Here is a 68,817-nt window from a genome sequence, read left to right as displayed (position 1 = left end):
CAAGAAATAGTGTGATGATTTATTTGTATCAAACATTGACGGAAGGGAGAAATAGCCACAAGAGGATTGTAGGGTTTTAAAGCTGTTGTCATCAACCTGCAGTTCAGGTGAGGTGATATTGGCAAAGGGATTAAATGGTTGGCTATTTAGAGGTTCTGGGATATCAGAACACTCTAAGAGGTTCATGACAAATGACTAGGTATACTGTAAGTTAGGTACTATACCTTGTTTTACGGATTTTCAGACAGGACAGACCAAGAGACCAAAAAAGCAGGCACTCTCGGTACTCGGGGAAGCCCAGAGGGCTGTTCGGCTGCGCAGCCAAAATGAAATATGCTGCAGCACGCATGCGCAGTGAGGACTGCGTCGCCCGTTAGTCCCGCCCACACCACTGCGTCACCGCCTGTGTGACGTCACCTACTGAAGCATGCTTCGTTTTCCTGCAGCACGATGCAGATGATGATGATGCAGATGCAGATGAGTCTTCGGGGGAATAGCCTTTGCATCGGCTCCCCCATAGGTGCCCTATTTGGTTATAGGGGTACTGGGAAAAGGATGAGGATGGAGGCTGCATGTCTTTCTACATTTGCTCATGTTCCTTCCAGACGCTTTTGACGGATTCTCCATAGACAGTGCAGCTTCTCCTTCCTCTCTTCCGCATCCTCTTCCCGTTCGTCATTGAAGAGAAAGTCTCTCATGATCTCCTGAGTGTCTTCTATGTGAGGTCGTTGTAGGGACTCGATATTACTTCTAACATCCATGAGTCTGTTACATTTCAATAGAAAGTGCTCCATGTCTTCATTCTCCTCTCCACATAGTTGGCATAATGTGTCTTCATCGGTGTGTCGTCTTCTTTCTTGTAGGGGTAGCGAATTCGTTCTAGCTCGAAAGAGAGTGACCGCTGCTGGGGTGTTGTCATAGATAGTCTCTTCTCTTATACGTTGTTTGCTTGCTTTGTATAGCTGTAGGCTTACTTTGCTTCCTATTTCTTCCATCCATTGTTTTGCATCCCATTTGTTTATTTCTTTGTCTATATCCTTTTTGCTTTTATCTTTTAGGGCATGTAATCTTATTTGCAGTGATGACAGGTACTTCTCGGTTGTTTTCGCCCATTTGCTTTCTTTCCTTTCAAGCTCTATTTCCATTACTTTCTTTAGTAGTTCATTTCGTCCTTGCAGTGTCGTTCTTATATATTGAAGGTGACTTTTCATTATTCTTGTCTTCATTAGTGATGAACCGATTTCTCCTCTTAATGTGCAATTTGGTGCATATTTCGGTGCTCCTAGAATCTTCCTGTAGACCCCGTTTTCAATAGTCTGTAGTTGCTTGATTTCTGTTTCTGTAAGTGTCATAACATTGACTCCATATAGGATTGCTGGTAGGGTAATGCTTTTCCAATAGGTTTTCCCAATCATAATCTTATTACAACTTTTACTTATGATGCTATATGTCATATTTGACAGCTTATGGGCTTTCTTGATCATTAGGTTCTTCTGTTCCTTGAATACATCCTTCTTGTTGAGAATCGTCACTCCCAAGTATTTGACTTCTGTTGTAACAGGTATCCCTCCGATTTCTGTGATGTTCTCACTGTTTTCGCAAGTTTCATTTACGATCAATATCTCACTTTTTCTTTTGTTTACTTTCATTCCGTATTCTTCACTTGATGCTACAAGTACCTCAAGCATTAGCTCTGTTTCCTTCTTTGAATGAGACAGCATCAAACCATCATCTGCAAACAGAAGTAAGGGGAGATAGATATTCCTATCATTGTATCCCATTCTTGTGGCCATCAGCTTCCTTGCAATTTCATACGTGATCAGCTTGAACAGCGTGGTGCTACCAGTGCAGCCCTGTCTTATACCACTGGTTACTTTGAGTTTTTCTTCTGTAGCACTACTGAGCCTAATCGTTGTGAAGTCGCCGTGATATATACTTGCTACCGATGAGATAATATCGGGATGGATCTTATATCTTTGCATGACTTTGATCATTGGGCCTCTCTTGACTGAATCAAAGGCTTTTTCAAAATCAATGGCTGTCACATATAGCGGTCTCTTTCTTTTATAACTTTGTTCGACGCAGTAGCTTAGAAGAAAGAGATTGTCCTCAACACGTCCTCCAGCAGTAAAGCCTGCTTGAGTTTCCATTAAGGCTCCGTTCACCAGTAGATGTTCTTCGATTTCGTTTTTGATCATGCTCATATATATCTTATATGATGCGTTGGTCAGTGCTATTGGTCGTAGTTGCCGTGCTGTTGGTTTGCTTGTTTTAGGTATCATTTTTGTATGTGATCCTTTCCATGAATCCGGCTTCGTGTCAGATGTCAGTTCGTTTTGCATACATGTTGTTAGCACTTTAAGGCCTTTGTCGCTTTTGATTAACTCTTTGTACAGCTCGTTCTTCAGCCCGTCTGGCCCAGGAGTGGTTTTTGTTTTCGTTTTATTTATTATAGCCCTCACCTGCGCTCCATCAGGCTGAGGATCTTCCATTGGTTCAACGACATTGTTGATGTACATGGCCATGTCCATATGTTCGCATAGATGCCTAGGAAAGCATTTGTTCCGTGCCTGTTCTTTCATTTCCTCAGTATAACTTCGTCTTTCTTCTTCATTCCAATGCTCGTCAATATCGTTATTATGCTGCTGGTATATGCTGGTCCAGTAGCTGATAAGTTTTTCTTTCTCCTCAAGGTGGTCGAGAATTTTGGCATTTTCGTCATATAGACGTACTTCTTCTTTAATACGCTCTTTCTTCCTGAGTTTGTCTATATTTTCCCATAGCGATTTACTTTTGTTTTCACTGCTTCGAATTTCCTTTGTTATCTTTTTTTCTGTCACTGTTATTGCTTCTTTAATCAGGCGCTGTGTCTTCTGTTTTTGCTCTTTGTACTTTTGTTCAAGGGTGACTTTTTTAGCATCATCTATTGCATTTCTTTTCATGCGGTTCAGGTCCTTTCTTTTCTTTATTGCTTCTCTGATAGCTTCCGTAATCCATGGTGGCTCTTTCCTTGAATATTGTCTACTCAATCTCCTTTTGTAGACAGCTACAAGTAGAGTCTCTGCCACCTCTTTCATCATGCTGTTAAGCACTTCAAATTTTTGGACTTCTGTTGTCCTCAGCCTTCTATTCATCTCTTCTCCGAATTTCTGCATGGACTTTTGGTCCGTTTTCATGTAGCTCTCTCTGATTACTTTATCCTTTTTGAAGTTGTTGTCAACATGTGGTAGCTTAAAAGTAGTTGTAACCACATTATGGTCGGATACATCAGTTATTTCCTTTCCCTCATCCACTTGCATCCCTTGAAAGTATCTATAGCATTCTTTGTTTGAAAGGACATAGTCGATAACACTTTTTTGATCTTGTCTCGACCATGTAAACATACCTTGACATGCTCTGTCCAGATTTAATAGGGTCATGTTAAGGTTATCAATCCAATTCAGTATGATGCGTCCATTTTCATCTTCTTTCTGATATCCCAAGAGGTCAATATGTCCATTGAAGTCTCCAAGTACGATGGCTGCTTCACTTTTTTCCTGAACTCCTTCCAGAATTCCTTCGATTTCCTTTTTCATTTCTTGGTTGCGTATCTTGTCATCCATTGTTTTTATGATTGAAAAGTACACCAGAATCAGGTGAATCTTGAGGCTGTTTGCCTTAATCTTCCCGTACAGGATATCCACATTTTTCGTCTCCATCTTCTCTACCTCAAACCAGGAGTCTTTCCTGTATATCATTAGTAGACCACCCCCTTTTTTGTCTTGCTGATTTCTCATTTTTTCGATCTTTTCTATGCCATCTGGCCACATTAGCTTGTCATGCCTAAGTTGAGTCTCTGTCAAACACAACAGGTTTGCCTTTTGACTGACCATATCTATAATTTCTATCTGCTTAGCTCTGGTTAGCCCTTGAATGTTCAAAAGTTGGATGACAAGTATACTACCTTTAGCAGTCCTTTCTTCAAGTTCACTCTGCTTCTTTTTCTTCCTTACTTCACAGACTTGTTTCCCTTCCGTTCTACCACCTTACCATGGTAGATCAGTAGGCGGAACTATGGTCATGAGTACCCAAATATAGGAACGTTCCCATTTTTGGGAACGGAGTTCCCAAATATGGGAACGGGCGTTCCCATTTATGAGAACGGAAGGCAATTTTTCGGCCGTTCGCCCACTAAAACTCAAAAGTGCATCACGTCTCAAAAAAGTGCACGCTGATTTAAGTATCTACTAAATTTCCATAAAGTTATCTTTAATCTGACCGTGGAACAAGGAAATTGACCGTGGAATGATATTTTTAATGATTTTTTAAAAATGACAGAATGGTGGAAATATGGGTTATACGACATTTAACATGCAATTTTAAGGAAAATGAAGCATTTTTTACATTTTGAGGTCAAGTATAATAATTTTCGCCTGGTTATGAAGTTTCATTCTAGCGACACCAGATGCTGACATATGCAAGCGAACACGCGGACAGTCCCGAGGTAATATTGTTGACTTTTGGTGTCGGGGCGATCGACCGCGTGGAACGTCAGTGATTTTACCGAACTACTGTTGTAAACTCAGTTTCAGTGGTTTAAAATCATTCAGCTGTATTTTATCAGCCCTGAAAGACATATTTTATTTGGATGCTAGCTGTTTAGCGTTGTTTTATAAGCAGCGTCATGAGCGTGGTTTTTGTCTTCGGCGTTTCTAAGCATGATCGTTTGGTGGGAATTTCTCTGATATAGGTCGCTCTGTGTGGCTTATTTATAATTTTTATGCTGATTTCGATCATTCCTCGTGCCCATCCTACCAGGCCTTTTGCCACTTACACTCATTAAGAAAGGAAAAAACTAGATTTTCATTGGGACTAGGTGTTTTGAGGGTGTAACATATTCAGCGTTCCCATTTTTGGATACTTCTTGTGCTCTTCAACTCTCGGTGATTAGCAGACAGGTGCTTGACATGTCTCCACCCTCGGCGCGGACGGTGGATATAGGTATGGAAGACCTTGTTGAACATTGCTGAGCGTTGTGGATTACGTAATCCTGCAGAGGGGGGCGTGCCCGCTGCGAGATCGACGGGAATAAAAGCGCAGAAGACCGGGCGAAACATGCAACGGTCTTGCCGGAAAGGTCATCTGATGATTGTTGCGTTAATAATAATTTGCGGCGTTGGACGTGATGCTTGTTAATGAAAAGAGCCCCTGAAAGGCGTCGGTGAAATCGTTCCCAATTTTGGGTACGCCGTTCCCATAATAAGGAACGCTTGCAGCGCCAGTGTACGAGAGCGTTCCCAAATTTGGGCTCGCGGCCCGGGTGATGGACTGCTTTAGAAATAGGGGAACGATTTGTAACTACGATGGGCCTTACAATATCAAACTCTTTCCCAACAATATTGAGACAACTATCAGGCGGTTCACGATCGTTTTATATTTTTTGGACGTCATTTAACGGTTCTTTTTTTTGTTTTAAATAATGCCTACATGGCGTTCCCATATTTGGGTCTATCGTTCCCAAACATGGGAACGAAAATGCGTTCCCGAAAATGGGTACGCTTGACCATAGTTCCGCCTACTGAGATTACGTGGGTTTCTCTGCCTTTCTTGTTCCATTCTTCCCGTAGTTTTCTTTGTTTTTCCCGTTGTTCTGGGTCGAGGTCTCTCGATATGTATGTGTTTTCGATTCCCTTTCTTTTCAAATCAAATCTTCTTTTGTATAGGACTTCAGCTTCTTCTTTTGGTGCAGAGGGCTGTTCACGGACCCTGTGTGCGGTCGGACCGCACACAGCCTCCAAGCTCCGCCCTCTGCGTCCCTACGTCAGCCTTGCGTCACCGCACACAGCGACCGCTGTGGCCGGTCGGGACTGGCCACAGCGGACCGTCCACCGCACGCAGCCGTGACGTCAGAGCCGCCTACCCATCCCCTACCCCCACGCCTGCTGGACGTACCGCACACACCGCACGCAGCAGTGTGCGGTGCCCGTGAACACCCCTCTGAACACGAAATTCGAACCGCACGAAATTCGGTGCTGCAGGAGGCGAAAGTGGCGCGGATTAAAGTTTGCCATCCAATATTTCTTATTGCAAGCGGTTTGTATGCTGGTTTTTGGGTATCATTATCACTCTTTTCGGTGGCACATTGCTATTAACCACATTTGAACGCAATTTAACTGTTATTCGAGCGAAAATCACCAGTCCACCCGCGCAACGGTTCGCCGCGTTTGAAATAGGCTGCAGCGACGCTCGGCCGCGGCGTGCCGGCGGAGAGTGGGCGGAGCCAGGCGGTTGACGTCACCCAAGTATGACGCACGCAGCACAGATCTATGCTGCAGGGACCCGAACAGCCCTCAGTTCAAGCGTTTTGTCAGAGGGGCCAGATAAAAGAAGAACTTTAGTAGTGGGATTTATTTTTACGCTAATTTCAAGCTAATTTTTACTATAAACTGCAATACTTTGTAATGCTTGAAATGTTGAAACTACAAATGGAAACAAAATGGCTCAAACTCGAGCAGTGAGCTCTAACTTATTTTTATAAATTAGTCTTCTAAACACATATGTATGTCACGTGACATTTGCAACAGAGGCACAATTAATCCAACCTTGATGCTGCTATTTGTGAATCACGTGGCGTGTGTACTATGATCTGTTGGTAAACAAAGGCAATGCATATTGATATAGGTACTGGAGCACAGATATTAGATATGTAGGTAGCTATGATGTTTGTTTATGTTTATGTAAGTCTGGAAGAGTATGCAGCAAGACCTCATTCAACAACAGAGTCAGGGTTATGTATACCAGATTATATGAAGTAAGTATAAAGGAACAGGTAATGTTGAGTGTTATGAACTTAAATGGAGATTGGATTACTTTTTTATCTGAGCAATGCTGCACCAAAAGTGCATCCCGTGGCACAGCATACTTTCAACCTTGCCATATGCTACTTCAAGTTATAGTAGTAATGTATTTTGTATTATTGTATTATATTGTAGTATTATTGTAGTATGTATTATGTTATGTATGCTGATCAGTGCAAAGTGCAGGCACATGTAGCACATATTGCTATAAGCCATCAGGCAGCATATTGGTCAACAACAACAATCCATGTGATTGTGTGACCATTCATGTGGCCAAGCGCCACTAGGGGCATGCACTAGACAGGAATCCGACCAGGAGCAACTCCTTAAGGGTTAGCAGCTCAATAATGCTGATAAAGATTATGAACAAGGCAAGCCACCCAGTCTCCTGGTTAAAATGTTTAAAATGGCCTTTCTGCCAGGCACTGGTGCATATTTCAGCACCCATGTATGCATTCCATTCTCACATTCATTCCACGTGCAGCCACGCAGCTCCAATAGCACTCTGGCAGAGCTGGCAGCTGCACGCCTGGGTGGCTCATATAAGATCAAGGTGATCATTTACTATCAGAGAACCAATTAAGAAGAGCTCCAGTAAAGGGTCAGATATCTCTGCCAATGCACGCCCCAATATCCAGTGCGCATTTTGTGCAACTGACACAATATGCCATTTGGGTAGCAAGATCAGCACCTGCATTGTTGTGTTTGCACCATAATGAATTACATAATGAGTTAATTGTGGCACATTGTATAATGTGTATATGTGTGCATGGTATTATTTTAAGATGGTGTGCGGAAGGTTGAAAGTATGCCAACCAACACTCCAGTCTATGCCGCAAACATTGCTCAGATGCTGCATAATGCCAGGTTGCTACTCACACTGATCTTGTGCTTAGTTCCCCTTCTTCGTCTGCCGGTTAGACCGGGTAGAGGGCACCACATACTCTTCCAGGTTGGTTGTCTTGCTAGCTACAAATCCTTTAGGGATGTCTGTGAGTGTCTGGGAGCGCATGAAGTTGCTGCCCTGGTTACTTTGTTGTGTGGTTTTGTTGGCTGCCTTTTGAAGAGTTGCTTTCACTTCTCTCTCTGACAGCCATGGCTGGATGCGGGTGTAGCGCTTTTCAGCTGAGTCTCTAGCCATGATGTTTCCATTTCTAGTATAGTAGTTGAGCACCTCCTTACGCTTTCTCATTTCCTCCAGCATTGTAATCATTTTGGCTCTTTTCTCAGTTAAGTTTTCATGCACAGTGATTTTTTCTCCTGGCTGGCCCCCCTGATCAAATTTTGACTGGTAGACTGCCTCCCTGTCATCATGGTCCTGGAACTTCACAACTACTCGTTTTTTGTTGCGAAGGCGGTGGCATGCTACTATTTCTCCCTTCATGTCTACTTTGAGTTTTTCCTTGATGATTTTCTTGACAGTCTCTCTAGTCTCACTAGGAGTTTCCCCCTCTTCACCCTCAGGGAAAGCCCCACCCAGAATCAGAGAGGTCTTTCGGTTATACTGCTCAACCTCGTCTAGGTTTCTATCCACCTTTGTTATCTCCTCCCACAGCTTTTTGTTTTCCGTTTTCAAGTTTTCAATCACCTCACTGCTCTTTTTTTGTTCTTTTTTTACTTTTTCTAACTCATCCCTCAAAACCGAAGTCTCCTTCTCCACCGCCTCCATCACCAGCTTTTTTATCATCTCACTATCCATCACTGGGCCTCCCCGTGATACTCAAACTAAAGGATTGAGAAACTGAAAAAACTGAAACTGTTCAATGCACAATCTAGTGTCCTAGCCTTAAGTTATAGATCAAATATAATGGTCCTAACGGTCCTAAATTTACTTGAAGTGAACAAAAATCAGTAAGTACTCCCTTCGCAGTGCGCCAATATCGTCGTCAGAACACCTCTCGCTGGACCCGTCCGCTCGCAAGCGCGTCAGGAGACCGAATGAATATCATGTGGTACCGAATGTGGTATTGGAAGTAGTGATTTAGTCTCCCGCTGCTTTCAGCCTTCCGCTGCTTTCAGCGGGGACATCTTTTGCCCTGTTTTTTTTTTCTTCTAACTAACCAGACTTCCTCTTACCGACTGGCTGCTTATTCTGAGTTGTTTTCCGTTTCTTAGCAGGGAGTGCCGCGACTTTGCCATTTTATGTTTTCTCTGGTGGTAAAGTAAGGTTCTGTGAGTCGCTGGGCTGAGGGAGGGGGCACTCCTGGTCACCTATTAATGGGTGGCGGTGTAGTTAGAAAAAAAAAAATATTCGGCCATTGCAGTTTATCACTTTTGCAAACCAGTTCAATGTCGATAACGTAATAGACACAGCTCTTCCTGATTGCTTACACTAGTAAAATTCCCCCATCTTCTAGTCCCAGCCCGAGATGTCCCGATTTAACACACAGAACTTCTGCGGATGGTCCCAAAAACAGCTGTGAACCACCCCCGCAACCTACTGTTTTGACGGAGCATGACAAAGTGAGGGACTGTAGTTAACAGAAATATTACTGCCAAGACCCCTTGAAAGTGAAAAAAGCGAATCGACCATCTTTTTCAGGTTTCGCATCCTTACTTTGCAATCTGCATTCTCATCCCACGCAAACTAGGCAGCTGTCAGGAAGCAAAATTAAATTAAGTGGAAGCCGCATGGCTACGACGATGTTCAAGGGACTCGGATATTATGCTGCAAGTGCATAGCAGTGCTCCGATTTCATGGGTTCTGTCTCGTTACATCCGCCAAAAGATCCTGGAAACTCTGCATCATCAAGCTAGAAAAGACCGTCGTTTGTTGTCCTTTATTCATCCTCCCCATCCTCCTCTCCGCCGCTCTCTTCCCCACTGGAGTAGTCCGACACATCCGACAGACCGTCATCCAGACCCTGCCTCACGTCCTCGATCCTCTGCCGCATGTCCCTGATGAAGTTGTTGGGATCACTGTCTGGATTGCTCCTCTCTTTGGCCATACACCTCTTCAGGCTTCTCCTTTTCCGCTCCGGGAGGCCCTTCAGCTCCTTCTCCAGCTCGGCTTCCTCTTTCATTTGCTCCTGTGGTGTGAGAATGGTTTTCGGTATTACCGTCTTGGATTCTCCGCACTTCTCGCAGACTTGTAGTGATGATGCACAGTTTCTACAGATGGTTCTGTACGCCTGTGTGATAGTCTTTTGGTGGCATTTGGTGCACGTTTTGGGAGCTGTCAGAGGCTTGTACTTCTTGTACTTGATTTTCCAGTCGATTATGTCTTTACACCTTTGGCAAACACCATGCACCTCCATGTTGTTCAGGAGCTTGGTTCGTCTGGAAGTATCATGCATGCTGTTGTTGAACTTGGTTACATTTTTATGCTTCTGAGCCCTGGTTCGGTTCGCATTTCCTTTCTGAGAGCTCATTTTGACACTTCAAGCGGACTGCTAATGAATGGATGTTATCTGAAAGATAAAGATCTGTTAAAATCAGGGGAAAAGTGCCTTAATAATGCTAATGGTGTATTGTGCTCACAGTATGGACCTAGTGCGACAAATCAAAATTCATAACTATTTGCTGGCATAACAAAAATTGCACTGACAAATGGCCCTGTTCATAAATATGACTCAAAGAAATAACACAAATACAATGTTTAATGTTTGTGCTGATACATATTTTATCACTTAATGCTGATGGACAGTTTAGGAGATACACATGACAATCACCTCAGAATCTGGCCATAGCTGGGGGTAAAGCACCTTACCAAATGAGCTACAGGATGGATAGTAGAGACAGCAATCATTTCTATGATGTTTAACCCTTTCTCTCTGATTGTACTATTTATATTCCACCAGCATTTATATCTAAAAATATAACTTAAAGGGACCCTCCCACCTTCAAAAAAGTTAATGAATTGGCATGAAAGTGATGTCGCTTGGTTCAGAAAGAGCAAAAATGAATATCTACCAAATTTCATCGAAAAATATTCACCGGTTTTCAAGATATTAGACTTTTACTTTTGTTTACTTTTTGGGATCTCCGCTGTTCCTAGCGACTTTATTTGAAAGTGCGGCATTTGTTGCGCGCAAAGCAGCATATACCACCGCGTGCTGCCAAACGTTTTAGTAAAAGATTTAAAAATCGTTAGATCTCCGCTGACGTCACAAATTCTAAGGGGGCATACCAATGCATTAGCCCCTTAGAATCCGAAAACTGCAAGTTTGAAATTCCATATCTCCGAATTAAAGCATTTTTCGATGTTGTGAATGCCCAAACCGGTATTTTCAGGCCATGGCCACCAATTTGGCTATCTCAACTCAAAACTAATGTTAAGGTGGGAGGGTCCCTTTAATAGTGGACTGTATATTGAATAAGGAAAATTTGTATCCAAGTTGCAATCTTCACAGAACACGTGAAGACAGTATAATTCAGATCAAAATTAAGTTATGTTTCCAGATTTAGCTGAGGAACTTAAGAAAAATGCAATAAAAATACTGACCTAACCAGTGATCCAAAAGCAAACACAAGACTTCAATTCATCCTGGAAGCTTTAGTAGGTAGCTACTTTGTGGATGATACATTGAGTACAAAAAAATTGTGTGTTGAGTGCTTTCCTTTGTTCACCGCAAAAGAAAGACTGGTTAACAATTAAGGATCCATGTAAAAGACAGGAATGATATATGACTGACTCAAACTGATGCAAACATCCCACTAAAACCACATTCCCCTTTTCATTTAATTGAATGGGAGCTGTATATTCAACATTGCTATCTCAGCAAAACCAGAAACTTTTTGAATGTTACAGCAATATTGTCATTCATTCCTAAGTGCCAAAGTCAAGTTTCATTTTAGCTAAATCAACATCATACTTACTTCACGGACACAACATCAATCAGATTCAGGCCATGCCAAGACAGTGTCCCAAAAATTGTCAATTTGGGTGGAAAATGACATCCAAATAAAATTCATTTTCCACTCTCACCATCAATTTTGAGGAGCAATTTTTCCACTCCCAACCAAGAAAGGTTTGTTTTTTTTTTCTAGAAAAAGCAGTTGTGTGTGTGCTCGGCTTGAACTCATACATTCTATACTTTGTAGTAAAACATGCCATTGGTCTGTTTCCACTCTGTGGATCTGAATAACCAGCCCTTTTATACTCTCCCCCCTTTTAAGGGTTCATTTTCTCCTCTGACACCCCAGCTAGGAATCAATTTTGGGACACTGTGCCAAGAAGGTGGCAGTGGCTGAACAGTGAACAGTGAACATTGAGCCCAAGCTACACTACCTAAACACAATCCTCCAGGAAACTACAAACCAATGTGTCCTGCATAATGCATTTTGCCAGGCTTTGAGTGAATCCCTACACAGATCAAGTTCAGAGGCCAGTTTTACCAACAGAACAATTGCCGCCTGCCAGAATTTTTTGCATAAAGACCGCTCCACATACAGCGCGAAAACGCGCTGGGCGCGTAAGACTCGCTGGGCGCGTAAGAGGATAGGATTTACCAAAGGTATGTGAAGCGGTCTTTAGGCAAACAATTTTGGCAGGTAGCTTTTTCTGTTGGTAAAACTGGTCTCTGCAGAAAGGAAATACACTGGGTCGGCTATGCTGGCCTACACAGCAGGTTACACACAATCAGTCGAGGAAATCATGTATGCTCAGTCCAGGAAATGCTTGATAGGTACCTAGGTCAAGGTAGTCAATTGCAAGGATTAGATAGATAGATAGGTAGGTTTGCATTCCAGACCAACATTGAGATGAATGAGAATGAAAGAATGAAAGGATTGTCCAAACTGATTCAGGGTTCTGATTTTTGCTGCATCTGCATGTTAAGCCAAGATGAAAGTTGTTCGTGCACTTAGTCTGAGAGCCCAATGAAATCAACATGGCTAATTATCAGGTGACCAAAATCTTTTTTACTCTTTTTACTTACATGCACTGTGCTTTTTCACGAGGTAAATATCGGTAAATATCACCAATGCCAAAACATACCCAACTGAGCGTTGGTGTGTTCACTTCATGAAGTAGGCACATGCTAGCGGACAATGATGAGTTTCTCAAAACAATTGATTGAAAGAATGTTGGCCTATCTATTTTTCAGATTGGCATTTTTATGATAGCTCACAAAAACAAAGCTATCATTTTTCCAAAGCTACGTTGAAAATGATGAATTTGTCAAATACAGAGAATGCCGATGAGTTGACAGCATGGAAAAGACTTTTGAATAGAACACCAACAGTCACATTGGAAAGCGTCTTTTATGCGCAGTTATTGACCCAATATGGCAGCTCATTTGGAAGCTTTTGATGAAGTCATTCCTTTCTTTATTCCTTTGTGATGCCCATTCTGCCCATTGGTTTGGTACTCTCTCTGGACGAATATTCGAAAATCGAATCAGTGAAAGCATTTTTGTTTAGGAGCTCCAGCCTGCAGCCAATGACAGCTGCAGGCTGCACCCGCCATTGGCTGCAGCCTGTGATGAGCCAATGGCCATGAGCCAATGACGGCTGCAGGCTGCAGCAGCCAGTCCAGTGGAGCGGCTGAGGTGAAGGGGCGGGGCAATCGTCAAAACCAGGGGCCAGGGCTGCGGAGTCGATGTACCTATTTTCGGGGGCTCCGACTCCGACTCCAAATCCAGCTTCCCAAAATCAACTCCGACTCAGACCGAACTCCGACTCCCGACCCCGACTCCGACTCCGCAGCCCTGGCACTTGGTAGGTCTACGGAGTCGAATCGATGAATGTTTCGGTCTTCGGACCGATACAACTCCCACTTCGACCCCGACTTCCAAAATTAACTCCGATTGGCGACTCCGGTCAAAACTGTCGACTCCGACCGATTTCGACTCCGACTCAGCAGCCCTGGTCGGAACTCGTGGCCAGATATTCGATTATGCTATGCCCGATCGCAGCTGTTGGAAATCGGGCCTTTTAAACCGGTAAACCTCATGGTTATATCACACGTGGTAGCGGTCGTGGATATGGTCATCGAATAACCCATCAGCGGTATTCCGTCCCTGGCCTACCAAATGCTTAGAACACCTGGTGACCCTCACCTTGTCGGGCTTCGTGTCTCAAACGAGCATCGTTCGTTCTCTGCGTTTTGGACGGCCACGAGAGCATGTTGACATTGTTTGGCATAGCTTTTTTAATTCAAGGTACGCTTTTTTTCGGCTACTAGTCGTTTATTGTTTCAAGCTTTTCCAACTAGACATCTTTATTCAAGGAACGTTTTTTTCGGTTACTACCGTATGTACCTTGAATTAAGATGTCTAGTCGGAAAAGCTTGAAATCATATTTTTGAATTCAGTTCATGGACATGGGCGCAGGAACGGGGAACCCGGGAGGGGGCAATGGAAGGGGACCCCCCCTTTTTTCGGAAACGTCGTGTCGCGCCTCCGGTCTCTATGCTTTTTTACCTATTTAGATGGATTTTCTCCAGGAAACCAGCCCAAGGGCGGCGCCACCGTGGGGGCAGTGGGGGCAGACTGCCCCCACTGGCAGGAGGCCGTGGGGGCAAGACTATGTTTTTGCCCCCACAAAATTTGGCTGATGTATGGGAACAGAAGACCGGTGCAACATTCATTATAGGCGGTTATAATAGTACGCCTGTTTTTGACGGTCCTCGTATCAAGTGCGTCAGCAGAACGTTCGTTCTCGGACCGTCTGTCGCATATCTCGTACTCCCACTCATTCTCCTACTCATTTTCATTCACCAAAAGGCTGCCCTAGAGCTTAATCTCGAGGAGGTTGAGAAGCAGTTTATCAAAAGTCGGCCAGAGAAGAGATCACCCTCTTTTGGGAACCCTTAGACTGAGACTGAGCTCAGAGAGGTATGACAAAATGTGATAGGTATGTATATCCCGGGTTATCTGGAATTGTATGTGGGTCGCCCTAATGGAGCTTATTCTCGTACCTATATCAATCGTATGTGAGAGAATCGCACATATATACGTACTACGGGGAAAATGAGAAATAGGTACTGACTATAGTTTTGAGGAACACACCATTTTACATCTCAACGAACAACATAACGTTTTCAGTAGTTTTCACAGGTTTGTGTCTCGCAATCTAGTTTTATAGTTTTATTTCGGCCGGGCGGCCCGGGGGTAATCCTAACCACCGCAGCCCGGGGTAGCCCCCCCCCCTGTTTAACTCCGTTAATAAGGCAGCTACTGAAACAAAAATGGTACCAAACGAAAAGTATCTATGAGAAGATTCTAAAGCACCGAAACTTTTTGACCTCAGGTCAGTTTTCAAGGTCAGAATTCAAGGTCAAAGGCAAAAACCGGCATTAATGTAGTGGTCTCAAAGTACGTGTTCCAGAGGACGGCATGGTGCATAAAATCGGCTAAAAGGGATGTTGAACAAAAGAAGAGAATCCGTGGATTCCGATGATGTGCATAACATTCAACTTCAAGGTCACGATCATGCTCAAAATTGACCACAAACTTTGCACTTTTTCTTATATCTTGTATACTAAATTCCGAGATGTTTTGATATGTTTTCAAGCTTAGCGGACCCCTATTTGTGCTTAAGCTTACGATACAAGACTGCTACGAGGTCAAAGTCACAAGAGAGTATCCTTGCTAGAGGCTATTTCACTATTCAAGTCAGGCATAATAATTAAAACATGTTTTGCCATACTGAGGCTCTAAATGAATGCTTACAGCAAAATGGATGCCAGAGGCCAAGAATCGTGATCCGCGGCTACGAAATCATCACAAATGACCTTCCATGTGTAAAAAATCAACCAAATGTCATTCGAGGTCACATGAGGTCAACATAAAACTTGACCTTTTCCAAACAATATATATGTCATTCGACGCGTCTCGACAAGACTAATGCGAAGGTACCACTGCCGTAGCTCCAGAACCATTTTTGTTGAAGTTATTTGCGAAAAAAAGAAACTAAAGCCCCAGCTCGGGGTCGTTGCCCTGACCTCTGACCTCAGGTCACCAAAGTTACTTAAGTATTTTTTCTGGGTCAAATGCTACACAACCGTGCTCGTAATTTGTCTTTATCTCTAAAACTCAATTTTTGGCAGCTGGTTGAAGTTCACGTCCGTGACGACGAAGTTTGCCGTGCAGGAGTCTAGAAAAATCGGCTCTGAGACATTATCAAGGAGGCTAGGTCCAAATTTTTTGCTTCAAAAGATGTCAAACTAATGGGGGATAAGGTACAGCAAGCTTCGTCTTTCTATCCCTAAGCGTTCGTGAGGTATCGCAAATATTCGCCAGGGGAGGCGAAAAATGCCCCCCCCCCTTTCCGGGCCCGCGAGGGTTAATGGTTAAACTCAATACGCCTATGCATGAAACCTAAAACCAAAATAATTTTGAATGACAACATCTAGGGACAATGTGCTCATGGATTTTGCAGATCGGCGTTATCAGACAACAGTCGGGTCAGTCTCAAGCTTGCCCCCACTGGCGAAAATTCGTGGCGCCGCCACTGAACCAGCCGTCAAAGTCAACCGAGCGTTTAAGTTTATGCAATATTTGTAAAAAAGAAGAAAGAAAAAATTAGACGAAGGAAAGATGTAAGAAGGGATGGGAAAAAGATCTCCTCCACGGGAACTCAACTACCTATTTGTGTTGTTTTTCTCATCATCCAAAGTTAGGACACAAACTTCAACTGCAACCAAAATATGTCACTTGTCAGAAGCATGACTATGCATAGTGGGAACCCTACTTGGAAACCGCACTTACATACATAGGGATGGGTGTGCACACCCCCACGTTGTGCTGTGCCATATGCAGCGGGTTGACCTTCGGAGACGGCTGTGTAAATGCAGGACATTACGCCACGTCTCTGTCGGCGCTATTGATTGGTATTCTCCGAGCTGGGTACAAGCGCTGACTCCAACCGCCACTCGGGCGGCCGGCGGCCGTCTGTGGTCAGGTCAGCTGTTTGAACGGGGCACCTCCGGATGTGGAGATCTGCAGCCAATGCCAGTCACGGGGCGGGTGTCAACATGGGGCAGATGTGACCCTCGGTGCGTTCGTATAAAGGCCGAGAGGACGGTTTGAACTGCCAGTACGACATCTGAAGGAGACTCAGGATAATGCAGCTGGTGAGTGACGGAGCTCGATGACGGGAGCGTTGCCGGAAGCAGTCAGTTGGGGTTTGGGAATATGGAATACTGAATGTCATATACGGTTTATGTAACAAGTCGCTAGTAATCGCTCATTTCGAGCTAGCCTCTAGCCTGGTTAATGTAAGTAATACATATGGTTTGGTCAAGACTCTTCCTTGGATGACCCATTTATATGACAATTTTTTTTTTACGATGAGCCGATTCCTTTGGATAAAGCTTGCATGTTAACCAGCGGCCGATCTGATGTCCCTCTGCCTCCGTTACAGCTACTATTGGTTGGGTGTCTAGCCGCGGCGGTCACCGCCCGACCCCAGGCCCTGGACTCCACTCTGGAGGACGCCGGTATCCTCCGCATGGAGTCCTCCCAGGCGGAGGACGGCTCGTTCCAGTACGCGTTCGAGACGGCCGACCGGATCAGACAGGAGGTCTCCGGCCAGCTGAGGCAGATCGGTGAGGAGTTCGGCATCGTCATGCAGGGCAGCTACTCGTACGTGACGCTGGACAGGGCGGGCAGAGAGGTGCCGATCGAGGTGCGATGGGTGGCCGACGAGAACGGCTACCGGGCCGAGAGTGACGTGCTCCCGCAGCCGCCGTCTGCCGCCGTCAGAAGTGAACCGCTGGGAGGCAGCCGGCCCGGGCGGGGCGCGGCGCGACGACGGACACCGGCGCTCCGTCTGGGAGAGAATGGAGCTGGACAGAGGCCGATCTCCCGTCTAGGAGAGAATGGAGCTGGACAGAGGCAGGAGGTCTCCCGTCTGGGAGAGAATGGAGCTGGACAGAGGCAGGAGATCTCCCGTCTGGGAGAGAATGGAGCTGGACAGAGGCAGGAGATCTCCCGTCTGGGAGAGAATGGAGCTGGACAGAGGCAGATCTCTCGTCTGGGAGAGAACGGAGCTGGACAGAGGCAGGATATCTCCCGTCTGGGAGAGAATGGAGCTGGACAGAGGCAGATCTCCCGTCTGGGAGAGAATGGAGCTGGACAGAGGCAGGAGATCTCTCGTCTGGGAGAGAATGGAGCTGGACAGAGGCAGGAGATCTCTCGTCTGGGAGAGAATGGAGCTGGACAGAGGCAGGAGATCTCTCGTCTGGGAGAGAATGGAGCTGGACAAAGGCAGGAGATCTCTCGTCTGGGAGAGAATGGAGCTGGACAGAGGCAGGAGATCTCCCGTCTAGGAGAGAATGGAGCTGGACAGAGGCAGGAGATCTCCCGTCTAGGAGAGAATGGAGCTGGACAGAGGCAGGAGATCTCTCGTCTGGGAGAGAACGGAGCTGGACAGAGGCAGGAGATCTCTCGTCTGGGAGAGAATGGAGCTGGACAGAGGCAGGAGATCTCTCGTCTGGGAGAGAATGGAGCTGGACAGAGGCAGGAGATCTCTCGTCTGGGAGAGAATGGAGCTGGACAGAGGCAGGAGATCTCTCGTCTGGGAGAGAATGGAGCTGGACAGAGGCAGGAGCTCTCTCGTCTGGGAGAGAACGGAGCCGGACAGAGGCAGGAGATCTCCCGTCCTGGACAGAACGGAGCTGGACAGAGGCAGGAGATCTCCCGTCTAGGAGAGAATGGAGCTGGACAGAGACAGGAGATCTCCCGTCTGGGAGAGAATGGAGCTGGACAGAGGCAGGAGATCTCTCGTCTGGGAGAGAATGGAGCTGGACAAAGGCAGGAGATCTCTCGTCTGGGAGAGAATGGAGCTGGACAGAGGCAGGAGACCTCTCGTGTGGGAGAGAATGGAGCTGGACAGAGGCAGGATATCTCCCGTCTAGGAGAGAATGGAGCTGGACAGAGGCAGGATATCTCCCGTCTAGGAGAGAATGGAGCTGGACAGAGGCAGGAGATCTCTCGTCTGGAAGAGAATGGGGCTGGACAGAGGCAGGAGATCTCTCGTCTGGGAGAGAATGGAGCTGGACAGAGGCAGGAGATCTCTCGTCTGGGAGAGAATGGAGCTGGACAGAGGCAGGAGATCTCTCGTCTGGGAGAGAATGGAGCTGGACAGAGGCAGGAGATCTCCCGTCTGGGAGAGAATGGAGCTGGACAGAGGCAGGAGATCTCTCGTCTGGGAGAGAATGGAGCCGGACAGAGGCAGGAGATCTCCCGTCCTGGACAGAACGGAGCTGGACAGAGGCAGGAGATCTCTCGTCTGGGAGAGAATGGAGCTGGACAGAGGCAGGAGATTTCCCGTCTAGGAGAGAATGGAGGTGGACAGAGGCAAGAGATCTCTCGTCTGGGAGAGAATGGAGCTGGACAGAGGCAATAGATAGCTCGTTAGGTAGCTCGTTTGGGAGATTGCAAAACTAAACAATAAAGCTTCAAGAAGAATTGGTGTAATAATTTCAGCTTGTTATATACATGGTTGTAGGTACTTAAGTTGACATCACCTGCCCACTGAATGTCCCTTGCAATGTGAACTCCCGGTGCCTTTTTGTTCGCAAATTGCATCGCCTAATTCCATTAATGATCAATTTCGTACGGGACATTGCCATTTGTGCGACGTGCGACACATGTCCGTCGTTGGTATGTACTCGTGTACCTATGTAAAATATACAAAAGCGATACTGTTATATATTGTCTTTGAGTATAGGAGGTCAGCTATTGTCAACATAAGGTAAACCCGTACCCATAGAACCTCTACTCCAGTGAACGATGCATGAATGCTGGTGTTACCGTTTACTCTCAGTTCCTTCAGCAGGGCCGCCAGTGGAGGCAAATACGCCATGCGTCATGTTTTCCATTGATACTCGATACCTAAAAAAAAATATTATTTCGGCACTTGTAAATATCATACTTTTGCTATCGTGTTAAAACGGCGCCGTAATTCCTTACAAAAGACGGCCAATAATTTTTGTGAAGCTTTCCGAGGTGTACGGTCAGATTGATTGGCCAGCTTGATCAGATTGATAATTGATCTCAGTCCTCACGTCAAATAGTTTGTTCTATATAGACCATGAATGGCCAGAATATACAACATTAGCTTCGTTCATCGGTTAAATTATGAGAATCCGTGACGTTTTGTACGTGTAGGAGAACGACCTTTATCTTTTTGCTCTTGACGATATGCGTCGAACTCGGATGGATGGTGTTGTCCATGATTAGCTGATTTGTGCTAGTCGCAGCTCAAGCTACAAAACTGCTATAGTTCAGTTCAAACCCCATGCTATAGGTGGTATGCTTCCTTTCGGCGGATCCAAGGGGGGGGGGAGGTCACATGAGTCATGACGCCCCTTGGGGCCCGGGGGCACCACAGGCCTACCAGGGGTACCACTAGCCTATCAGAGGCATTACAGGCCTGGCAGGGGCACCACTGACCACAGTCCCGCCAGGGGCACCACAGGCCTAGCAGGGGCACCACGGGTCTGTCAGGGGCACCGCAGGCTTGTTAGGGGCACCACAGGCCTGTCAGGAGCACCATCGGCCTAGCAAGTAGCAAGAGCACCACAGACCTGCCAGGGGCACCAGAGGCCTGCCAGGGATACCACCGGCCTCGCAGGGGCACCTTGGGCCTGTCAGGGCCCAGGGGCACCACATGTCCGTCAGGGGCACCTCAGGCCTAGCAAGGGCACCACGGGCCTGTCAGGGGCACCTCAGGCTTATCAGGGCCAAGGGCACCCCAGTCCTTCCAGGAGCACCACAGGCCTGTTATGGGCACCAGAGGTCTGCCAGGGGCAGTACGTGCCTGTCGGTGATACTTCGGGCTTGTCAGAGGCACCACAGTCCTGTCAAGGCCCAGGGGCACCACCGGCCTAGCAGGGGCACCACGGGCCTGTCAGGGGCACCACGGCCCACGGGCCTGTCGTTGGCACTTCAGGCTTGTCAGGGACATCACAGTTCTTCCAGGGGCACCACAAGCCTGCCAGGGGCACCTGCGGCCTAGCAGGGGCACCACGGGCCTGTCAGGGCTCATGGACACCATAGGCCTAGCAAGGACACCACAGGCCTGTCCGGGGTATCACAGGCCTGTCAGGGCCCATGGGCACCTTAGGCTTGGCACAACTTAACCCGCACACAACTTAACGGCTGGTCTGCGCCAGCCGCGGCGCCAACTTAGAACCGACGGGGGGTGGGGCGGATGACCGCCCCCCCCCCCGAGATCTCGAGAACGAAGCAAGATAGCGACAAGCGGTAAACGGCAGGGGATACGCACGGACAAGGTCTACAATTTTTACGAAGGTTATTTTCAGGTCAGGTCAAAGATGACGTCACAGGGGTAAAAAAGTCAAAATGGCGGCGCTAGGTATGGAGAGTTTTTCTCGAAAAATCTTTCGAACTAGTCAAGCTAGGAAAAAAACTAAGTGTATCATCGTGATCCTCTTTTCAATCCGCATCGAATGATATATACATATATGTTGACCTCGAAAGGTCAAGGTCAAAGGTTGACCTCAGGTCACGTGACCTCGAGGTCATCATGTATATCATTCGATGCGCCTTGACGAGCTGAACGCAATGAGACCATCCGCGCGGCTGTATCTTGTTCCTGTACGGAGTTATTGGCAAAAAATCTTTGGTGACCTTTGATGACGTCACATGACCTTACAGCTGCCCAACAGCAAAACAGACCTCAAGGTAGTGGAGTTTGATCGTATATGAAGTCATGTATGGTTTATGGGGCCATTCCGACCCGTTTTAGTGGTGAAAACAGGGAGTTGATTTTCCCCCCATTGACTTATAATGGGAAGGTCGAGAAATTGACCTGACCTTAGGGCATCGATATCAAAATTCCGAGATATACAAATTGTAGCTACTAATGATCTTATAACATCCTGCGACTTTCAAGGGCCTCCGACATCTACTGTAGCTCTGGCACGGTGACAAAGTTGCAAAAAAGTGACTTAAGGTTGGGTCATTCAAAGTGACCTGGTGACCTGACCTTAAAAGTTAGGACTTAGGAGGTTCAAACTTCAAACTTGCACACCATGTGTAAAAATGATGAGAGAATAGTCGTACCAAATTTCGCGGCGATACGCGCCGCGGTTTTCCCGCTATCTACGAAAAACCTCGGGGGGGGGGGGGCGGGGGGGGGGGGCGGATATCCGCCCTCTGTCGGTGCGCGGATTAATTTGTGCCTGGTTAGCTTTTAATGGAGAGGTCGCACAGGCACAACTGACCTGAGGCCAGTTTCACCAATAAAAAACAGACGGCTGCGATTATTTTTTGACAAAACGATAGTCTATAAATCCTATTTACCTACCAGTGGGAAAAGTAATTGCTGACCAGATAAGATAGCACTTAAAAGCTACGTTATTACATTTTTCAAGTCAGCGATTAGTATTTTTAGCAGTAAATGACATTTTTAGACTATCGTTTTGTTAAAAAATAATCGCAGCCGTCTGTTTTTTATTGGTGAAACTGGCCTCTGACCTAGGGTCATTGACATCGAAAATCGAGGAAGACGTACGTACGTTTCGTAGATCATGTTATCCTTATCAATGTTTGAGTTTTAATGCAATCGTTAGCTGTCGGTGTAGTTGCGACGAACTATCCCCCCCCCCCGCGGCCCCCTCCAGTCTCGTGGCGAGAGCTCGCGGTCGCCCTCGCCGTTCGTCGGCGGGCGTGTCTGCGCCGAGTGGCGTGAGTCACCGCGACCGAGGCGCCTCTGGCGGGCGCCGGCTCCAACTACTCGACGACCGCTGTCTGCAAACACCGGCGCACAGCGCCCCAAAAACCGGCCCGGTGAGAACGTGTCTGCTACCCTTCTCAACTCAGCCGCTCAGCAAACATGAACCCCGCCTTCGAAGGAGTCGGACAGGAGGCCAAGCTGTGGATCTGGCGTATTGAGGTGGGTGGCCGTTGGGCATTGTCGGTGTTTGCGTTGTTGCGTGGTGGCTGGTGGGGAGGGGTGCCACGCCCCCGCCCCGTCGGCAGACACTTGACAGACGCCACGCGGTGGGACCGGCGATGTCGGCGATGTGGCCGTGGGAGAGAACCCACCTCCGGCTGAGACAGTTAGGTATGCAGTGGTCCGTCTTTGTTCTTTGTTCTATAGGTATTCAACTTACGCCAGGCGTTATGTATGTCTTGTATTTGTACATACTGAAGATCGTTTTTTTCGGTTCTGCACTGCTACCTTGGTTCTACTCGCTAGGTTTTCATAGCCCTTTCTAGTTACCATACTTTCTGAGCTGAACAACTTTTGCTAACTTATTTTGACCAGGAATCTTGAAGTTGTCCAAATGCTTTTACAGTTCTCAATGGTTGGCTGCACGGTAGCCAACCTGAGCCGTGCTAGCGGCTTTTCGACCCCACCCCGACCCGGGACCGTTTCCGCGTCGCCGCATCCCTGCATGCTCCCAGCCCGAGACAGCAGGCCTTCTGTTTCTGATAGCGACACGCCCGGCACGGGCTCGTTATCTAGCCGGTAGCATTGATCCCCTCCCGTGGCCGAACTCGTGTGGGAGGGGAGGGGAGGGGCCGTGGTCCCTCAGAGACCAAGGTCACGGTATAGGGTCGCCGGCCGACGGCCGACGGAGCGGAGATGCGGTCCGCTGCCGCCGGCTAAGGATGAGAGAGAGGGGAGGAGAGGAGGGGAGTGGAGAAAATGAACAGATGGGGGTGGAAACAGAGCATGACTAAGAGAAGACCAGAAAGGTAAACATTGTTTATACCTATAAGAAATAGGTAAGAATGTCGTGTCTTGTTTGGATATGTCACGTTCAATCTGAGAGTTTCGTCCATCATTTTTTTTTTTTGTCACGGAACCGCCCGGTGTTTCGTCCGTCTGGTAACCGTTCCGTGCTGGAGTTTCGTTTTGCTGCTGAACCGTTCCGTCCCGGAGTTTCGTTTTGCTGCTGAACCGTGCCGTCCCGGAGTTTCGTTTTGCTGCTGAACCGTTCTGTCGCGGTGTTTCCCGTCCGTCTGGTAACCGTCCCGGACTCCCGCCTGGGTTTCGTTCGGCTGGGAACTCTTCGAGCTCGGTGTTTCGCCTGCCTGGTTACCGTTCGATTCAGGTGTGTTTCCCGTCCATCTGGTAACCGTCCCGTCCCGTCCCGGTGCGCTCAGCGCTGGCCGCCACGGTCGCTAGACACCGCGACAGTTTCGGACCGTTTGGCGACTTGGCGTGGAACTGACACCCACTCACTCGTTAACGGTCACCCGGTGGTGCCAAGTTCAGTCCGTTATTAGGTAACGTTGCTTCGCCTGGCGTGACGGAAAAAGCTAGTGTGAAGTAAAAACTGGACATTTTATAGGTGCTGACTGCTGATCGCCTTTTCTGTCTTTCAGGACTTCGAAGTCAAGCCGTATGCTGAGAACCAGTACGGCAAATTCTACGAAGGAGACTGCTACATTGTTCTGAAGGTGGGTAGGTACATCAACATCATCATCATTTTTCTCTACGAGACGTTCACATGAAATCATGACTGAGCACTGACATCTGATGACGATAACACAAGACCTACCTACATGTCTCGATCGGTTCATTGCTATGGCCTCCGTCTTAGTTCGTAGTATCGTTTCCAACATAGAGCGGGGCATCGAGAGGGTGGCATTGATAGAGAGCGTTTCCGCATTGGCCCTTTGTCCCTGGCCGTTTCGCTTATCCCGTGAGAGAATGATATTTTCCGTGTGCATAGTTTCCTTAAATGGGCTTGCACGTCATATGAAGTGTCGGAAAAATTATTTGCTGTCATTTGCAGTGCTCCACTGATACATTCGTTTAGGCTTATCTAAGGAAGAACTGGCTCTTGGTTCTCCAAATTAGCTAGTTTCGATGTATCACTGGAAGTAAAGTTTAGAGTATGCTGAAGGCCTTTACATCCCCTCGTCCTGAAAACCTACGTTTTTGTTGAACTTTGTTATGTGTCAACTGAACGCCGAGGAGAGCTTATAGCCGACAAAGAACAGCTCGAATTTAGCTCTGACCCGGCCCGGTGAGTTGGATGCCGTGAGTGGAGTTTCCCCTGATTTGCCGGGCTTCCTTCTGACTGGCTCCCAGCCCTGTAGCCAACTGGCCGCTGCCAGGAGTGGAGACACGGGGCGGCCAGCCGGTCAGACCCGTATGGCAGCGACCTGGATCAGAGCCAGCAGCGGGGGCGGGGCGGGGGCGGTTCACCCATCGCACGCCATGGGCGCGGCAGAATCGGAACTGGGGAGAAAGCCGACCCTTCATCCCACGCGGCGCTGGTTGCGGCGGGGCCGGCCGTGGTATCACACCCAGTCAGCGATGTAGCTTACGTCCTTAGATGTAACTTCCCTTTCCAGCGCCCAGTAACGATTCCGCAGCTGCGGCGATCTGCTCAGCTCCACATCCGGTGAGGACGCGGCGACCGATCCGCCTCCCCCGGACCTCGCTGTGATAGGCGGCGGTACACGCAAAACCGCTTCCGCCGATAGAACTCCAAGAAAGGAACTAGGAAACGCACTGCGGCTGGCTCTTGCGGTTTTACTTTTGACATGCGACGTGGCGCTCGCATCATTTTTCAGTAATATTCCGTAGAAGCATCCTCAATGCCTATCTGAAGATATCTGCTCCCTCATTTAGCTACCGAAAGCACCTTTTTATGGCAACCCTGAAAAGATGTCTCCTTTATTCTGCCACTGGTAAGCGTTCTCCATCTGACGGCATGTTCTGCCCACAGACGACGCTGAAGGGCGACCAGCTGATCCACGACGTCCACTTCTGGCTGGGCAAGGAGTCGTCACAGGTGAGATTTATAACGATCCATCGCCTACTTGAAATTATACACAAACGTAGATCGCTTTCATGTCCCATTCGGCGCACCCCTTATGCCTATAATTTGTTTGACGCCTGCTTTTTGTAATTCCTAGGCCCACTGCCTTTGGTGAAAACGATAAATTCAGGAGCTGTGAACGTTCAAAGGCGTGCTCATACTACAGTTGCTTTAAGCTCAAAGACAGACTGGATTCAGGTATGAATGCATTCCTCCGACTGCACCCAATACAGTAAGTCCCCTCCACCTTCTCCACACGGCGATACACATAAGGCTCCAGCTAGGCAGCGGAGACTGACACTACAAACACGTTCCTTCAGGGCAGAGGCAGAACGCTGAAAGTCATAAACATTGCCACGGGCAGTCAACACACGAGCCGTTTCTAGTGACAATATACGCAGAGTCCCTACAAAATATTTTTTCTCGCGTTTGTAACTTTTCATGGCTCGCATCTTGTTGCATATCTCTCAAATATGTGGAATGGTACGCATTCTTGTTTGCCTTATGACCATTCGACCCATTCATAAAGCATAACTTATAAAATGCTCGCTTTGCTGGGTGATATTTCTGCAGTACCGAATTACCGTCTAGGACAAAATCGAGATTTTGCTGCGATTGTGTAGGTGTAGCGTTGATTGTTATCAACTTCCTTGGGTCTGTGTCAGAGTGCAGTAAGCTCGTCACGGAAAATGATTCTGTCGGTTTAACATATTTCCTTTATGTGCTGCGTGATAGTTTTGGTCGTGAATTCGCTGACGCGCCGCTGAGTCACTTATCCTCGAGGAAACTCTGTCGGTTTCCGCTGCGACGGTCAAGCACCGACGCAGTACGAATCAGACCTGCACCAACAGCAAACATGTAAGAAAGGCAGCTCTGCACGGGATGCGTCGGGACACATTTGCGCTAAGAATAACGGATATCGACGCGTGCCAGACAGTAGCCGCTATACAGGCAACTTGAGTCCATGCATCCACACCGTGACCCTACCCCAGTATTAAACCTCGATGGTGGCGGTGACCGCAGAGCTCGGTTCCCAGACGGGTCGACCACAGTCTGGAGTTTGGACTCCGCAGTCTGTCTAGCTTCCATGTGATTATCGCCGCTCGGGCCGCGGCGGCTTGAAGTCTATTTCGGCGGACGCCGACAACGGCGATCTATCCATGCCTGGTGATTTTTGGACGGAGAAGGAATTTTCCGGGCCATTCCGGTTTGTCTGGTGTGTCAGCCCTGTGTTTCAAGTGTCAACCGAGCCGAGACCAGATTTCGCCTCGGTTCTACGTTTCCTGCCGGCTATTCTTACCTCTAACCCACAACGGTGCTCAACTGCCTTTTTTATCTTTTGTGACGTGACAAGCGGTTTGTCCGTCCTTTGAGCGTGCTCCTGTCACGTTTTACCGTTATCCGTGGCCGCCTGATATCACGCCCGACCGTGTCCGGATGTGCTTTATCGTGAACCTGCGAGTCCAACGGCGCCGGCTCCGAGGTCTGCGTCAAACTAACTCCTAGGCGGGCCCCTGGCTGCATGGTCCAAATAGGCCCCGACGGCATGGCCCGGGCTGGACAGTTGCAGTCGCCACAGGTCGATGGTGCAGCTACGGACCAGACGGACGGGTCTGCGGGCCCAGCTCCCCCCCCCCCCTCCCTCCCCACCGCCCGCCGCCGCAGCGCCAAGGTCACGGAAGGTCGCGCTCGGCCGTGATTCACGGGCGCCATCAGCGCGTGACGTGCCGTGATGAGGCTCTGTCGTGACTGGGGGCTTCGCTCAGCCGGCCTGGAACGGACTGGCCTCCCGTGTTATGTTGGGCTATACTGAGCGAGGCACAATGGCAGTTGCGGTGCGTCACAATATGTAGTTCAGACACGGTCACGCCATAATGGTAAGGGCGTTGATAGCATAGCACAAAATAAGCGACGCTGCCGGTCATTGTTGTCATTCTTTGTTCCTTGTTCATTTATTGATGCCAGTGCCTTCCTAGCATTTATTTTATATTGTCGACATTCAGTTTGGTGCTATAAAAATAGTTTATTCTCTTCCATACCAATTTTAATTCATTGAAGGTAATCGACTCTTCAAAACTCGAGTTTTATAAGTTGTCACAAGGAGCCCGATTGGTAATCGTTTGGACACTTGTCCGGTGACCTATTCCGTGGAGTAACGGACTGCAGTGACGTGGTTTTTCTGTACGTTCATTCGCCCAGAGGCGGATCCAGCTCAGAATTTTTTTTTTTTTGGGGGGGGGGGGGCAAACCATAACAATTTGTCGATTCTTTCCATGCATCGTCCTAGGCGTAATGTTAAAATAATGCCGTTTGGGGGGGGGCAAATACCCATTTTGCCCCTCCCCTGGATCCGCCACTGCATTCGCCGACGTAGCTCATTTTTATTCTGTGTTTCTCCTGAGTCAAACAATCGGTACGGAATTACCGCTAAATGTGATGCAAATCTTTGGACGACACAACCTTGAAGAGCACTTTCGCCATTACAAATAGCAGTGACACACAGTGTTCTTTGCCCAGCAAATATTGGTTCCGGTCCTTCAAGGCTTCCTGAGCCATCTGAGTGGGTATGTCATACGGTCTCCGTATCGCTGTCTTCTACAGGTGCTATCATTTACCATCTTTGAATCCACTGTGTGAAGCCTCAGGTGGTGGCATAACACTATCGTTTGATAAGGATCTTCGGAAAGGACACTCCTCACGATACATTTGATATTGGTGACTCGGAACGGGCGCTCCTCACGATGCATTTGATACCGGCTATTCCTGTTTGGTTTGGTCGCTGATACGGTAGGAAGAATACCCGGTATTGTGTCACGAAACAAGTCAGATTTATAACGAAACAAGTCATGAAATCTGGGCATCTTGAGAGCCCTTGAGTGCAACTCCCCGCTTCCTTATGAAACGAAGAGTTGATGGTGGGCTATTTAGTAGTTATTCGCTATAGTTATTCGCCTTCACTGATCACTCAACACATATCAGCGTATTTACAACGAGCATTGCGGTCTGTTTGACTCAAGCCTCAGTCGCCTTTGGAGAGCAGACTGCATGCAGGCAAACTGCGGCAGCGTACGCCCACACGACCCGCCATTCATTCCTTTTACCCCTCACCCCATGCGGCACTCCTCCCCACCCTCGGCCTTCGCTGCACCTCACGATTTCGCCGTGCTGATGCGTCACATCGCCTGATGGTGACGTCACATCCGCGCGGCTCGCCTTGGTGTAATGACGTCACATCCGTACCTCGCCTTGCCGAGGCTCGCTGGAACCGGTCGCTAGGGTGCGTCATACATGCGATGGTGACGTCGTATCAGAGCTGAGATGACATCATACCGGCCGTGTTTCACTGCGGCCGACGCTGGTACATGATACATGAGATGACATCACCCGTGCGTGCGGCATCTGATTCCACTCCCTAGCGTCGTGTGATCACTGGATGGTCTCGGTATTCTAGCGCACATCCGGCCTAAATAGAACGAACACTGCTTAGTTAGTCATACTGACTTACCTATCTACTTTGGTTGTGAGCATTTTGGATAGTTTGAACAACGTATTTACAGCACTCGTATTGATGACAGCGTACTTAAGCGTACTTATGCTCATTTGCCGCTGTCTGTCGTTTTCAGGATGAGTGGGGCACGGCCGCCATCAAGGCCGTGGAGCTGGACGACTCGCTCGGTGGGAAGCCGGTGCAGCACCGCGAGGTGCAGGGCCACGAGTCGGCCCTCTTCCTCTCCTACTTCAAAAAAGGTTCGAACGGCCAGCGCCGCGACTCACGCATGTCCCACCGAAATAGGCGAACAAACAAGAATGCCTTTTTGTGACCATCTTTTTGGTAATTTGCCACCCGAATCTCTAGATTTTTTTCACAACAGACCGTCAAATGACTTAACCGTACGGAGTGAACCTGACCCTGCGTGGTGACATTAGTCCTGCGACATGCGAGTCCGCGTTTGACCGCGCCGTCGCCCGTTGACTCTGTGAGTTCGTAGGTGACCTGATCGTCATCTCGTTGTCCCTGCAAGTCCGTCTGTGTGACCTGCCCACTCCGCGCCCAGCAGGGATCCAGTACCTGAAGGGCGGCGTGGCCAGCGGGTTCCGCCATGTCGACCCCGACGACTACGAGCCGGCACTGTTCCAGGTCAAGGGTCGCCGCAACGTCCGTGTTACCCAGGTGAGCTGGCAGACAGTCATCTGTCGGTGGGTGGGAAACTGGCTGACGCTGGTCGATTAGCGCTGTGTTGTTTTGGGTTTGGGAAACGTCGATGTTCGTGTCTCGGAAACATCCATGTGTTGTAAACTGAAGTTTGACAGAGCCCTTCAACGTTAGTCTCATTGTAAACATGGCATTTCATTGACCGAAACTTGGCCGTAAACAGATAGTGGGCCGAGTTTTGGAAGTTCGTGGAGGTCCTCTAGTGTATTCATCGCATCGACATGTCTACAGGCTGACAATGTTACCGCCGCCGCTGGGGTGGCGGTTGTCAAGGAGACCAATAGACCGATTGATCGAATGACGGCCTCGATAGGCGCAGCGTCCGTTTTACTGAATACTTAAAAGCTTACATAAAAGGGCTTACATAAAACATCTTAGATGAGGGGTAGTGGGTGTCGCTACACATGCCGAACCATCGATGTTTAGTAATTAGTATAGTTCTTGCTGTCAGCCCGTTCCCGTTCTATTTTACCATGTTTTTCTGCCTTTTCGTTATCTGATCTGACCTGATCTGAACTGACCTTCCCCGTGACTTTCAGGTGGAGATGGGCGTGGGCTCGATGAACAAGGGCGACTGTTTCATCCTGGACACCGTGGACACGGTCTATGTGTGGACGGGACCGGACAGCCGGCGCACAGAGAGACTCAAAGCCATCCAGTCGGCCACCGAAATGCGCGACAACGATCACGCCGGAGGAGCCAAGGTGCTCATTCTCGGTGAGTTTGATCATGGTTTGATCATCATCAGCGAGGTAATGGTAAGGTAGATGACACAGGATATGGGCTGGGGGATGGGGATATCAGTTAGGGGCGATCGCGTTGAGTGAGTATAGACAGGAAAGGCCAGCCAAGGGACTTTGTCCATGGGGTGCCACCATGGGCCTATGCCACTAACGCAAGATATTGTTTCGATGTACTTTGTTGCTCGTAAACATCGCTCGCCCTGCATACTGAAAGATGATTATAATTTATGTCGCTTTCCATGCATCCAATAGTCTGTTCGTGTCCCTTTCTCCTCCGCGGCGCCGGCGAAGCTGTATGCATCACGACGAGCCTCGTGTTTTTGTTTGTTCCCACCTCCCCTCGCCGTCTGCACGTTTACCCTCCAGTCTGTTTCCCTTGGAACGGTGCCAGCTCTGGATCTAGGCACATCTTCCTGCACGCCTGAGGAGGCTCAAACTTCCGTGAAAATAAGCACGGCAGATGGTGTCGGCCTATGTGTTCCGCTCTGGTACTAATGACACACCAACAGTGTAACGGCGAGCTGCACCGTGCTTGTTAAAAGCTGCAAAATGAAAACTTAACGAACCGAATCATAAGAGTACGGAGATAAAACTTAAAGGTTATACATTTCGCAAGATCGACATGATCTATTGATCTATTCGTGACAGCATAACGATGTGCCTGTTTAAGATTGACAGCGATTACCAGTTGTATTTATGGCCAAACTTAAAATAGATTGCATGCAATGGCTGTTCAGCTCGGTTGTAGGATTTCAATCGTACCTAAATCGGTAGGAAGTCTGGAAATGAGCTTCCGACACTTGACTGGTGCAGGTCCGACTTGTGCCGACCTGCTGTGAAAGTTCCATGAACTCCATGTCGTGATCAAACAAATTATCGCCCTATTACCCTTCCTGCACTCGGCCGTCTGCCGTCTGCCTTGCACGTCACGGTCTGGCGGTAACGCCTTTCGTGCGCGGCCCGTCACGCGCCACCCGTCACACCTGGCGCCGCTCGTCACGGCGGCGCGCCAGGCGTTATCTGGCGCCGCCGGACGCCGCGGTGCGTCACTCCTTGCCACGTGGAGCCGGCGGGCGTGGCGCAGCGGGGACCGGGCAGCGTCTGGGAGACGGGCGGCTATTTCCGTCTCCCCTGCAGGTCTGCCGCCGGGTGTTACTGGGGTTGGGGAGGCACTGCTGCAGCTCGAAGAGTTCGCTGTTCCCCGGGGCTCCGACCGGGCGGGGCTGGGAGCTGTGGTGGCTATAACTGGGGCTGACAGGGGCCGAAATACCGCCCGACAACCTCCCATTGCCTCCTGAAGGAGCCCGCCTTCAGGCCGGCTGGCGGCTACACGGTGATAGCGACCGGAGGGAATCCACAGCAACCTCCAATTATACTGAGGAGCCATCGCTGGCCTGACCTTTTGCTCACATCGTCAGCAGCACACTAGACCGGATATTGTTTTTCGGCACCCACATCCGCTGGATGCCTTATGTCGTCTCCTAAATTTGCAAAACAATCTGCATTTTAAGGACCTAAATGATGAATTTTGCAAGCTATTTTGTAAATTAACTCCTGAATTCCTCTCACTCAGACGAGTTTGCTGACGGGGGTGAGTTCGAGGCCTTCTTCGAGGCGCTGGGCGGTGGCTCCAACGACGACGTTGCCGACGCGCCCGCTGCCGATGATGACGTCAGCCACGAGAGGAACGAACAGGTAACGACGAAGAAAACGACTTCACACAATGATTGTCGCTCATCAATATGGCTTGTCGTAGGTAGCTTCGCAGTTCGTACGGCTGAAACGTCACTTGAAGTTTTGCTTAGCGATTGAACTATCGTAAAATAATTATGTATCTTAGAAGGGATCAGAAGCCAACGAGCTCGTTCGCAATTTTACGTTAACAGGGAGTCTGGCGATATTTCCGTTTGGAAGTGACCATCAAAATGTGCATCCCTTACATAGCCACTCCTTCGAGCCCTTCGGCGACCTCCCCCTGACCCGGCCACCCTCCCCTGACCTCTCTGTAGAAGGAGGTCACTCTGTATAAGGTGTCGGACGGCGGAGACGACTCCGTCGAGATCGAGGAGGTCGGCGGCCGGCCGCTCACTCAGGACATGCTCAAATCGGAGGTAAGTGCACGGTGCATGAGTTTGGTGGCCTGGTTTTTGAAGAGAGGTTCTGCTACGGTGTGGTTGTTCACGTTTACTTTGGCATTCTGCATGATGTTGATTTTTTTTTTTTTTTTTTGGTGAAAATTGTTTGTCCTTGGTAGTCTTTATCACTGGACTCGTGGTTGCCTTTTTAGTTATATCACTTTCAATGGCTTTTAGCCGTTAACGTCGTTAAATATAAGTTGAATGATAATGCTGCCTGGAGCCTGCCTTTATTTTCAGATGTATGTATCTTAGATGTAACTTTTCCAGTAACGATCTTGCACTCGGCACTCATCCAGTATTTTGGTGATGGCATAATTATTGTACCCGTGATTCTCATTCACTGACGATAAATAGCTCACAGATATGATGCATCATTGAATATATTAGAGCAATTATTCTGTTCATCTACTTCGACTGCAACCATTTTGTTTTCTACATTACTGCATTGGCAATGTGCATGCTTTGCTGTGAATGTAGCTTGCATGACAGGCCAAGGTGCACGATATATAAAGAATGGAATTCCGTTTTGTCGCTAATACCAGTTCGTCACAATTGACTCAGTTTATATTACCCATGCAACTTTCTGGAAAGAGGTTCCGTCTGAAATCTATACTATACAGTATAAGTATGGAATCATTCAAAAACATTCAGTGGGCTTATTTGTGTCTTTGTTCATATATTGAATGTCTGGCTCATTCCATATCAGTTATTTCATCTGGGTTACGTGTCGTGTACGTCTCGTAGTAATATGTGTATGGACCCAGCTGCAGCGCTGGTCAACCGCTGGTGTAACTCGTCGCGTGGTGGTAGCTCGTTGGCTGTACCGTCCGCTTCTGCGCTCCGGCTTCGGCGCCGACCGGACCGCTGACCCGGTGTGACCTCTGTGTGACCTGTGTGACCCTGCTGACCGCTCCCCGCCGTGACACCAGTCCGGCTCCCAGGACTGCTTCATCCTGGACACGGGCGCCTCCGGCTTCTTCGTGTGGATCGGCCGCGAGAGCACCAAGGCGGAGAAGGAGTCGGCGGTGAACAAGGCCACTAAATACATGGAGCAGAAGGGACTGCCCGTCTGGACCAAGGTGAGAGGTCCAGGAGGCGGTGGATGTGACAGTCACAGTTGTAAGCCTATCTTTAAGTGTTTTGGTATATCGTAAATGCGATATTAAATCGAAATGTGGCTGGATCATTTCAATATTTTAGGTGCTTAGGAACTGCACTCGCATTCATGCTTGCTGACTCGAACTTGGCCGTCGGTACCGAACCTGACCAAACCTTCCCATCCTGACCCGATCTAGCCCGACCCGACGCGACCTGACATGACCCGATCTGACCCAACCTGACCCTGACCCTGACCTGACCCTCCCACCCGTGACCTCAGGTGGAGCGTATTGTCGAGGACGCTGAGCCGGCCGTGTTCAAACAGTACTTTGAGCGCTGGGTGGACGACGATGAGCAGGTCGGCCTCGGAAAGGTCTACACTCAGGAGCAGATTGCTGGTGAGTGTCTGGGCTGTCTGTGGTCCAAGCAGACTTTGGCAATGGGCCTGGCTCTCCAAGATACAGGGTGCTTCTGGGTAGGGAGCACTTGGCAATGCTTAAGTTGCACTGGCTTAGGCCTACATTGTGTAGTTTGTGGGCTGGATATTATGTTTATGAATACATAGAAGCTGAAATAGTTTTGTTGTGCACATATGTATGCCGTGTGCTGTGTACTGATACATTGGTCATGTGTGGACGCTTTTGGCTTTGCACATCGCCGATATAGAAAATTCAGAAACCTATAATGTGACGTTAACGATTTACATTCGCTTTGCCACCCTACCTGCACTTCACAATCGCATTGATTTGCTTTTAAACTTATTATTCGTGTGGACTTCCCTTATTTCCTTGCACAGCAGGCAATGCTTTGTAGTATACCTTCCGGAGTTCTATGAACGCACACCTTACAATCAATTTGTATCACGCACGCAGCTCCCGGAAACGGTTGGTATATCAGAGATCTCATATTTTTTTAATCTAAGCGGGTACTCACCTGCAACATAGCTGCTATCGAGAAGCTCACTGTACTTTTTATCTTTTAACGGCTTTGCGACCGAAAGTAGCTCTACCGTGTAAACGATGCTTTCATCTGTGCTGTAATTGTAACTGAGTGACTTAACCCGGCAGTTGCTGGGGTATTTCGCCACCCACCGTTTGCTGGGGGGGGGGGGGAGGGCGTTAAAGGCCCCCAGCCGATAACGTTACTCGAGAACCAATAGGCGCTGCGAAACGCACGAGGCGGCAAACGAAAGAACGCGACGAGACGCTTCAGATGAGTACTTTAAAGTTGAATTTTGAGGTCACAGGTCGGGTCAAGGTCAGGTCAAACACCTGAAATCGGGCTTTCAGTAACATGGACTTCAGGACTTCGCAATGGGCGCCTCTCGTCATAAACTCTGTCAAAACGGTGCACACTCCATCATATAAGGCCTACAAGAGTGTCAGCTCCATGTAAGGGTCAGTCAAGCATAGGTCAGGGTCAAGGTCAGGTCAACCGGGTAGGCACATATACCCGAAAATCAAAACTGATATTCGCAGCCTGTGACACATGTTTTATGGGTAATTTGGGGCGTAGAACACGATGGTGACATTCATTTTATCATATGTGTACGTGTTTGGCTCCAAAAGTTCAATTTAAGAAATGCATGTATCATGGTCGTGAAGTAGTCACGAGAAATTGCCAAGATTCAGTTCAAGATTTTGGAAAATGCGGAACGATAATCAATAATCGAAGATAGCCATTTGATTGTTCATGGTATTGGCAGTCTAATGGCGTTTACGACATGTCTGTATGTCTATTCTGTGATTTTATATCATTTTTTTAGCATATGCCGTTTTTGGTCGAAAACTCAGAAATCATGACGTCACTAAAACCTGGATATCTCAAAAATTTCCTGACCGATTTTTTTCAAAACTTTGTCACAATAAACTTCAATCAATTCCCTACAGGTACTCAAGATTTGGCGCGCCTGCGGCGCGCCGTTTTTATGCTATGGCCCGGCGAAAAAAGTGGGGGCGTTTAACGCCCCCCCCCCCCCCCAGCAACTCGCGGGTTAAGAAGTGACCGTATAGGATATAACCCATTTGAATTAGTTATGAAACATTTTCAATGTATTTGTGTTGCATAGAAAGATTATTACTTGTGTATGATATGACTTTAGATAGATGAAGGACCAAGCTATTGCATATTGGTAGGCGAAACGTCCTATATTCAGGCTGATTAACTGGTCGCCACATTGTGAGACACGTTCGCTGCCTGAGCGGGCATCCTTTCACCGCCTGGCGACTGTCGTCTAACGTGACCGCCCCTCCCCCTTCCCGCAGAAAGTCTGCCCAATCTGGACCTGTCGGCTCGCTCCCCGGAGGAGCGCCGTCACCTGGTGAAAAAGTCGGCCGGTAGCGCCATCGGATTCATGCCTGACGACGCCTCTGGAGCCGTCGAAATCTACCGGTGAGTGAGGCTGATCGGTGATCTATCTGGTATCTATCCATGTATCAGCTGTATATCTGTGATTCATGTGAAATCCGGAGATCGGCCTGTAAGGGAGGAGTAAGAGGATGGGTACGTTGGTTTGGGGCAAGGTATGCTGGAGAGGGACGGATGGGTGGGAACTGATGGTCCTGGGCCTGGCGTCGAAAAAGGACAGTATAAACACAGTGAATTCTCATGCATGCAACGTAAACTAATTTTGGGATCTCTGTTCATACCAGTCACGTTTCCTCTCCGACTTCAAAAACTTTTGTCATATCTCGCTCGTGACAAAGCTCGTGCTCTGGACTAATTTAACTTTGAGGATTAGGAGGCACGCTTTCAAGAAGTTTGTCTTTATAGCTCGCTGACACAGTTCATGTTCGTGCTGCGTTTTGTTGATCGTAGATAGGTTATTTATACTTTCCGCCGGAAGACATTACTGCCGAATCTCAGAAGTCACGAACCGTCTGAAGTGGTCGAATCGCTGAACATTTTTACAAGTAGCATCGAACTAGTTAAGTAGTCATCATTCATCTGACATGACTTTCTTCCTGTTCTTGCACAGTATCGAGGAGATGGAGCTGGCGCCGGTGGCGGAGGAGGCGCACGGCATGTTCTTCGGCGGCGACTCGTACGTCATCAAGTACACCTACGAGAAGGAGGGACGCGAACAGTACATCATCTACTTCTGGCAGGTGTGTGCGTGGCGCAGACTAGATCCGGCCTGGTTGGCTGCGGGGAACAAGGATTTGGGCAGATGACACTTAGCTGTCGCTTTACGTTAGTTTATTTTTTCAGACTGTTGTGTGAGAGAGTGTGAATCGATCACAACGAGCTCGTTTTTCAAATTTATTCAATTTAATTCGTAGTTGGATTCATGATTTTAAACTAAGGAGAAAACACGGTAAACTGCCATGTGTTGTTTTAATTCTCAAACACCGTATGCACACTCGGCATATTAACCGATTCCCCGAGTGTTGATCACACATTCCTCACCCTCGGCAGGGCAACGAGAGCTCCCAGGACGAGAAGGCGGCCTCGGCGCTGCAGGCGGTCAAAATGGATGACGAACTGGGCGGCAAGGCGGTCCAGGTCCGCATCTCACAGGGCGAGGAGCCCCGCCACTTCCTCATGCTCTTCAAGGGTAGGTAGCTCTGCTACGCTGGAGATCACCGGAGTCTTTTGGAAAATAAGTTTATTCCTTACCTGAAATTTACTGCTTAGAGGGAAAAAGGTGTCTCATTTAACAGCACTTTGTAAGCTGCAGTTTGAGCCCTCATATGCTCCTAACAATGTGGAAGAAGAGCATTATCGTAAGATATCTCCGCTAGTAACTGGCACTGCATTCATGCAAATAGCAAGCTCGCTTCTTAACTGCTCCTGTTTTCCATCAGGCAAGATGATCGTCTTCATGGGCGGCCACGCCAGCGGCTTCAAGAACGTGCACGACCACGATACGTACGACGCGGACGGCACGCGCATGTTCCACGTGCGCGGCACTTGCGAGGCGGACACGCGCGCCGTGCAGGTGCCCGAGCAGGCGGCCTACCTCAGTCCGGACGATGTGTTCGTGCTGGAGACGCCGGGCGCCACCTACATCTGGAATGGACAGGTACGCGGTGGTGTGGAGACGGGTTGTTATTTGGGATAGGTCGGCGATGTTGTACTGATTACTGATTGTACCGCTACGCAGCACAGCAGATCATGTAACAGTAACAGCAGAGCTTGGGTAGCATTGGCAATTATGAAATAATATATTTTCGATTTGGAGCTAACCAGTTTCAGATAGCCCGGACGTCTCAGTCCTACGCTGGCACTAGCGACTATTGCTGCTACTGCCTTCCCCGTGCTGCCCCCTGGGTCGGCTCCGTTCAGTGTCCATCCCTCGAACCCCAGCTGCTATGATGGTGGCCGGTGCCTTCTCACGTAACCCGTATCCGTACCCGACATACGTTCTCGAATCTCGACATAAGACTTCTCAATGACATACGCGGACTCGGTCTAACCACCTCCCCGTTTCATTCCACAGCAAGCGTGCGAGGAGGAGAAGTCTGTGTCTGCCAGTATCGCCTCCCTGGTATCACCGGACGCCGAGCCGCAGGTCATCAACCAGGTGAGAAAACAATAGCCGTGAGGTAGAGATGACCCTGGAGGCGGATCAGGACTGCCCAGTGGAACTGAACGCTCCGAGGTGATCATGGTCCTGCTTAGATGTCTTGGCGTTTATCTTAATAGCCACGAATTGTCGAAGCTCCTCATTCCTCAAAGTTTTCATATAAAGGCTTGCAAAATGCAAGGATCGACGCTACTCCATGGCTCTCCTTCATGCCATGTCCAGAGCTGCCACTAACGCTGTGTCTCTTCTGTGTTATGACTTCTGGAATATCCGCTAACCCCGCGTCCCCTCTGCGCGCCAGGGTGAGGAGCCGGAGGAGTTCTGGGCGGCGCTGGACGCCTCGCCCGATCAGATGGGCTCGCACCAGCCCAGCTCGCCGGTCCGCGGCAAGAAGCTGATCCACTGCAGCATCAACAAGAGCGGCAACTTCATAGTGGACGAGCTGGACGGCTTCGAGCAGGACGTGAGTGGGGAGCGGGAGGGTCGCGCGGTCGCTGCAGCGCTTAGAGGGGATTGCGTTGTAAAACAATCGTAGCTGATTAAAACGGTTCAGGCATTACACTAGTTATCGGTGGTTCATGGATATGAAGAAAAGTCCATAATCGCGAATGGTTTCCATTACCATAACGTAACATGATTGTCTGTACCATATTATGACGGCCGACGAGTATCGTCAAATGCAGTCGTTGAATCCCATCTGTCCTTATCCCCCCTCTCCCATGTCTGATTTGTCCGACTCCAGTAGCCTCTGCGAACTCAGCGATCCTGCTTCATGTCGGTTACCTCCCATGACGTCAACTACATCCGATGAAGTAGTTGACCTACGGTGACCCCGGTGACCTTGTACAACACCGTTCTCCTGTTCCGCTGTACACAGGACCTGAACGACGACGACGTGATGCTGGTGGACACGGGTGACGAGGTGTACTGCTGGATCGGCAGCGAGGCCAGCGCAATGGAGAAGGAGAAGGCCTTCCAGCTGGCCAAGGTACGTTCTGTGTAACCTGTCACGGGGCTGTGCCTGTGAGAATGGGTCAGATTGCTCTGCAGGAGAGCGCAAAGCGTCTCAGTTCGATCAGTCTTAAATCATTGAGTTGAAAGAAACTTCGAAACCACTAGATTCGCAGTGATGGTTCGTAGCAGTGCGGAAGAAGATATCTTACATAGTACTAGAGATATTCGATTTTTATACTTCCTTTTCTTAAAGGTTCTTCATGCGTACCTCATAAGCTTATAGCTGAAGCAGTGAGGGGGTAAGTACCAATAAATAACGATAATGTGCCTCAATTGTGTGTGTTCGTGTCAGCCTTGTGCCCGTTCCGCCCTCGGGTCCCGCTGACCGGTGTCTGCCGGTCATTTGCAGAAGTTTGTCGAGACGGACCCGTCGCCTCGTAAGGACGCCACCGTCATCCAAGTGAAGGAGGGCAACGAGCCGGCCTCGTTCAAGGCGCTGTTCCCCTCGTGGAACGACTCTCTGTTTGAGGTGCCCGCCAGCGTACGTACCCCTCAGCATGGCCGGGGGGTCTGCGCGCCCGACGGATAGTTCACTGCTAGTCTGTCCCTCTATCTGTGTACCCTTCCCTCTCGGTCTCTTTTGACTGTTCTTTCTCTGAGCGAGCACTGTCACTCTCTAGTAATTAGATATCACTGGGCTCTGGGCTCTTTGGATCGCTGCTATTTGTGTTGTATATAATCGTGTCTTGAGAGCTTGTCTCTGGGTCTTTCTTTGTCTCTTTATTTCGTAATCGGCCTGGCCGCAGTTAACCTTATCAGTGTAAATCCCTCATTAGAGCTAATTGCATTGAATCGAATCTAGTGAATTAAAGTAGCGCTTTCTCCTAAGTGAATGTTACTGATTTCAATTCGAACACGTTCTTTTTTTTGCAAATGGGTAATGTCATTATTTGTGAATCATCCCAGCAGCAGTAGCCGATTTTTACCCAGTACATTCACCGTTACATTTTCTACCTGTAAAAATTGTGATGTCAAACCAAGACCTTGTTGTGATTGTCACACTTTTGCTGTAGAAAATGTGACGCCCTGAATTTCCCAACTAAAAAAAATAATAACATGGGAATGCTCTGTTGCCAGCATTATAAGTCACTTGCACGCATTTAAATGGAAAGGTCCTCTGTTATATTGCCAGTGACTCGGTAGACTTCTGAAAACTAACCTCGATTTACTAGCGTGAAGTACCGTAACGAGGCGCAATTATTGTGTGTTGCATTGTTTCCCTTCTTGAATATGCCATGGAATGACACTGAATGAATGTTTGAGTACGATACCGTGCGGGGTTTCAGAATGTTCCACTCAATTCGTGTCTACTTTGAACCTTCAGAACCATGCTAATGACGCCGCAGGGGCGGTCGCTGGTGTTTTGGAGTGCCCAATAATGATTATAGAGCTGCGGCTTGCAGCCCGGTACACTAGCGCACAAAGATAGTCTATTTGAGGATGCATGTGTAGCTCTACACGTTGGCAGGTCTGGTAGGTGGACCGAAGGACTGGTAGACATTAAGGCACTCTGTATACGAGCTAGTGACGTTGTTGTGAATGTTATAGATATGTCAATAGCTAGCTCAATTGTAATTTGTTTGCGAGCGAGATATTGTGCTAGTATAATGTCAGCTACCTACTTTCTTTTATTATTTAAACTTCCTTTCGTCTTAACCCGCGACCTGGTGGGGGGGGGGCTATTTTTGCCCCCCCCTCCAGACTTTTCGATATATCTCCAGAACCGCTGCGCCGATCGTCATCAAACTTTCAGTACCCTCCCGGACATCAATTTTACACATGGTGACCAAATTTTTTTTCCAAAGGCTATGATAGGTTGGCCGGAAATGACGTCAGAGTGACGTCATGTTCTGCCGTTTTCGACCCAAAAAAGGGTTTCGCGGGAAGAGCTGTCAGGCCTATAGCTTTGCAAATACAGAAAAATGATAAAGACATAAAAGCTGTAGAATTGACAGGGCTACAAAACTGCTATCTCGGATTTTTGAAATTTTTGGATTTTGACCCCCAAAAATCAAAAAATAATTTTTTTGGATATAATGATCGAAAAATCCAAAAAGTTTTTTGAATTTCGCAAAAACCGGAACATATGTGATAGTCCTTACCGCCTTCCATCCACATACCAAATTTGAGATTGATACCTCTTTTTTTGGCGAAGTTATAACGAAAAAACTGTTCAAAATTGATTACGTCAAATTTTCAAACTCAATTTTTAGCAATTCTGGACCCCGTAGCGCAAAACAAAGACCACCATTAGACTCCCCGTGACGAGCTGCATCGAATCAATACCCATTTTATGCAAAACTATCAACTTTAAAATTTGACCTTTTTTGGCCTGACCTTGACCTGACCTTGACCTGAACTTTACCAGAAAGTGACCTAAGCCGTACCTGATAGTCTTATAACCAACACCATTGAGTTGGAAATGAAAAACTGGCCATAAAACATGCATCACACAACCTTAGTAAAGTTGGGCTCATGTGACCTGACCTGTGACCCTTGGTGACCTGACCTGTGACGTGACCTGGTATTGTCAGTGACCTCTAATAGCAACATATCTACTAGGCAACTGACGCCCTATCGCTGATTCTCGACAAAATGCGTTTTCCTCGGTGTTATAGCGCATTCCCTAGAAGACCCGTGAACGGTGAAACATTTCATCTTTGACCTGACCTGTGACGTCATCGGTGACCCTGAGGTCAATGAAATTTGGTTTTCTTCGACAAATTTGACGGGCCTTTCGAACGCCGTTTGAATTTTGCGGATCCGTCCAGTAGTTTCGGAGATACGAGGTGGGGGGGGGGGGGCAAAAAATAGCCCCCCCCCCCGTTATAAACAGACCCCACCAGGGCGCGGGTTAATAGCGTTGTGCAAAGGGTCGACATTCAACTGTGTCACGACTGTTTAACACCCATCCCTCCATCTCGGCGCCTACCTTCCTCTGCTGACCGAGGTCTTGGCCCGCCCCACCCACAGGAGCGACCCAAATACGACGACGTCAAGTCGATGATCGCCCAGTTCAACGCGTCCATGTGAGCGCCGAGGGAACGTCTGACCCGCGCGTGACCCGGCCTATGGTGCTGTGTCTGCCCCGGGCGGCCCCTGGGGGCGCGGCGGTCCGTGGGGAATGCCACCACCGGCCGCCGTCGTGGACTGTATGTACGCCTTTAGAGCCTCCGTCTTTTAAAGCTCGTGTAGGTTCACTATTTGATAAGCTCGCAGCCCGATGTGAAGAGCGATTAGCTGTGCCGCAATGCGTTTTGTTATGTTGAATGTGCCTTGCCTATGATGAGCGTGCACCCAATTAGGGCAATGGAGCTACTCCATCAGCTTTATGAAATTCCGACCGGTAATACGTAGTGGCATGTGTTGGACCTGCGAAATGTGCGTACGTATCGGTAAAGCTGGATTGTCTGAGATTTCTACAGGATTTTCATGCGACTATGTTTAACAGTCTTCTCCTATTTAAGGTCGGATCCAATGTTATATGTATTTTCTCGACAGAACAGCTTCGTTATGCCCATGAAATAGAGCTGTGACTGTACTTATGTGGAAAATACTATGGATCATTTTAATCCACCGCCCGATGATATTTTTCCACATCTCTAGTCTTCCGGTTTGTTGAGTATGCCGTGATCAACTCAAATCATACGAGATTCCCGGCGCCATCCCTATAGGAGTTCAGTCAGCTGGTTAGTGCGAGGCTGAGCGAGCGCGACTGCTGATACGCTGGCCTTTTCCCTATCCGCTTTTGTAGTTGCCAACGCCTATCGGCCTCAAGTCAAGCTGGCCGTCACCTAGGCTAAGACTGGCGTCATACACACTCTGCTGTAACGGTGTCGAAAGATATTTTTCAAATAAAATATGTAAATTCACCCGGTGTTTTACTCGAGGTGTGTGGTCAGGGTTGATAGCGACGGACGACCGTCAAATCGCTCGAACATCTTGCCGGTAGTGTGAGGGCTAGTTTGCAATGAAATTAATTTTACCGAAACTACCGAATATTACTGCAATGTCGAGTAAATTTAGTGTGCCATGTGAAAGCAAATAATAATAATAATAAACACATCAGGAAGAGGTCCTGTATAACACAATGGCACATAGGTGACACATCACACAGCAGACGAGTCCGGCCAACAATTTCACCGCTCACCAACGACACATGACTCCGGATATTTATCCTATCAGCCGGCGGCGGCCGCTGTCTGTTTGCCCCCCCCCCCCCCCTCTGTCTGACCGTGACCGCGGTGGCGTGTCGCCGTCGGGCGGTGACCGTCCGTCTGCCCTCCGGCGGTGTCCAGTGGCAGTAGCCCGCGGCGGTCGACCGGACGCGCCCAGCACGCGGCGGACCGGGGCGTGCTGGTGGAGAGGCACGGGCTAAGGGTCGTGCGGAGTAGACGATCAACGACAGATAAGGAGCGTCTGAAAGGAAAACAGAGAGGCTGGCTGCCATCGCTGGTGAGTGCCCAATTTGGCTTGATTAGATGGTTAGTTTCTATCAATTGGATGCGAGGAATTATCCCAACCGCCGATGTTTACCGATTTAATTAATGATTGTAAAACAGTCCCTTCTTAGGTAAATCATACTATGTGTATGATTTTATACGGATGACCGATCTCTTAACTCTACTTCCAGACGCTATAAGTCTGCCTCCGCAGACGATGCCGGCGGCGTCGCGGACCGAAATCACGGACAACATGCCGGCGGCGTGCCTGACGTTTTTCGTGCCGCCCAACGACGGTAGCGACACGACCAACCGCGAGCTCCTGTCGCGCATCAGGAGGACGGGGAAGTTCGACAGGAGCGGCACGACGTTCGTCACCACAGAGCCCAACGACATGTACCGCAGAGGGGGTGAGCGTGACGGGACTCGGGAGACGGCGCCACGTCACTGCACTGGTTTGAGGTGTTTCCTTACGGTTTTGATACGGTTTTACGTTGCATACAGCTTCTTTATCGATCTGATGTAAATCTATATGTTGCGGGCCAAGTGCGAAGGCTAGTCCATTCGCGAATGGCCTAGTCCAAGTGCGATAACGCACTTGGACTAGGCCGTTTGCGAATGGACTAGTCCATGTGCGTTATTGCAGTTGGCCTAGGACGTTTGCGAATGGACGGGCGTTTATGCTCCCAGTCCAAGTGCGAAGTCAGGCCAAGTGCGAAATATCCAGCAAAGTGACGTCAACTTGGCAAGTCAACTTCGCATGTGCAAAGTCCCGTGTGAAATGATGCGTGCAAAGTATTGGTAACTCAACCGGCGTCACTTAACCTGGCCTGGTGACCTGACCTTAGGTCATCTGGAGTCAGCATTTTCACACAATGTGCGCAGAATATGGGAGAAAAGGTATACAAAATTTGGCTTTGCTGCGCGCCGCCGTTTTCTCGTGATCTGTGAAAAACCACAGGGGGGTTGAAAGCAACCCCCCCCCCACCCTGCAGTGCGCGTATTGTTAATATATATTACTGACCGGGCCGACGAAATTATTTGGAAACGAGGTTTGCAAAATTGACGTAGGCCCGAGTGCGAAGCACGAGGGCTGGAGTCAAATTTTGCAAACCGAGTTTCCAAATAATTTCGTACGGCTGAGGTCAGTAAGATTAATTTTCCTACATGCCGCATACCTGCTAAGTAGTTTCGACAGGTTTTGGTGATACTTTTACACAATTGTTTTGTCCATAATTTCCTAACAGTGATTGCGCTACTGCTGTGGATAAATCTTTAAGGGAAATTTATAGAAGAGAATGCATCAAAACACCTTACTTCAAAAAGAATCTCGTCTGAAAATATCAACTCAGAATGGCACAACAACTGGATATCCAAGGAATATAATACATGAATAATTTGCCACGACATAAAGACAAGAAGAAGGTACAATATTTCTAGTGATTAAACGTGAATTTTCCGGTGCTCTTGCAAGAATCTTTTCTTTATTTATGTAATCGTACTTTGTTGATGCCCATGGCTAAACTTTCGTGAAATACATTATATTTTCCATATTTTACATGTTTGTTTCGAGGAAAGGACTACAACTGTCAAATGATAACGCAATAACTTAGGCCCAAGGTATCAGTCGACATATCAAACGAAGATAAGACAACAAGCGATAACGGATTACGATTAATAGGCGCATATCTTAACATATTTTCGGCTTTGTACCTAACCAATACAAATATTTCAAAACCCTTGATAAGCAGAGCAGATATTGTTTTATCCAAAAATGTTAGTTTTCTAATTTTACGCGGCGAATATCATGCAATAATGATGTCAATTATAATTCCATTTCAATTATACCTCTGGGCTAATGCGATAAACTGCAGTTTAGAGGTCATTGCCCTGGGCAGTAAACCCGGGCAGTAAACTTTTGTTTCCTGCCCGGCCTATTAAATAACATGGCATTTTGACACCGACAGTTTCTTGGTCCTAGTTTTACTGCCCGGCTCGTGCTGTGCTTAAGACATACCCCGGCATGTAGGAAATGCAATGCAACACAACAGTTTTTCGAACACTCACCGCACCGCACTCACCACACACAAGCCGCACCGCCCCGGTACACCACACCAGAGCAGAATGAATCGAGCGCCACAAACTCGACCAAGGTCAGGTCGGGTCATCAGCGGGGAGCCCGGAGCACGGTACTAATGGTCTCCGCACACCACGCGACTCTCCGCTGTTCGAAGGTCACGGGGATATTTGACCTCCCCAGATCCAGATCAGTGGCCGAAGCCTGGCCAGCGGCAACACGTTGCTATAATTTCCGCGTTGTGCAGGGTTCAGCGGAAAGTCGCATCCCGAATGGACCAGGCGTGTGGAGACCTTAACCCAGAGTTGCGCCAGCTCGCAGATCTGCTCCGGAGAACAAACTAAACATATAGACGCAGTGGCGTCGCCACGGATTTTCGACTAGGGGATCTGGTCGGACGGTCAGTCAAAGTTATCCCCACCAAATACTGAAAACTCCTCGGATTTAGACAATTTTATTTTGAGAATGCACCAAAATCGTTTTAAAATATTTTATTTTATTCTTGATCGATTTTCGTGGCCAAAAGTGTGTGTGTGGGGGGGGGGGCGTCGGACCGGCATATTTTCAAGAATGTGTGTGTGGGGGGGGGGGGGGGGGGTCCGGACCCCTCCGACCCCCCCCCCGTCGGCGACGCCCCTGCATCGACCAGCGGTCCCCCATTCATTCGGAATCGTACCCCAATCCGAGGATCCATGCTTCCGGCGGCTAAGTGCAACGCCACAAACCCGTCCGTTCGCAAACGGCCTAGGCCATTCGCGAATGGCCGGCCATTCGCAAACGGACTAGTCCGTTTGCGAACGGACCGCCATTCGCAAACGGCCTAGTCCATTCGCGAATGGACTAGTCCGTTCGCAAACGGACTAGCCTTCGCACTTGGCCCGTAACATATACGTTTTTGAATCGCCTTGGCCATAGACCTTTGTATACCGGTAGACCTCCGTATACTCTGCCTTGGCTCATGCTGATGCCTATAGTTGTTACGTTTTGCAGTGACGCAAAAACGTATTTTGTGGAAAGGTAAGCCAACGCGCTCTAAATTCCCTGATGGTATGCCCCCTCAGGCCAGTTTCCCGTGTTTCACGTGGAGGAGAGCCCGGCGGCGCTGAGACCTCTGCTGGGGGACGGGCCCGGTCAGCCGCGGCTCCTGCCGCCTGGCCTCATCGACGACAGGACAATCACTCAGCAGGGTAAGGTCTGCACTCGCCGTGGTCATTCAGAGATTTAAATATGTCACAACCTATTTACGTGGCATGTTGATTTGTGTTTTTGGAAGGAGTTTGATTAGCAACTAAGATTATCGTCGTGGAATTGTTTACTGCCGAGTGCCGATGCCGTTCGCTTCACGGACATAACTTTCATGTCTCGCAATGCTTTTATTTTAGAAATAAACGTCGGTTCCCACAGGGTTGTTCCGACAGGTGCACAAGTTTGAATTTGATGACGTTAGCCCAGAGTCGGGCGAGACGGCGTGTATTCTGATGGCGTTCAAGTCCATGCAGCAGCAGCACGATCCGGAGCTGATAACTCACTGGAAAACCTGGACCGGTGAGTGATGATTCTACTAAACTCCAAAGGTCTCACAGGCAGACACGTCGTCCTACAACGTTCCTCCCCGTGTTTACGTCCCTTTCCTGAATTGATACTGGGTAAAAAAAGGAAAAATGTGGAATGTGGATGGTACTTTGGCATACTATCAATGTTGTTGTTACCGAAAGTAACGAATTTCTACGGCATCGACTGGAGCAATTTCTACGGCATCGACCCCGACATTGTCGTATCTTTCACTATGATCGACAGTTTTGATGCATGACCTTTATGATGGTTGTTTAGTTCACCATTATGGTCGCATATGGACCTGCTATTCCGATTAATTACACCACCCTGGGAATGTGCCAACGATCCAAAAGGACATCGTCCGGTTTTACCTGAGCGAGCATCGCATGAGTCTTGGGCCTAATTACGGAAGAAGGTCTTGGGCAGCTCAGTCTACTATGCTTGGTAATTATCCTCGGTAACTTACCGAAAATGAAACAGTGCATGGCTCGAGCCTATCAACAGAGGTAGACGCAATGAAGCTAGACCACTACATACCTGCAGCAGGCGGCGATCGAAACTCGAAAGCCTTTAGAAATGACAACAAGACAAAAGTAGAGGTCTAAGGCCGAAGACATTTTGGGTCACCTTAGTTTGAGGGCATGTTAGCGTCGGAGTTTCACAAGATATATGAATACCTTTCCCCATGAATAAAACTGTATTTTAGGTATTTGTTCACGAGGTGTAAGCCAAATGCCAATGATTCCAAAAAGGTCAGGATAGGGGAAATTTGGCATTTGGCCTCAATAACACGACTTATTCTTATTTTAACCCTCGCATGTGTAGGGGGGGGGGGTCGGATGGACCCCCCCCCCCATGGTTTTTCGCAAATAACTCGCGTAAAAAGCGGCCGATCGCGACGAAACTTTCAGTACCCTCGCATTGATCAATTTGACACCTACCCTGAAAATTTCATGACCCTGACCCAAATGACCTTTGACCTGTGACCTCTTTTCCGAGACCATGTTTGGCCGGAATCGCGATTTCGCGTATGTCGGCTCGCACTAGCCGCGTGTTTGCAAGCTTTTCGTGGTTTCAAACGTTCAAACATGTGATTTGATGTTACTCCCGTGTGTGTCAAGACTCAAGGTCACCTGAAGGTCAGGTCAGGTCATTGACCTTTGGTGACCTCGGGTGACCTCGGGTCACTTTTTCGAGTTTTACATGTTTCTAGGCTAGTTTTTGGAGCTGAATTCGAATTTAGCAACCATTTGAACATTTACGAAGTAGTTTTGGTGACTTCGTAACATGTTACGAAGCTGTCAGAGGCGGTTGACACGTACTACGAATACCCGTCACGACGCCTACTGGTTGACCTGACCTGACCTGACCCGACCTGGTCTAAATGCTTCAAGACATCATCTGTGATCAAAACTAACACGATATTCGTGATCAGCACCCCGAAAAACCCCTTAGCAGCCACACTTTACGACTTTCTAACAGGTCCCGATTTTCCCGACTTTGGGTCATTGACCTGACCTGGAAGGTCAACCAATGACCTAGGACCTTAAAATTGGGTATCATCGGCTTCCTCTCGTCACGGGCAACACGCTCGTTTTTTTCCGCGAAGCTCTAGCTCGATCAGGGGCCAAACGGCAAGGGGGGGGGTCCAACCGACCCCCCCCCTACACATTAGAAGCTGGCAAACGCCGCACACATGCGAGGGTTAATATGATTATTTCCAGATCTTGCCGTTTTTCGCTTCGCGGCCCAGGAGCCAAGCTAGCGGGTGTGGGAGAATGCTGCTTCTCCTCCCCTCAAAGTCTTAAACTAAAATTTTATATGACAAATATTTAGATGTTCTTAAAGGTGGTCTGTATGAGCCCGCATTTTGCGCCTATAAACTCACTTGCCTCGCATATTGCCGAAAGTGCTTTATTATTATCCCCGGCCCTAACCCCTCAGTAGAACGAAAATTGTAAACGGCCTGCCAGTTAGACTGTGCCGCATGGCATTGGTGCGCTCCGGGCGGGCCTAACTGCCGTCGCCCGCTCGACAGAGCTGTCAGACGCCTGACAGTGTGTGATGGTGACGGCGGAAATTAGGCGACGGGACGTATAACCGGAGCTACAGAAGAAGCTGGAGCATATATGTTAAATGTTTTTGTCGATCACGTAAGAAAAACGATAAAATCTTCCTAAATTGTATTCTGTTTTTAACGATTTTACACTATAAACTGTCTTCGACGTTATTCGTGCAGACGACGTTATTCGATGTAGCACATAACTGAAGAAAATGGCCATACAGCGAAACATTATAAGAATGCTTCACTGTGTCTGTCTACTACGTTTCTTGACTTTTCCAACCATGGCATAGCAATAGGTATATTTAGATTTTAGACACAGGTAGGTATATCAGCATATGTTCGTGAAGTTCTCCCAATTTCAGAGATTCTGCACGACTGTCCCGCCTCCTCCGGGCTCGTCGCCCACGACGTGCTCATGTGTCCACCAGTAATTACATGTCGTGTTATTCACGCTGATATCGACCGTAGCGGAACCAATGTGGCCGAGTGGGGACGGCATCGGTCCGTGCCGCCAGGTCATTCTGTCATAGGTCTGGCAGGGGAGGAGGGAGGGGGTACAGAGACGCGGCACAGACGACAGGGACGGGCGGGCGCCGCTCCCAGAGCCTCCCAATGTGTTACGGTGGGCGGATATGTGAAAGGATCCAGAAGGGTGTCTGTCTGCTAGTGGGTGGTAAAAAATTGATGTAAGTGTTGTAACGATAATTGAATAGAGGAGCATATGGTCTATGAACGTTTTGCGATACAGGTCTGTGGAACATTATTGCATTAGAATATAATGAAATTTTTCTTTTTACGTAAAATTCCCTGCCGCTAGGACGAGCGCGCTACTGGTTGGCTATAACGTAAAACAGTAGAACTGTCCCTCCTGAATATTTTGGCGTTCTACTGATAACCTCAGTATCACACGTCCTAGCGGACCATTGGACAGAGCTGGGGCGGTGAGGACTGGACGGTAAGGGCCGACATTCCGACAGGTGTGCATTGATCGAGTAAATACCTACCCCTGATAGTGTCAGGACACAACGCACTGGCAGGTGGCACAGCATGGAGCTAAGGCCGTATACTAGCTATGGAGTCGGTCCATTTGTCGGACAACTGCGCGAACTTTGGCCCGTGGAGGCACCGTACTTTATACACAGTGTAATTGTCTGTGCTGTATAGTCATGGCGGCTGCCGAAATTGTTCGTATTCAGCCGTGAGCTGTGCACACATTAAACGACGCAATCGTCCTGTAAGTTAAATATTGATCGGTGGTGCAGGTTATCCATCATACGTCTTTTACGAGAGTCAATAATATTGTTCACACTATATGCAAAATATTTGGAGAAATTTCGTTTGTCATTTACCGGTAATTTTTTTTTTAAACGCCGATATACCATGCCTCGTGCCCGGCAGGTGCGCGCGGTCTTCTGGTGGATTTCGGCACAGATGTGGCCCCGCGCAGCGCCGCGTTCTACGTGCGGCAGCGACCCGAGCGCGGCGATCAGTTCATGTACGTGGTGCTGATCCACGTGCACGTCACAGAGGACACGTGGTGCATCGTGCGACACCTGGTGAGAGCACCCCTCCCACCCACTCCATACACATTACCTGACCGAATTGGTGGGAACGGATCACTAAGCAGACTAATGTTAGCTTTTAGTGTATTCTTCCATCACTGCCTTCAGATTGCAACCGTCTTTGTGTCTTAGCTTAGTTATTTTACCTTATGTGTCTCTGTATGTATGTATCGTCATTCGGGCGCCTTAGTTATTGTGTTTATGTCCATAATTGATTAGCATTATCTGGCCAGTAGCCATGGATCTTAGTTGTATGTTTGAAATCCAGTAGCGTGTCAAGTCATTGATAGTTGCTGGCTGCTGCTTGTCTCGATTCCAGTAGCGTTGTCTGTCGTAGTAGCGTTCCTGCTTGTCTATTTCAGTAGCGTTACTAATGTCTCTCCTCCCTGTCTTTTTTTTAGTCAAGATTCCAGTAGCGTAGGAATGTGTCCTGTTTATGTCCTATCTCAGGTGCAGCGGTTCCGGGTGGAGCGGCAGTTCGGGTACATCAGTGTCTACAAGGAACACCGCCTGGGTAGACCCAAGTCGGGGGCGCGCTGACTCGAGGAGTGCTCGTCTATTACGAGTACCTACACTACGTATTGACGAAATCTGCACTGTTGCTCTTTGATAAGTGTGTAATGCACGGCTCAGGTTCTTGCCTACCTGTCAAGTCATTCATCAAGCTAGATGAAGTTCATTAAAGGGCTATGACCGTTCCCTTGTCAACTTTTGGTCGATTTAAGTGAATGACACATGTTTGATAAGTTTACTATGTATCGATAATAACATCCGACTTATTCAGATAAATTTGTATCGACTCTATGTATATATCCATGTTGTTTTTCTTTGTATAAGAAAAGCTTATTTGTATTGGCATTTATGTATCAAGGTATATCAGGCACGTTATGGACGCATTTCGTCCTCGAGACTCGAAATATAGGTAGTGCGACGATGTTTGATGACGTTTTTCATTAGAAAAGCTTAGAGTAAAAGCGTTATTAAATGGCCACAGTTTGCTGCACTTAAGACTTAGTCAGAGTATATAGACAACATTTAGTTACCAGTAAAACGCCTTTTGGGCGAAGAACGAGCGAGCGAGATAGTGAGCCCTGCACGTGCGGAACGGCGTGAGGGTACTTCCAACGGGCTTGTGCAAAGCACCCTTCTAACCGGTCGCTAGCGGTGTGCCAAATTTGAACGCAATCGGCCCAGCCGTTCTTGAGATCTGGAAGCGGCATTCTGCACGTGCGCACGTGCAAACGGGGTCCAAACTGACTTTTGCACGGCACCCTTCTAACCGGTCCCCAACCGTGTACCAAATTTGAGCGCAATCGGCCCAGCCGTTCTCGAGATCTGGGAACGCCCCCTGCACGTGCGCACGTGCAGTAGCACCCTAACTGCAACACATGGGAATGCATTGCCTGGTGGGTGCCTACCTGTATGCCAAGTTTCAGCGAATTGGCCCCAGTAATTACAGAGTTATTGAAATGGGAACAAATTTGGCACCTCTTATTGTTGTATTTTGCACGTGCACTGGGGGTGACCCACATGCATCGAGAGTATCCTATTTTTGGTAGAAGGGATGCTGCTACCCTACAAAAGTTACCGCAAGTCAATCGCCCAAGCGGCTGCTGAGATATGAGCTTCTCAAAATCACTACTTTTGCAAAGCAGCTTAAACACCCATGACTTTTCACGTGGCACGTGCCACGACGGTCATTGAGGTGTATCAAAAGTAGTCAATTACGGGGTAGAAGGGATGGGGCTACCCAGCAAAAAAGACCGCAGGCCAATCGGTCCAGCGGTTGCTGAGATATAAGCCTCTCAAAAGCGTTACAGGCCGGGCCGGGCCGGGCCGGGCCGCTCATACTGAGATTTTTCCGTTATATTGAAAAGACTCGCTTCGCTCGCTGCGCTCGCTCGCTCGTAACTATACGAAAGAAGGAATAGCCCTTCTCATTACACAGATCGGCTGATAGTGCAACTTTTACAGCGAAGACCTTACTTTGGTGACGGATAGCACTGATGGCCAATGCTATTGCGGTAAAATGTCACGGGCGATTGTAACATGATAACATATTGTGGACGTGTGGTATTGGAATTTGCATCTCGCTGTGTGTGCTCGGGTGGCCGGCCGCGAGCTGGCGGCGCCTCGGCTCGCCGGGCGGCCGGCCTGCCCTGGGGCGGTGCGGGCCGCTCGGCGGGTCGGGCGGCGGGCGGCGCGGGGAGTCGGTTGCGGGGCTCGGTGGAAGGTGGACGGTGAATACAGGCGTGGAACGGCTACATGTTTTGACGGTGAATGAAGACGGCGAACGGCTACATATTTTGGGGGCTCGTCTAAAAGCCTAGCAAGTTCACATGAAGTACGTGCCTGTGATTCCGCGCTGTGATTCCACGCTGTGATTCGGTGTTGAGATTCAGCGTTGTGAGTCTGCGTTGCGAGTCTGGGCTGGAGTCGCTGCGTCGCGAGTCGAGAGTCGGTGTCCAGCAAGCCAGCAAGTTGACGCCTAGCAAGCCAGCAAGTCGGCGCCCAGCAAGTACTCGCGCTCACGTACTGAGCTCTACATTATCCGCGCCACGTTGGGTCTGCGCCGCGCCGCTCCACGTCGAGCCTGCTCCGCACCGCGCCACGTTTGGCCGCGCCGCGCCACGTTTGGCCGCGCCGCGCCTCTCGTCGTCGAGGCTGAGCCTGCGCCGCGCCGCGCCACGTTTGGCCGCGCCGCGCCTCTCCACGTCGAGCCTGCGCCGCGCCGCGCCACGCCACATTTGGCCGCGCCGCGCCACTCCACGTCAAGCCTGCGCCGCGCCGCGCCACGTTGGCCGCGCCGCGCCTCTCCACGTCGAGGCTACACCGCTCCGCGCCACGTTTGGCCGCGCCGCGCCTCTCCACGTCGAGCTTGCGCCGCGCCGTGCCACGTTTGGCCGCGCCGCGCCTCTCCACGTCGAGCCTGCGCCGCGCCGCGCCACGTTAGGTCTGCGCCGCGCCACGCCACATTTGGCCGCGCCGCGCCTCTCCACGTCGAGCCTGCGCCGCGCCGCGCCACTCCACATCAAGCCTGCGCCGCACCGCGCCACGTTTGGCCGTGCCGTGCCGCTCCACGCTGAGCCTGCGCCGCGCCGCGTCCAGTCTGCACCAGAACGCGCCGCTTACGTCGGGCCTGTGCCGCGCTCTGCCGCTCCGCGGGCTCGCCAGTCGCCACCATGTCGGACGCCGAAAATGACAGCAATCGCGCGGAGGAACTTCATGAGCTGAGGGAACAGCTGGCGACTGCTCTTCAGCGCATCACTGAGCAACAGCAGTCCATACGTGACCTGAGCCGGCGCCTGGAGCTGTCGCTAACATCAGCGGCAGCGGCGCCCGGTACGGCCGGGGTGCCTGTTCCCGAGTCTGCGGACAACCGGGGAACCCCGGCTCCGGCTGCATCATCCGGTGCTGCAGCCGACGGACTAACAGGTCAGCCTCTAACACTGTGTATGCCCGTGTGTCCGGATGAGAATGTGCCTCAGTTCACGCCGAATCGCTCCCAGACTCGGTTCGTGCCGCCCAATACCGACTCTGTACCATCGACTCGCTTTGTTGTACAGCAGGTTCATGAGCTGGCCAGTTTTTCTTTGGGTGGCAGGCAGTCCCTCGCTCACTATCTCGATCGATTTGAAGAGCACTGTGAGAATGTGTACGCAGGAAGTCTTGACCAGGCTCTGCCGTTGCTGAAATCCAAGCTTTCAGGACAGATTCTTGATGTCTTTGTGGCCTGCGGGGACGTCTTCAACCCCTACCAGACGGTGAAACGTCGGATGCTCGACTGGATGAAGCGGCAGGAGCTCTCTGGTAACTGCTCGGCACGCGATCGTTTTCGGTCGTGTAGGAGGAACCAGGGTGAGTCACTGGCACTGTTCGCGCTCAGAGTGGCCTCTGTGTATAACGATGCGTATCCCGATCAGGACATACAAACGTCTCAGGAGTTGCGTCAGCACTTGCTTGACAACCTGCCGCATCGTGCTGCTGACTACCTACGCCGACAGATTCACTATACACGCGAGATTCATGGCATAACCCTGACGTGGCAAAACCTGCTGTCCCTGTTGGAGCGTGAGAGGCTGGATGAGGAAGTGGTGTCTAACGCCGATCCATCTCTCTTCTATACAGCCGAGCAAGCGAACAGGAGCCGTTCATCACGGTCACAGCAGAGGAGGATGGTGTCTCCAGCCGCAGCCGCCCGGCGCCGGAGACATACGACGAGCAGCGAGGAACAACAGCGCGTCCAACAACCTCATCAACGAGAGCATTCCTCGTCTAACTCTTCAGCGACTGGCGATCGACGCCCACTACTTCGCTGCTTCTTCTGCGGCCGCTTTGGACATGTTGAGCGTGAGTGTCGTCGGAAACAGGATCTCTGTTTTTCTTGTGGCCGCCCTGGGCATTATATGCGCGATTGTAACGTGCCCCGTTCGCGTCAGAGATCGCAGAGTGCCCCTCGCTCCCGTCATAGATCTCCAGTGGAGAATCAGAGAGCGAGTTCAGGCCCGAGTCAGCAAGTGCCATCTCCGGACCCCCCTGGGGGGAGAAGGTCAGGGTATGGTCGAGGGACCCGAAGACGGCGCAGAAATGGGGCAGAGAGACACAGGGATGGTTCCCGTTCAACTGGTTCACGTGTTCGTGATGATCGTTCGCCTTCTCCGGGAAACTAGCGGGTCCCACGTCTCCATCAGGGCAGGACGTGGTGACCGACTCGAGCCCTGTCTCCACCGAGTCTGTTGTGTCTGGCCGTTCATCAGGAGCACCTGTGTCGACCGGCTCAGAGCTGGATTCGGTGTTTGCGTCCGCTCTTGAGCCGGAGCACCTCCTTCGTTCCCGTGCCATAGTTTCAGGGCGATCAGCTGATGTCATCATTGACTCCGGCTCCTCACGGACTCTCGTCGCCAGTCATGTTGTATCTGATGGTGTCTTGCTTGCCAGAAGTGCTGCTCGGGTGCGTGCCATTGGGGGTTGTGTCGTTGAGCCACTGGGAATTGCGACAGTCGACCTGAATCTGCATGGAGTGCACCTGGAGCTGACCGACTGTCTGGTGTTGTCTGACGCGGAGTCGCCCACAGATGTCATTGTTGGCCGTGACACGCTGGAGCGGCTGGGCTTGTGTGTGGACGTCGCCCGAAGATCGGTTTCTGGACGCAATTCTGATGGTTCCCATTGGACGGTTTACATGCCATTGAACCTCCAGCAGCCTGAGTGTATGATTTTTGTTGCTGACATTCCTTGCCGAGCAGCAGAAGATGTTGATATCGCCCCAGGGTGCTCAGTTGCTGTGCCCTACACCGTTCCCGAGCAGCCGCGCTGTTCAGAGTGTACGATCAGCCAGCGTCATCTTCTGTTTGAAGCACAGCCTGGTCTTGATGTCAGTCTTGTTCCTGGACTGGCGTGTGACAGTCAGCCCCGAGTTCTCGCCTGCAACCGTGGTCGGATGGCTGTCCGTATTCGCCGTGGTGAGGTTGTGGGTTACCTTGCTACTGCTGCAGACGCCAGCAAGGACTTGGAGCAGCCATGTGACGTGTTCTCAGTGAGTGAAGAGGAGAGCTGTGACGTGACGCTGTCATCAACAGAGGTTCCGGGACTGACGGTGTCGCAGCGCGCTGCTGTAGACGATCTATTTCAGCGTCACGCAGCAGTATTCAGCAGTTCTGCTTCTGATCCACTGCGCACGTCCCTGACTGCACACAGGATCGTCTTGAAGGACGACACGCCGGTTTACGTACCGCCCAGGAGGATGTCGCCGCCAGCAGCAGAGGAAATCGAGCGCCAGTGCCTGGATCTGGAGCGTCTGGGCATCATAGAGAGATGCGACTCTGCGTGGTCGGCGCCCGTTGTGCCAGTACGAAAGAAGGACGGATCTCTACGGCTATGTATTGACTACCGTCGACTCAACAAGCAGACGGTGGCCACCCGCTTCCCGATGGCCGACGTCACGGACTCAGTGTACAGCGCCCACGGCATGAAGTTCTTCACCACGCTGGACCTGGCCAAGGGCTACTACCAAGTGCCCTTGGAGGAGTCATCAAAGGACTACACCGCCTTCTCGACAGCACGGCAGCACTGGAGGTTCCGCAGGTTACCGTTCGGCTTGAAGAATGCTCCAGCAGCATTCCAGCGAGAGATGCAGACGGTGCTGCAGGGGTTCTCCAGGCGAAACCTCGTCATCTACTTGGACGACCTGCTCCTGATGGAGAAGAACTTTGAGAAGCATCTTCAGCTCGTGGACGACGTGCTCCTGGCACTCGAGTCGCAGGGCATCAAGCTGAATGCCAAGAAGTGTGTCTGGTTCCAGCCAGAAGTACCCTTCCTCGGCCACGTCATCAGTGAGCGAGGTCTGCGTAGATCACCAGAATACATCAAGAAGGTGCGCAGTCTGCCACGCCCTCAGACCGTGAAGCAGCTCCGACAGTTCCTGGGGGTGATCAACTTCCAGAGGAAGTTCGTGCGCCACTGTTCCAGCATCAGCAAGCCCCTGACGGACCTGACAGGCCAGCCAGGCCCCACAGTCATTACGTGGACGGACCAGATGACTGACGCCTTCGAGAAACTGAAGCAGGTAATGGAGGAGGAAGTCACGCTGGCCTTCCCCGACTACACAGAGGACGCGCAGCCTCTCACTCTTTGGACAGACGCGTCTCAGGTTGGGGCGGGGGCCTGTCTGACTCAGGAACAAGACGGAGAAACTCGTCACATCGGGTTTGCCTCAATGACCTTCTCTCGCTCACAGCAGAATTACTCAGTCACCGAACTGGAACTCGCAGCTCTCCGTTGGGGTGTCGTCAAGGCCTTCAAGCCATTCCTCGGTGGCGTGTCATTTAGAGTCTGCACGGATCACCAGGCACTGGTGTACATGCACAGCATGCATCTTGTCAACAGTCGGATCGCCAGGACGATGGAGGAGCTCTCGGAGTTCGACTTCACGATCTGCTATGTGCCAGGGTCATCCAACATCGCCGCAGATATGTTCTCTCGTGCTCACCCACTGCCGACGGAGCTCCCGGCTGTCTGTCGCCAGTTGCCAGTTGGTCTGGATCTGTACTACAGAGCTGAGGGAGGAGGTGATGCACTGATCGACTGCCTGTGCCACTGGATGGAGGAGAATGACCGCCGGCCTGCACAGAACCACCTGCTCCGAGAACTGCTGGTGGGCGAAGTGATGAAAGCACCGGGCAGGTTCAAGATGAAGTTGGATCGACGCGCACGACAAACACTCAAAAGCATGAAGGTCCCAGGTCAGCCGTTGTCTGTTGAGATGGTGGCGGTGTTCGCTACTCTGATGAGGGTACGGGTCATCGTCCACTTCGGTGGCCATCATCCCATGATCTTCACCGGTCCAGACGGGGAGGAAGTGGCTGGTCAAACTCTTCATCTCCAGTGTCTGGGAGGAGTCCACTTCAACTTGCTGAAGGAGAACAAGAACTTCCAGACACAGAACACCGTCCTCGTGGCTCACATCCAAGAATAGGTGAGATCACAAATGATGTGTAGAGTCAAACTGCCAGAACGTGTCACAATGTGTGCGACTGAAGAGGGTGGTTCGCCTGAGGACGGTCTGCTTGTACACCCTCTCTGTGATCATCAGTCCAGCGCTTCATGCGCTGCGACCGTATACGTGAATGACAGACCAGTCTGTGCCCTTCTCGACAGCGGAGCAGCTGTGTCCATGGTCAGCCGCGCAGCGTTGGAGCTGATCGGCACCAGGGAGGCGGATGTGATTCCCAGCGCTGTATCAGTTCGAGGCATCGGAGGACTCACCAACTGCACCGGCTATCTCGAAGCAGACGTGGCCTTACCTGGGGACGGGGACCCACAAACGGTACGTCTGCTGATTGATTCAGATAACTCGTTCGGCCACTGTGTGTTGCTGGGTGCAAACTTCCTTACGTCTGCTTGTGTCGAGTTGGATTTTGGAAGGCGGCTGATAAGCAGTGTTTATGGGGAGCACGCCATGAGCGGTCACTGTGCTTTCAAGAACACTGCAACCGGTCTGACTCTGGTGATGTCCTCGCAGGAATGCAGTGACGCTGAAGACGTTCTTCTGCCTGACAGCCGAGAGCGAATCCCAGACATCGCCTCTGTCCGAGAACACCAACACCAGGATCGTCTTCTTCATGAGCTCACTAGCCATGTTCGGCAGAAGCTGACAGAACAAGAATTGCCCAGAGAACTGGAACATTTCGGTAAGCATCTCAATGATCTGTTTGTCAGCAATGACTTGTTGATGTACCGTCACAGCAAGTATGGGGACCTACCTGTCATTTCCAAGCTCTGGCTGGCGGAACTTGTAACCGCAGCTCACCAGGGGATGGCTCACATTGGCAGGGACAAGTTGTTCGATCTGATCGCCAGCCAGGTGTTCTGTCCAGGATTGAACAAGGTTGTAGCCGATGTTGCCCGAAGTTGCCGTCAATGTCAGCTGTATAAATCGTCCCCTCAGAGGATCGCTGCACCTGTTCAGCGCCTTCAGAGTCGAGCACCTTTTGAGCTGGCTGCTGCTGATCTTGTGATGTTCCCTCGCACCCCACGTGGCTTCATTGGATGTCTTGTGGTTGTAGATCACTTCTCCAAGTGGGCGGTGGCGGTACCAGTAAGGAGGAAGACGTCTGCTGCGGTTGCAGTCGCCCTGGAACAGCGAGTCCTGCCAGTTCTTCTGCGCAGGCCTGCGCGACTTCTGACGGACAATGGTGGCGAGTTCGTGGGTCCGGAGCTTCAAGAGGTGCTGAGGAGGTGGGGGATCCAGCAGACATTCTCTACACCCTACAGACCGCAGGGCAACGGAGCTGTCGAGCGGCTGAACCGCACCCTGAGTCAGGAGCTTCGCATGTTGTCTGCCGACAAGCCTGGAGACTGGGACCTACATCTTCCGAAGGCCATGGCGACCTACAACGGGACCAGCCACTCTCAGCTTGGTGACTCTCCAGCAGATTTTCTGCTGAAGCAGAAGCACGGTGGCGTCAGCGTTCCGCTGGTATCGGTGGAGCGACAGAGCTGCTGGCGGCCTGGAAACCCGAGCTTCGCGCCATTCGAAGTGGGCCAGCTGGTTAAGCGGGAAACGCAGCGACCTGGTAACCTGCTGACTGGCAAGTTCGAGCAGCGATTCGACGGTCCCTTCAAGGTGAAGTCTCTGAACAGCAATGACGTCACCTACACTCTGGAGAGGGACACCGGAGCCGAGCTGAGGGCGCATCACACGCAGCTTCGCCCGTGGATAACTGCACCGTCCTACCTGCGCCGGCTCGAGGAGGTGCGAGAAGATGGAGAGGGCAGAGGCTGCAGCATGCACCCTCCTCTACCGGCCGGTGGGGTGCTGACTTCTGTTGGCTCAGCGGGCGAGCGGCGTCTTCCAGGCATCTTGAAGAACACTCGTCGGGCCCAGGATCGGTCCCAGCAAACGACGCCTCCTCGTGTGAGCAGCAGTGCCCAACAGACGACGCCTCCTCCTCGTGTGAGCAGCAGTGCCCAACAGACGACGCCTCCTCCCAAGAACGACGGCGCTCAGCTGGCTGTCTCCCGCCCACCGGCTAGCGCTCCTCAACAGAGGACTCGCGCGACCTCAGCGGCTAAGCGGACTGTGAGGTTTGATGACGTGGGCCGGGAGATACCCAGGCGGTCGGGCCGTGTCAGAGAAGCGCCAGATAGGTGGGGCTATAGTTAGAATGTCGTGTGTGATTCTTCTTGTTTTTGTTTTGTTGTTTTTCTTGTGCTGCCGGCAGTAGCCGACCCAGCTGATCCAGCTGCTGCTGCCTCCCTCTGACGTGCTCTTCGACTGGTTGTCGAGCACGCGCCTGTTGGTTTCTCCGCGTGCGCGGTGGACGTGACGCGTCACCCCACCGTATAATCGATGAAGCAGACGACCGCCTTCATCGTCACGGTGGCCGAGCTCGTCCTCAAGTTGTGTTGTGTTTTGGTATATGGCATAGGCGTTTTGTATCAGCGTGAGCGTAATGACGTGTTGGAAGAGGTTATGTGAATTGGCGCTGTTATGCTGTTATAACGGTGATTCTTGTGTTTTGGTCATAGCGGTGATCCTTGTGTTTTGATGTGGGCGAGATGCTAAAGGGGGGAGATGTGGACGTGTGGTATTGGAATTTGCATCTCGCTGTGTGTGCTCGGGTGGCCGGCCGCGAGCTGGCGGCGCCTCGGCTCGCCGGGCGGCCGGCCTGCCCTGGGGCGGTGCGGGCCGCTCGGCGGGTCGGGCGGCGGGCGGCGCGGGGAGTCGGTTGCGGGGCTCGGTGGAAGGTGGACGGTGAATACAGGCGTGGAACGGCTACATGTTTTGACGGTGAATGAAGACGGCGAACGGCTACAATATAACTTATTTTTCGCTCATCTGACGCTCTAAATTAAGACTTTCAAAGTGAATTTCTAAAGTGTGTGGCGTTTCGCACCGGTTAGGTCAACTACTATCAATATGGTCACCTGTAGAGCAGCTATTTATTATTTTTATTTATTTATTTATTTATTTATTTATTTATTTATTTATTTATTTATTTTATTTATTGTCAGATGCCTGCCGCTACTCCATGCTTATCCTGTTATCCACATGCTTGGAGAAGACTGTAGTGTGCGCACGTGCGGTGGTAGTTGGCTAACTCAGCTGTATCTGTGACGTTCGACGCACATTGTACATGATATTTCCGTTCCTTTACGAGTGAAACGTCACCGGCGTATGCTCGATCTTTGGTCTACATATGTATGGACCATGGACGATCGTCCTCAATAGCTTTGAACCACCCCGATTCACCCGCCTCCTGTCTGTCCAGTCTGTCCAGTTCTGCCCAACAGCCCCGTTCGATCCGACACTTCGACCCCTGTCTAGCCGAGCGCCTAACCGGATAAAGCAATAGCTCAATAGCGGGTCGCCGCGTGACATATATCGTGCAGTTCACCAACAGGTGTCGGGTCAGGAGCGATACCGTCTGTCAACACGGGTGACGGGGCCGCTCGATTCATCGATCGGGCCTAGCACCGACGCCACCCTGTCATAAAGTATGGCGATGGTCGGAAGGGGGCTGGAGCCACCTGTGGTATTACCTGCTATCGGTGTGCCATCGTTAATGATAGGCGTACGGCGGTGAAGGGCGTCCGTGACGCATACACATAACACATAGTAGGCGTCAAAAACGCTGTGAGAATATTACGTTTCATTTTTTTTTAAAGTTTTAACAGTTGTTTGAAGTTAGTGATAAACATGGTAAATAAAAAGTAGGAAACATAATACATCTCAACACTACGCAGATATTTTTATGAAAGATGTTTCTAACTTTTCGCATATGATCATTTTAGTTTAAAAAATCACTGCATTTGAAAAACGTTGCTAATCAAACAAAAAGTCACGATACACATTTCGAAGTTTATTCGTAGCTGAAGTAAATACAATCAAACATGGATTGCAACCAGCAGCTTTGACCCCACATATGGACCGAATCGACGATACGCGCTGATATAACTAGTCGGGGCTTTGTTCGAGTGACATGACCCGTCTGAATGTGAAGAGCGCTCGTCGAACAAAGTACAAGCGACGCCGTGGGTTTCAGCACCTGCTGGTCGCTCGTAACGCCCCTAAAGTTCGTTGGCCGGTCATTCGATCGGTAATACAAAAGCTATTCGTCCGACAGCATCTGAGTGAATAGTAAATACGGGCAGCTCTCCTCGGTCGTACCCAACATTCTGAGCGATTGTCAAACACCTCATGGCACATGACACGAAAGCAAATGATCGCTGAGGCTCATTGACAAATTGCTGCCTAATCTCATGCATAGGCAATTGCTGAAGACAAGGAAACTAAGGCGATCGAACCGTAAGTATTCCGTATTCGTTTCAACAAGTTCCAACATTCATAATTAAAAACTTACGTAATAAACACTTGGATGTAGCTAAAATGTATCGTAATACGGCTTCCGGTACGTATGTATAATATTTCCCGGATGATAAGGGGCGAGCCCCCGATGTCGACATTATGTATCAGAAGGCACTATCAATTAAAAAGTAATTTTCAATGTCTTACATCTACAAGCACAAGATAAACAGACACAATGGCATCTGGAAAATTCAATCGTCATATAATATCTGGTAATTACACCATCGATGCTGCCGATAACATCTGATTACTATAACTATACAACTTTGCACTGACAAAGCCCCGCTTCGCCCGCTCTGTTCAGTCCGTACGCAGTGCGCCACATTAAGTCCGTCGGTGGGAGTGCGCCACCGATCGCCACTAGCGCGCCACCTATCGCCTCCAGCGTCAGGCAGCCGGCAATGTTCGTCACCACACTATAACCGGGCCGGCACTATAAGCAGATTGAGCACCATGGTCGTGAGCAATTACTCGTATCCAGACATCCAGACATCCACACGTCCAGACAATCAAACGTTCAGATGTCCAAATCTTCAGACATCTGGTCAGCATTTCAAACGTCTGGATAGCATTCCAGTTCGTATCTGAACTTCTAACGCATGGCAGATAGCTGGGACTGAAGCTGGTAAAACGAATTCGGGAATCATTCTGCCCTGCGGTTGGAGCAGCAACCAGCTGCTAGGAGTCCACCTATCCGCGCACTGTCCACTGACTGTCTTGACTGCCGGAGGTCCCTCAGTCCCAGTCCGTGGCCGAGACTCCGGCGGTCTCCTTTTGCGGGCTGGGCGGCCGCAGGTCTGGAGGCGGGGAGTCCGACTCCAGACCGGCCGAGTCACCGCCGCTTATCAGCGTGGTCGTCACGCCGCCGGAGAGTCGCGACTCTCCGATGATGAGAGTCGTAGTCACACTCCCGTCCGAGTCACCGCCGACGGCTGCTCGTGGTCGGCTCTTACCCGGAGCGGCCGTCTCGCTGGCCTCCTGTGCCTCCTCAGAGGCCTGTTTGGGCGACTGAGAGAGCCGCTCGGCCTGGCGCAGCAGGTATTCTCTATGGGAGAGCATCACTGAGTCCAGCTCGTCCTCACTGATCTCGATCAGCTCCCTGTCCGAGACTCGCTGCTCGTCCGCCGCTCCGGCGGTCGGCCGCGCGCGCGCCGGCGGCGGGATCAGACTGGACACCTCGACACTGAGCGGAGAGCTCGGCGGGCCGCTGTGGCGCCGGTCCTTGTGCGGCGTCACCATCACCTCGTGGGCGTCCAGCACCGTCTGCAGCAGGCGCGTCTTGCTGTCGCCCCGCAGCAGGACGCGGTGCTGCTCCGAGTCGGCCGGCGGGTCGCTGGGCTCCCGTGGCTCGGAGGCAGCCCTCTGAGCTGCCGGCGCCGGCCGCACGGGCAGCTCCGGGGAGGCCTCCAGCGGCTCGTTGGTGAAGGTTTTCCGGCGGCGTGGCACCTCCTCCTCGCTCGATGATGAAGACGAGGAAGAGGAAGACGAGGAGGTGGAGCTGTGCCTTGAACGCTTCCCTTCGCTGTCTTCGTGACCGTTTCGCTCAGAGTTGTGAATGACGCCATTGAAACCGCCATCGCTCTTTGCATCATTGTCTTCAACAGCATCACCACTGTCTTCTTCTTTGACATCTTCTGCCTTTGCTTCATCATCTTTGACGTCATCATCCTCAGCAGCAACTTCTCTCACAGCATCATCATCCGCGGCTTCTATTTCGTTGGTGGCGTCCGGCTGGACGACTTCTACCAGACTGGACGGTCCACCGACCTCGGTCGATGAGAGATATGTTACACTCTCGAACTTTTCACTAGGTGGGAGCACGGACGCGCCGCCAGCTGACGCCAGTAGCGTGTCCTCTCCACCAACCGTCACCGACGAGACAGAGACATAGTTCACACCAGAGCTGTCCATATCAGCCGACGCTGTCTGCGTACCCTCGTCCATCTCCATGGGAACGGAGGACGTCGAAGAATGCGACGAGTTTGACGCGACTGAGGAGCGACGCTCATCAGTAGCGGCGTCAGCGAGGAGGGTGTCACCCTCCTGCGCGGTCACCCACTGGCCGCCGCTCATACTGCTGGCCTCTGTGGAGATGACCGTCACGTCTTCTGTCGACTGGTTCAGCATTACCACGGTGGAGGAGGGAGCCGGCGCGCGCCGCTCAGACGCCTCCTCCGGCACCACCTCTATGTGTGTGCGGCCGTCAGCGCTGGAGGCGTTCCGCAGACCATTAGGCTGCGTCGGCCATCCGCCGGACCTGCCGACGCGGCTCAGGTCCAGCTGAGGCTCCTGGATGTCGGTCTCGACGGCGCGCCCCAGCCGGTGACTGTCCGGCTCGGCGTTGCGAAGCTCGAGGGAGACGGCACGCTCGAGAGGAGGCGAGTCGGGTGAGGACGGACCCAGCCGGTACAGGTCGCCCATCGAGGCGCACTTGCGGTCGCGCTCGTCGCCGCCGGAGCGTTTGACTGGCGTGCTCGTGTTCAGGGGCTCCGTGGAGGACGTGTCGATGCTGATCTCCGTGCTGCTGAGCGGAAGCGCCGGCGACGTGCCGGGCAGACGCACCACCGGCCGCTGCTTCTCATCGTCGGAACTCGCCTCTCCGTTGGCGGCGTGCTCGGCTGAGCTGGAGCTGCGCGCACTGTCGCTGCGCCGCTTACGCCGCTTCTTGGCGCGCTTCAGAGACGCAGTGCCGTCCCTCTGTTCGTCTGAGGAAGAGTCGGCACTGCTGGGCGGCGACCCGGCCGGCGGCGGGCGGCCGCGGCGAGCTCCCACCTCCACCAGACCGGTGACCTCGCCGGTGATACGGGGCTGTCCGTCGCCAGAGAGGGACTCCGTGGAGCGATGGACGGTGCTGCGCTCCACTCTCTCCGAGACGACGTCCTCGAGAGCGGCCACAGCCGGCTCTCTGCGTGGTACCTCCTTCTTCGGAGTCATAGACAACACCTCCTTCAGTACCTCGATCTTGTCCACCTCGGCACGAGGGATCTCCACGTTCTCGACTTCGGTCTCAACCTTCCGGACTTCCTTCTGAACGTCTTCCTGGACCTCCGGCTTATCGTCGGCGAGTGAAGATAGCGGCTTGTCTGCCACCTTCACCTCCACCTCAATAGGCTGCGGCGAGATGGGCTTCTTCTCGACGGTCTTCTCGTCGTCAGAGCTGGAGGAGCTGGCCGACTTCTGCCGGTTACGGCGATTTCGGCGCTCCTGCGCCACGCCGGCGGCCAGTCGCATCTCGGCAGGGAGATCGCCCTGCGCCGGCTCTTTGGTCTCCTCTCCGGAGCTTGAGCTGGAGCTGGTCTTCCTCTCCTTTTCGTCACTGTCTGAGGTCGTCCGACGGTCCCTCTCCTCGCTATCGGGCTTCTTCCCAAGGCCGAGACCTTTCTTGATGTTCTTCAGTCCCCACGATTTCGATTTGGAGCCTTTCTTGTCCACATTGTCTCCGTGGATACCCGGATCAACTTCAATGGCATCGACGTCCGAACCAGACGCACTGGAGGAAGCGCTCGGCTTTCGGACTTGACTGTTCATTGCAGACTTTATCTTCTCCACCTCCACTACCATGGGTTGGGGAGTCTCCACGCCTTCCTCGTCCTTCTTCACATATTTGTCATTCTCAAAAACCGGTTTGCTGCCTCCGAGCTTCGGCAGTTTCATGTTGATGGCAGGCATGGTTCCCTTCTTGGGGCGCTCTTCAGATTCCGTCTTTCCCGATGCCTCTCCTGCGTCGCTCTCTCCTTCTGCGTCGCTCCTGCTCTTCTGCTTTTTGAAACCAAAGCCAGAGATACCCATCTTGAACTTGGACCTCTCGGCCTTGCCCTCGACCGGTGGTGAGTCGTCGCTGGAACCGGAACCGTCGCGCCGCCTACCGGTCGATGTCGTCACTTCACTTTGTACCACCAGACTAGAGGTGGCGCCGGAGCGGGCCGTGTCGCGCTCTGCCGCCGGGCTGCCTCGCTCGGGGTCACCCGCAGAGGAGCCGTCCGGGAGCACCTTGGCGCCGAGACGACCCAGCCGCGCCGCTTCAGCCGCCGCCTGTCGACGGTAAACACGCGCGTCAAATATAGGAGCTGCCGAGCGCGGACGCATCGGTTCCGGGAAGGTGGGCTCACGGGGATCGACACTCGACAGTTAACAGTCAACAGCCAACCTGACTAAGGCACACGGAGTAGCATAATGGACGGGTGGCTACCTGTAATACTTTGATGTGAGACACATGTGTTGTCATCATGCGATACAATCCGGATAGCATAATTCATGTTATAGTGCGAGTGTGCACGTCAAGAGTGTAACAGAAGCTACGTTTCCATGACACAAGCTAAGCCGATTTTGAAAAATGGATTTGCTCCATCAAAGCATTTAGGCATAATTTAAAAATGTAAATATAGGATTAGGGGCTAGCTGAAACCATATATACGCTCATTTTTTGCATAAGGTAAATAGTTTCCGAGAAAAACGCACGTGAAATTTCACTAAATCGATTTAGACGTGTCATGGAAACGTAGTGAGAGTGAGCATAATCGCCGCTTGCTGCCCAGTGCCCACAACCTATCGAGACTGCACGAATGCTACCGAGCTGTGGAACCACGCCACCCACCTTTTTCTTGGCGTCCATCTCGAGCACGTAGTCGGGCACATCGACTGCCATCTCGCGGTAGCCGCCCTCACTAGGCTCTGGTGAGGTCGCCGACAGAGCGGCCTCTCGCTGCGCCAGCCGCTCGGTCTCGGTACGAGCTGAAGGGGGTGTCGTCTTGGACAGCAGCTTCTCGTTGAAGGAGGAAGCCTTCGGCGTAAGGCTGCCGTCCTGCCTAGCGGCGGCCTCGGCTGGAGCGTGGCTGAGAGAAGTGCGAGCCGACTTCTTGGCAGACTTGAGCTTAGTTTGGCCAATCTGACAAAACAATGGGGATTCATATAGGCGATCTGTTGGATGTCGGAAGGCTTATGCCGGCATGATCACACTGATCGTAATTTAACCATTTGTAAATTGTAATACGTGTTGGGTCATCTTAAATGCTACACTGGCCACCGAGGCACCCCAGACGGTCGCCCGTCGCATCTCCCGAGAAGATCGTACGCACGTGCCGCTCCACCTACCTTGGTGAGGTCGTCGATGCTCTGGCTGCGGTAGAAGGGGTGACAGAGCCGCTCGCTGCTCGTGCTCGGCTGAGAGCTGACGGCCTGTTTGGCCACCGGTGTCGGCCGTCGATCCTTCTCCAGGTGGATCTGCACGTCGTACGGCGAGGCGTAGCTGAGGATGGTCAGTGCGTCCTCCAGCACCACGTGCGCCAGCGAGACCGTGATGCCCGTGATACGGTCACCTGGGAAGAGAGGATGATTGGTAACTAATTGACAATAGGTAACTTAAGCTATATGTTTTCTATCAAGCTGTGCTCTATGTTTAGAAAGCACCAATCTCAGCCGGAAAGGGAGAAACGAACGCTTGTGGAATTTAACTATCGTATCGGTTTCGGCACATCGGCGGTCGATAACTTCAGGACATCATTCCATTAGGTATTCAGATATGCCTCACGACACATACCATCCAGACTGTGTTTCCATATCGATGGTTTCTCTCGGCACTGCGGTGGCATGTAAGGAGACAGACGGAGAGAGACGACGGGCGGTAGCGGCGCTCGGCCCTGCGAGTATTTTCCGCCAACAATAGCCGATTCGCCAACAATGCATCCCACGGCGGCATAGGGGTGATCAAAGACGGTGGAGGCGTATAGATCTCCAGCTCGAGCGGACATAGTGCGGCGACACATAGCCCGTAGAAAGTTCCGTGTGTATGTCCACACTCCCATACGCCTGGGGAGATATGTTCTGGTCTGCCGATCTAAATGAGCTTTCTGTGCACGCGGAGACGGTGGGAATAGAGAGAGAAGAGAGAGAGAGAGAAGAGAGAGAGAGAGAGAGAGAGAGAGGAGGAGAGAGAAGAGAGAGAGAGAGAGAAGAGAGAGAGAGAGAGAGAGAGAGAGTAG

At 50.4% G+C, this 68,817-nt stretch overlaps 6 protein-coding genes across 15 annotated transcripts; 4 read left to right on the top strand and 2 right to left on the bottom strand.

The window, feature by feature from the left end:
- The first annotated feature begins 6,574 nt into the window (after window positions 1-6,574).
- LOC122373969 (hornerin-like) lies at window positions 6,575-19,432 on the top strand. Of its 2 annotated transcripts, none has more exons than XM_043352436.1 (3): window positions 6,575-6,790; window positions 17,145-18,661; window positions 18,746-19,432. In XM_043352436.1, exons 1-3 carry the CDS (start codon window positions 6,770-6,772, stop codon window positions 19,128-19,130), a joined length of 1,923 nt encoding a protein of 640 aa, XP_043208371.1. In that variant the 5' UTR covers window positions 6,575-6,769; the 3' UTR covers window positions 19,131-19,432. The 2 variants fall into 2 exon arrangements, with proteins under 2 accessions (XP_043208371.1, XP_043208372.1); XM_043352437.1 differs by lacking the exon at window positions 6,575-6,790 and adding an exon at window positions 16,371-16,854.
- LOC122373970 (uncharacterized protein C9orf85 homolog) lies at window positions 9,602-12,802 on the bottom strand. Of its 2 annotated transcripts, none has more exons than XM_043352438.1 (2): window positions 12,716-12,802; window positions 9,602-10,246 (listed from the first exon to the last, which is right to left on the bottom strand). In XM_043352438.1, the coding sequence occupies exon 2, from the start codon at window positions 10,205-10,207 to the stop codon at window positions 9,617-9,619; it is 591 nt and encodes a 196-aa protein (XP_043208373.1). In that variant the 5' UTR covers window positions 10,208-10,246; window positions 12,716-12,802; the 3' UTR covers window positions 9,602-9,616. The 2 variants fall into 2 exon arrangements, with proteins under 2 accessions (XP_043208373.1, XP_043208374.1); XM_043352439.1 differs by having other exon boundaries at window positions 9,602-10,225; window positions 12,716-12,736.
- A 2,945-nt stretch (window positions 19,433-22,377) lies between the features above and the next one.
- On the top strand, window positions 22,378-43,142 carry LOC122373967 (gelsolin, cytoplasmic-like). 8 transcript variants are annotated; one of them, XM_043352430.1, is made up of 19 exons: window positions 22,378-22,646; window positions 24,089-24,163; window positions 25,444-25,509; window positions 29,160-29,283; window positions 29,592-29,707; window positions 30,289-30,466; window positions 32,066-32,187; window positions 32,502-32,603; window positions 33,572-33,709; window positions 34,009-34,126; window positions 35,993-36,119; window positions 36,706-36,835; window positions 37,146-37,284; window positions 37,535-37,752; window positions 38,170-38,253; window positions 38,558-38,719; window positions 39,134-39,244; window positions 39,620-39,751; window positions 42,244-43,142. In XM_043352430.1, the coding sequence occupies exons 1-19, from the start codon at window positions 22,587-22,589 to the stop codon at window positions 42,301-42,303; spliced, it is 2,262 nt and encodes a 753-aa protein (XP_043208365.1). In that variant the 5' UTR covers window positions 22,378-22,586; the 3' UTR covers window positions 42,304-43,142. The 8 variants fall into 8 exon arrangements, with proteins under 8 accessions (XP_043208365.1, XP_043208367.1, XP_043208364.1 ...); XM_043352432.1 differs by having other exon boundaries at window positions 22,380-22,646; window positions 29,595-29,707; XM_043352429.1 differs by having other exon boundaries at window positions 22,380-22,646; window positions 29,595-29,707; window positions 33,560-33,709.
- Window positions 43,143-43,588: 446 nt separating this feature from the next.
- On the top strand, window positions 43,589-51,759 carry LOC122373966. The gene is made up of 6 exons (XM_043352427.1): window positions 43,589-43,725; window positions 43,904-44,122; window positions 46,851-46,976; window positions 47,194-47,334; window positions 50,807-50,964; window positions 51,421-51,759. Exons 2-6 carry the CDS (start codon window positions 43,930-43,932, stop codon window positions 51,508-51,510), a joined length of 708 nt encoding a protein of 235 aa, XP_043208362.1. The 5' UTR covers window positions 43,589-43,725; window positions 43,904-43,929; the 3' UTR covers window positions 51,511-51,759.
- Window positions 51,760-58,457: 6,698 nt separating this feature from the next.
- LOC122373963 lies at window positions 58,458-61,073 on the top strand. Its single transcript, XM_043352424.1, has 3 exons — window positions 58,458-58,795; window positions 58,991-59,159; window positions 59,535-61,073. The coding sequence occupies exons 1-3, from the start codon at window positions 58,460-58,462 to the stop codon at window positions 60,632-60,634; spliced, it is 1,605 nt and encodes a 534-aa protein (XP_043208359.1). The 5' UTR covers window positions 58,458-58,459; the 3' UTR covers window positions 60,635-61,073.
- Window positions 61,074-62,320: 1,247 nt separating this feature from the next.
- Window positions 62,321-68,154, bottom strand: LOC122373964 (serine/arginine repetitive matrix protein 2-like; the record flags this gene model as incomplete). Its single annotated transcript, XM_043352425.1, has 3 exons — window positions 62,321-66,871; window positions 67,434-67,724; window positions 67,931-68,154. Coding segments are annotated over 3 exons (3,812 nt in total), but the record flags the coding sequence as incomplete, so codon positions are not given.
- Between the last annotated feature and the right edge of the window lie 663 nt (window positions 68,155-68,817).

This window comes from Amphibalanus amphitrite, unplaced genomic scaffold (genome assembly GCF_019059575.1).
Source record: "Amphibalanus amphitrite isolate SeventyFive unplaced genomic scaffold, NRLGWU_Aamphi_draft 001580F_arrow, whole genome shotgun sequence".
Taxonomy (NCBI): domain Eukaryota; kingdom Metazoa; phylum Arthropoda; class Thecostraca; order Balanomorpha; family Balanidae; genus Amphibalanus; species Amphibalanus amphitrite.
This window is presented reverse-complemented; position numbering and strand designations above follow the sequence as displayed.

What these genes read in the sequence shown, in the direction of transcription:
- LOC122373969 (XM_043352436.1), top strand. Translation starts at nt 6,770, where the DNA reads ATGTATACCAGATTATATGAA. An exon ending in TGTATACCAGATTATATGAA is followed by an intron (nt 6,791 to 17,144) that starts GTAAGTATAAAG and finishes CCTCCGTTACAG; the next exon opens with CTACTATTGGTTGGGTGTCT. An exon ending in GAGAATGGAGCTGGACAGAG is followed by an intron (nt 18,662 to 18,745) that starts GCAGGATATCTC and finishes GGCTGGACAGAG; the next exon opens with GCAGGAGATCTCTCGTCTGG.
- LOC122373970 (XM_043352438.1), bottom strand. Translation starts at nt 10,207, where the DNA reads ATGAGCTCTCAGAAAGGAAATGCGAACCGAACCAGGGCTCAGAAGCAT.
- LOC122373967 (XM_043352428.1), top strand. Translation starts at nt 22,587, where the DNA reads ATGAACCCCGCCTTCGAAGGAGTCGGACAGGAGGCCAAGCTGTGGATC. An exon ending in GGAGCCGTCGAAATCTACCG is followed by an intron (nt 36,120 to 36,705) that starts GTGAGTGAGGCT and finishes GTTCTTGCACAG; the next exon opens with TATCGAGGAGATGGAGCTGG. An exon ending in AGGCCTTCCAGCTGGCCAAG is followed by an intron (nt 39,245 to 39,619) that starts GTACGTTCTGTG and finishes GGTCATTTGCAG; the next exon opens with AAGTTTGTCGAGACGGACCC.
- LOC122373966 (XM_043352427.1), top strand. Translation starts at nt 43,930, where the DNA reads ATGCCGGCGGCGTCGCGGACCGAAATCACGGACAACATGCCGGCGGCG. An exon ending in TCACTGGAAAACCTGGACCG is followed by an intron (nt 47,335 to 50,806) that starts GTGAGTGATGAT and finishes CGTGCCCGGCAG; the next exon opens with GTGCGCGCGGTCTTCTGGTG. An exon ending in GGTGCATCGTGCGACACCTG is followed by an intron (nt 50,965 to 51,420) that starts GTGAGAGCACCC and finishes GTCCTATCTCAG; the next exon opens with GTGCAGCGGTTCCGGGTGGA.
- LOC122373963 (XM_043352424.1), top strand. Translation starts at nt 58,460, where the DNA reads ATGTGTAGAGTCAAACTGCCAGAACGTGTCACAATGTGTGCGACTGAA. An exon ending in GGGACGGGGACCCACAAACG is followed by an intron (nt 58,796 to 58,990) that starts GTACGTCTGCTG and finishes ATGTCCTCGCAG; the next exon opens with GAATGCAGTGACGCTGAAGA. An exon ending in CAGAGAACTGGAACATTTCG is followed by an intron (nt 59,160 to 59,534) that starts GTAAGCATCTCA and finishes TTGTGGTTGTAG; the next exon opens with ATCACTTCTCCAAGTGGGCG.